General features: G+C 37.4%; 5 protein-coding genes across 8 annotated transcripts in view; 3 read left to right on the forward strand and 2 right to left on the reverse strand.

Annotated features, from left to right (window-relative positions):
• The window catches only part of LOC577163 (S-adenosyl-L-methionine-dependent tRNA 4-demethylwyosine synthase TYW1), a 16,891-nt gene extending 14,801 nt beyond the window's left edge, over positions 1-2,090 (reverse strand). The window contains exons 1-4 of the mRNA XM_030991892.1: positions 1,955-2,090; positions 1,411-1,532; positions 695-805; positions 1-63 (exon numbers count right to left, since the gene is read on the reverse strand). The exon at positions 1-63 is cut by the window's left edge and continues 36 nt beyond it. Of these exons, the coding sequence (XP_030847752.1) occupies positions 1-63; positions 695-805; positions 1,411-1,532; positions 1,955-2,021 (363 nt within the window). The 5' untranslated portion in view covers positions 2,022-2,090. The remainder of the gene's footprint in view (positions 64-694; positions 806-1,410; positions 1,533-1,954) is intronic.
• Positions 2,091-2,470: 380 nt separating this feature from the next.
• Positions 2,471-8,185, forward strand: LOC576981 (malectin-A). Its single transcript, XM_030991893.1, is given in 5 exon segments — positions 2,471-2,951; positions 4,878-5,057; positions 6,132-6,168; positions 6,171-6,188; positions 6,782-8,185. Coding segments are annotated over 5 exon segments (825 nt in total). The 5' UTR covers positions 2,471-2,597; the 3' UTR covers positions 7,018-8,185.
• Positions 8,186-12,395: 4,210 nt separating this feature from the next.
• Positions 12,396-24,606, forward strand: LOC589646 (cell cycle checkpoint protein RAD1). Of its 3 annotated transcripts, XM_030991896.1 has the most exons (8): positions 12,396-12,575; positions 14,257-14,412; positions 15,574-15,668; positions 16,200-16,311; positions 17,618-17,740; positions 19,333-19,397; positions 22,534-22,678; positions 23,652-24,606. In XM_030991896.1, the coding sequence occupies exons 1-8, from the start codon at positions 12,459-12,461 to the stop codon at positions 23,685-23,687; spliced, it is 849 nt and encodes a 282-aa protein (XP_030847756.1). In that variant the 5' UTR covers positions 12,396-12,458; the 3' UTR covers positions 23,688-24,606. The 3 variants fall into 3 exon arrangements, with proteins under 3 accessions (XP_030847756.1, XP_030847755.1, XP_030847754.1); XM_030991895.1 differs by lacking the exons at positions 22,534-22,678; positions 23,652-24,606 and adding an exon at positions 21,681-21,963; XM_030991894.1 differs by lacking the exons at positions 22,534-22,678; positions 23,652-24,606 and adding an exon at positions 21,335-21,513.
• A 1,410-nt stretch (positions 24,607-26,016) lies between these two features.
• Positions 26,017-36,375, reverse strand: LOC589619 (SAGA-associated factor 29). Of its 2 annotated transcripts, none has more exons than XM_030991897.1 (8): positions 36,306-36,375; positions 34,685-35,035; positions 33,449-33,594; positions 31,752-31,946; positions 29,732-29,917; positions 28,461-28,554; positions 27,593-27,661; positions 26,017-27,067 (listed from the first exon to the last, which is right to left on the reverse strand). In XM_030991897.1, exons 2-8 carry the CDS (start codon positions 34,979-34,981, stop codon positions 26,951-26,953), a joined length of 1,104 nt encoding a protein of 367 aa, XP_030847757.1. In that variant the 5' UTR covers positions 34,982-35,035; positions 36,306-36,375; the 3' UTR covers positions 26,017-26,950. The 2 variants fall into 2 exon arrangements, with proteins under 2 accessions (XP_030847757.1, XP_030847758.1); XM_030991898.1 differs by lacking the exon at positions 36,306-36,375 and adding an exon at positions 36,031-36,225.
• Positions 36,376-38,441: 2,066 nt separating this feature from the next.
• Positions 38,442-51,517, forward strand: LOC581254 (TLC domain-containing protein 3A). The gene is made up of 5 exons (XM_030991899.1): positions 38,442-38,735; positions 43,756-43,842; positions 46,884-47,085; positions 47,978-48,073; positions 49,497-51,517. Exons 1-5 carry the CDS (start codon positions 38,608-38,610, stop codon positions 49,818-49,820), a joined length of 837 nt encoding a protein of 278 aa, XP_030847759.1. The 5' UTR covers positions 38,442-38,607; the 3' UTR covers positions 49,821-51,517.
• The last annotated feature ends 9,431 nt before the right edge of the window (positions 51,518-60,948 follow it).

Consider the following 60,948-nt stretch of genomic DNA (forward strand, 5'->3'; position numbering starts at 1 on the left):
CAGATCAATTACATCTGTGTTCACTGTGTCAGGAATATCCTTGGCAAGTTGGGCAGCAAGATTCTATGAATAGAATTAAACAATAAAACAACTTGAGTGTCAGAGTGAGAGTAAAACAACAACAACAACAACAAACCAGCCAATCAAGATAATACTACTCTGGAGACCATTTAAACTGTTAAGAAAATAAGACAATACAGGTGCATACAGGTACATGTACATGTTAGCATCAATTCATATTTGCTTAACAAGAAAAAATAATATTATTTTTTCTTGAACTTAACTTCAAAATTGTCATTAAAACATACATCTACAGTAAGATGCCATGTTAGGTTATAATCCCAAGGTCAGCAAGCCTTTCTACTGGTTGCTACTATGCCAAATAAAATCTAATTTGTTACTTTTATTATGATTTTTTTTTTTCAATGCACATAGTGATTCCTTACGAGTTCATACAGTGTATACAGAACTTATGTTCTAAACTCTTTTACATGTTCAAATTGTCATCATCTAAATCAATATCATTTATGTTTGCAATTCCAAATCTGAAACTACTTATTTTTTTAAACAAAAAAGGATATACTGTTCAAGGGGCATCATTAAAAAAAACATGGGCAGGAGAGAAGAATCATAATCTTTTTTCTACTTAAATAATACCGTAAATATTCAATTTTTATTTTAATTTTTGTTATACCTTTGCTGTACCAGTTTGAGTGCCATAGAAGATCTTGATGCTGGTTACATCCAGGGAAGCCTGTGGATCTACTGGAGATGTAGACTTGTTCTGTCTACTCTCTTTGTCAGCCTGTTAACAAAATAAAGAAGAAGAAAAGAAAAGAAATGCAGATGAGAACGATGCAGAATACAGGAAGGTAGGCTGCTACATCTGATATAACTATATTTGTGAAAAATGCAATTGAATCATTCAATTTACTTATTTTGAAACTTCTACTTAAATGTAACTTTCCACTATTTAAAAGAACAAACATAGAAAATTACAGAAAAGGTTTGAGTTCATCTACATTGGAAATAAAGTCTGACTCTACTTTATATTCATAACTATTTAAAACAAAAATAGGAGGAGGAGGAGAATAGGAATAGGAATAGGAATAGGAATAGGAATAGGAATAGGAATAGGAAGGAGAAGGAGAAGGAGGAGAAGGAGAAGAAGAAGGAGAAGAAGAAGGAGAAGAAGAAGAAGGAGAAGAAGATGAAGAAGAAGAAAATGAAGAAGAAGAAAATGATGAAGGAGGAGTTAAAGAGGAAGGAGAAGGAGGAGAACGAGAAGAAGGGGAAGGAGAAGGAGAAGGAGGAGAAGGAGAAGGAGGAGAAGGAGAAGAAAGAGGAGGAGGAGAATGAGAAGGAGAAGTAGGACTCTAGGAGAAGATTGTGATATAGAAGATGTCATACCTGTTGGCTAGTCTTTCTCTGTCTACTGAAGATAGCAATTCCAATCACTACAGCAACAGCAAGCCACACCCATTGCCATCCAGCTTGCCACGCCCACATGTCTCGGTCATCATCAGCATTGCCTGCAATGTAAACATTACATACACATACTTTAAAACCTTTTCAAACTATAAAGTTATCTGACTTAATCATTTTTCAAACTAGACTAGATCTAGGGTCTATCTAAATTCTAGGCCTAAATTTATCTGGTTGTAATTTTGTTCAATCTAAAAAGTTGATAAAATACATGTTGTTACATCAAATATAAGATATATGGGACGTTCCAAGAAGCTACATGTAGATATTAACACAAGTTCGATCTCTATAATATACAGTCATAGACAAGAAAAGAAACGTGTGGTTGCGCCAATTCAAGTCAAAGTGCATTCCACTAACAAATTAGTTAACGAGTGGGACCGTTGAATGCATTTTGGGATTGCAGAAATATTTTTTTCTTACGATTACGAGTAAATCATGGCATTATAGCTCGGTGTATGTCACTTACTTGCATTACTCTCTTGAATCAGAATGACGACATAAGTAAGCCCAATCCATTGTAGTTTATTCCACATTTTAACTTGGCACGCATATCAATCATGTAAACAAAACAATATTGATGAGTTGCTAATTTAAGATTTATCTCATTCAAACATAGATTCAGTCCTGTAATTAACATTTAAAATCATATTGCTGGCATATTTAATATATTTTTTAATTTTATATCCTAACCAAGTATTTTTATAACTATTTGATATGATGAAAATAATTATAATACAGTACAATTTAACATGTATTCATGTTTATTCCGCAAACATTATGTTTGGCAATGCACTACGCGTGTAGTTTGTATTGGCTAGTGGTAGCTCAATTCCACGTGCAATAAGATAAGGGTCAGTGCAGTGCATAGTCAACGATCGGTTGCATAGCCCAGCCGAATCAGCCTTCGCTTTTTGGCCGTCTCTAGCCGCACGGATGATTGCAAAGTTTCGCTCGAAGCTAAAGTGCTCGGCTAAGCGCTACGATCCACATCTCAGTACGCTATTGTTCTGTGTACCGAAAAATCCGGTTGTTGGTGGTGTGAAGAGAGGGGTAGATTTGGGAAGATTTAGCTTTTTTGATTCGTCAAACATCAGAGGCACCTCATCACAATGAAGTTAATAACATACGCAGCGAATATGTTTCTGGTAATCATCCTTTTCCTCATGCACGAGGTGGCAAAATGTGCAGGAATTGAAGTTATTTATGCGGTGAACAGCGGTGGGCCAGCGCACGTAGACATGTACGGAACACACTACCAGGAAGACCCCCTGACCATCGGCATCCCTTCAGACTACGGGAAGAGTATGCCGATAGCGAGGGTTCCACCAAGTGATGCCATCCTCTATCAGACGGAGCGCTACCATCTCTCGACATTTGGCTATGATATTCCAATCAAGGAAGATGGCGAATATGTTCTGGTTCTCAAGTTTTGTGAAGTTTGGTTTACATCTTCAAGAATGAAGGTGACTTTAATTTATCTCATTGTACTATTGAACCATAACAATTAACATTGTCATGTTTGAGGGGGGTGTGTCCGTGTGATGTTTGTTGCTGATCATTTTTCTCTGGATTTAGAATGTAGATCTACTCGAAACAAACAGATAGATCTAGATCTAGAATCTAGGTCTAAACAAAAAATAAAGTTAGGTAAGACAAATTCTTGTTCTTAGTTTCATCATATAGCATTATAGGGTCTAGGGTCTACAACTACAAGTCTACCTCTCTACTTAGACCGAATTTTCCGTCTCTTTCGTTCGTTAGCCTCTTAATTGGGGTAGGGTCGGCCGGCTCTCTCTTTAGAGACGGAAACCGTCTATACACATTCCCTTGATAATGCCACGGCCATTTCAGGTCGTAGCGTTTTGCCCCCAAAATCCCCCAAAATGTCATTTTACCTCATGCATTGATTATTTAAAATTAGGAGAAGGTTACACTACATCAGTTCCACTTACCAACTTGACTGAAATAATCTGTTTAATGGTCCCTTTAAAGGAAATTATGGGTCAAAATCGACATCCATGTTGAAATCTTGCAAGCCGTGTTAAACTTGCTGCGCACGGAGTCATCTAAATCAATCTCATCCCTTCTAGTCTACGCCGAAGGCAAAACGATTATGAAGGAAAAACTGTGCGCCATCTACACGTTCGTAATGGCGTTATCACAATTTTTTCTTCATAATCGTTTTGCCTTCGGCGTAGACTAAAAGGGATGAGATTGATAAGCCTTTTGCTCGCCAGCCACTGAATTCTTCATCATTAAATAAAAGTTTAGCTTTTAAAAATCCAATTCATCTAAATCTATATATCAAAAAAAGTAAATCTAATTTTAAAGGAATAAAAATCCTGAGAGAAGAGGCGTAAATATTCACTTCTGAATGAAAAACGCCTATAAATTAAAACAACAACAACAACAACGATTTAGATGACTCCGTGCGCAGCGAGAGTTTAACACGGCTTGCAAGATTTCAACATGGATGTCGATTTTGACCCATAATTTCCTTAAAAGGGACCATTAAACGAATTATTTCAGTCAAGTTGGTAAGTGGAACCGATGTAGTATAACCTTCTCCTAATTTTAAATAATCAATGCATGAGGTAAAATGACATTTTGGGGGATTTTGGGGCAAAACGCTACGACCTGAAATGGCCGTGGCGTTATCAAGGGAATGTGTATAGACAGTTTCCGTCTCTAAAGAGAGAGCCGACCCTACCCCAATAAGAGGCTAACGAACGAAAGAGACGGAAAATTCGGTCTACCTCTCTACTGTGCTTTTCCCTGAGTAAAAAGAGAAAGAAGATTACCGGTAATCAGACTTGGAGATTTGAAAATATGCAAATTATGTGAACAACATAGACATGTAATGTATACTAGTCTATAGCTTGTTGAAGAGGAAGATCCGGATTAATCCTTAAGGAGTCTTGGCTGTCTTAAGCCTGAAGTTGATATTTTGATGCCTTCAGGACAGAAGGCCATGATCTTCTAATTAATAATGAAAAGGACCTTGTCTATTTTGTATTAATTTATTATTACCAGTGTTTTAGTATTGAAACATCAATGTTCCATTTGATATAAAAACGTTGTTTATATCTTTTTAAACTCTCTAGGATGATTTCTTTTTACATTCTTTGCTCGACAATTAAATTACCATTTAACAATTTTTTTTCTTCTCACTATGACCAATGTAAAAATGTTAGATTACAACTTTATATATCCAGGTCTCCACACTACCTTTCTTGGAAGAGTCTGTATTCATGTTCCCTTTTAGAGTCTGTATTCATGTTCCCTATTCAAAACTTTCAAAAGGTTCGGGGTCCAGACATAAATTGGGTTGGTGTTGAGCTCTAAATCCAGACTTTGTAACTGTGTTTGTTCTTGTGTGTGGGTGACAGGTATTTGACGTGGTCTTGAATGAGCAGCATAGGGTCGTTCCAGACTTGGATATCTACCAGAAGGTCGGCCGAGGAACAGCCCACGACGAGTATGTCACCTTCACAGTCAGCAAGAGCAAAATCAAGGTTCAGGGAGAGGTCTCCACCCTGAGTGGCTATCTCCGAGTGGAATTCCAAAAGGTAAATGACTTCCATTTCTTGGTTTTGTTTCATGCCTCTTTCTTCAGAGTAACAGTTTACTCTCCATAACTTGAAGTTGCGAAAGTTGAATTATACCTTACTTGAATCAATGTTTTTCTGTCACCAAACTTTGCAAAATGTATTATTTACACTTCCTAAGTCAAATTTTGCATAAGTTGAGGAAAAAAATTGTTTGCAATCCCAACAGATTACATGTAGAGTACTTTCTGTACTCTTACATTTCTTACTTTTTCATCCTCCTCCCCTCCTCCTCCCCTACTCCTCCTCCCCTCCTCCTCCTCCCCTCCTCCTCCTCCCCTCCTCCTCCTCCCCTCCTCCTCCTCCCCTCCTCCTCCTCCCCTCCTCCTCCTCCCCTCCTCCTCCTCCCCTCCTCCTCCTCCCCTCCTCCTCCTCCCCTCCTCCTCCTCCCCTCCTCCTCCTCCCCTCCTCCTCCCCTCCTCCTCCTCCCCTCCCCCTCCCCTCCTCCTCCCCTCCTCCTCCTCCCCTCCCCCTCCCCTCCTCCTCCTCCCCTCCTCCTCCCCTCCTCCTACTCCCCTCCTCCTCCTCCCCTCCTCCTCCTCCCCTCCTCCTCCCCCTCCTCCTCCCCTCTCCTCCCCCTCTTCCTCCCCTCTCCTCCCCCTCCTCCTCCCCTCCTCCTCCCCTCCTCCCCTCCTCCTCCCTCCTCCCCTCCTCCTCCCTCCTCCTCCCCTCCTCCCCCCTCCTCCCCCTCCTCCCCTCCTCCCCCTCCTCCCCTCCTCCCCTCCTCCCTCCTCCCTCCTCCTCCTCCCCTCCTCCTCCTCCCCTCCTCCTCCCCTCCTCCTCCCCTCCTCCTCCCTCCTCCCCTCCTCCTCCCCCTCCTCCCCTCCTCCCCCTCCTCCCCCTCCTCCCCTCCTCCCCCTCCTCCCCTCCTCCCCTCCTCCCTCCTCCCCTCCTCCCCTCCTCCTCCCCTCCTCCCCCCCCTCCCCTCCTCCCCCTCCTCCCCCCTCCTCCCTTCCTCCCCTCCTCCCTCCCTGCTAGGGAGAAGCCGAGTAAGGACATCATGATTTATTTTTTGAATTCATTTTATTTTTACAGGGTGATCTAGACAACCCCAAAATCAACGCACTTGTTGTATACAAGGAACGTTGGATGGTGAGTATGAAAAATGCTTTTCACAAAAGTCTACAAGGTCGATGTAGGAAGGATTGGAATGCAGCAAATATATGTGCTCATATTTTGGCTAGATCAGTGTTGCTTTTGGCTCAAGTCCAAACTACATGTTAATATTTGTTGTTGAATATTATTGTTTCTTCTTCTTTTAGGCGGAATTAAGGAACTTATATATATTTCATGCCAACTTTTTTATAATTTTGGAAATAGATGTGTGTTAATATCTAGTAATAATTGTGTTGGGATTAACAATTCATACTAAATATTACAATTATAATATAGTTTATTGAGGAATAGAAAAGTAAATTGGGTTTTTGTCCTAACCCCTTGCATTCTATTGAAAAATGCCTTGTAAACATTCATCATTATAATCAGGATTCTAAAATTTATGAAATTATAGTTATATTATTCCTGTGATGATAATTAACCAGTACAGGAGCAATTTAAATATCAGGTACTGAGTACTGAATGAGAAGCACACAGTTATACAAGAATTAATGTAGTTTATATAAAATTAAGAACAGTAATCATGAATTTTGGTAACATTTTTATGCTTTTTCTTCCATTGTTTACAGAGGTTCCTAGATTAGCACCATTTCCTGGTCTCGAGGAACCTGACGATGAAGGCGATGACGATGACGAGATTGAGAAGGACGAGGACGATGCTCCTAAGGTGATCACCAAGGCCAAATATAAGTCTGGTCCTAAAGCTGTCGATCCTTACGCAGCTGATGAAACGAGCTTCTTATTCCCAGTACTTATAGCAATAGCAATTTTCATCCCTACCCTTTTCTGTCTGTGTAGATTATAATGCATAGCTGTTGTAGTTCTCGACAATTTATCTAAGGTACCAGCAGTAGCTGTGAATACACTGCTGCTGGTTATTTCACAGGCAAATGTACTTGGAATTTTCCACGAGGATTGTTGATTGCCTGATGTCTGTGAAATTGTGATTTACATAACTGAAACCTTTTAAAAGTACTGCTAACCCTTATTTAAATGTGTGTAATTCGATTGCGCAATGATAGGAGCAGAGATGATGTTTTCTCTGCTAGTATTGGGCCATTTGTATTTCCTATTTTGTACTTTGAGAATATCAGAAACGGAACAATATGGTGAAGGTATGTATATTTAATTCTATTGGCTCATTCTCTCCAAATGATGTACTTTTATTGGGTATAATGGAATTTGGAAAATGAAAATGAATATACTTTTTTTATTAATATGCAAACTTTTATAAGTTGTGCAGCAGAAGGGTTATATATTTGCGAGGAAATATATCAAATCTACATTGCATGTCCTTTGAAATTGATGTTGTTTGTGTGTGTATGTACTATGAATGGTTTAGTGGGTGGATTTAGTGAAATATTCGTTTTTTCATGATCATTGTTGTGTATGTAATGTTGGAAAAGTCCTCCAAAATGGGAATACTGCAATGTCTTTCCCTCATTTATCCATCCCCTTGGATTATAAAAAAAGGTTGTGGTTTACCTATGATTAATAATATGTAAAACAGCTGGTCCAGATGTTTCAAACAAGGCTCTGTAAAAAGTCCCTATTTTAAGTGAAAATGTACCTTTTCTGAAAGAAATACTGGTACATTGTTTTTCACAAAACTGTGAATGGATAAAAATTAATTCAAAAAATAAAATAATCAGCCACACCTACTAAATCCCCAAATTGCTTGAATTTTTAATTGAAATGTTGAAGACCCACTTGTTTTCAATAGTCTTTTAATATACTTTGGGTTGTGTATCCATAAAGTAGCACTGTAAGGATTTTGTTTTCCACCACAGCACAATAGAGTATATACAGTAGAGCTGCACTATAATAAATACAGTCGAACCTGTCTTAGTGGCCAGTGGCCACCTCTAGGAAGAAACGTGTGTTGTAAAACCTGTTTAGAAAAGTCACCTGTCTACAGTGGCCTGTTTCCCTTGGGTGGCCCTTGCACAAGGCTTTAGTTTAGTGGGTTCTTATGAATGATCACCATTCTTATTTAAGAATCTTATTTTATGTAGGCTTGAAACAGATGTTTTATTTGTCATTGAAACCTGATTTCGCTTTGTTGGTCTCCTTCTTATCGTTGGTCATCTATGGTCATCCAACAATTGCTCTTGCAAAATTTTCTTTGGGCTTTATTTTGTCGAAATGATAAGGTAAGGGTTGGGGTTCATCGGGTTGCAGGCAGGTTTTAGATTTAATGTAGTGTCTGGTCCAAGGTTGAAAGTAGGAATCTGGTTCGTGTAGGGATTGGAGGAGGCGCGATAGCTCAGTCGGTAGAGCAGTGGTCTCGTATTCCGGTGACCCGGGTTCAAAACCGAAGGCGATGCGCTAGTGCCCTTTGGTAAGGCATTAATTTTCATTACCATGTCCCTCAGAGAGGACCTAAAGCCATCGGCCATCTGGTTGCTTACTAACAAGCATTTATGCTTTCTTAGCAGTCGGGTAAAATAACCACCACCATTCACAAATTTCACCATCAAGAAATCGTTGCTGTAGCACATGCCATACCACTCCACAAGAAGACCCTCTACAAAAAAGTTAATGAGAGAATTAAATTGAATTTTCCTTTAATTGGAAGTTGGTTTTAATAAAAGCAGAAAATGAGAGATAAGTAGAACGAGAACAATTTTCGGGAAATATGGTAATCATGCTGGGTCAGATGAAATGAAGACCTGTATTACTGTAGGAATGCAAGTCCATTTCTCAGAAATGTGCAGCATTTCAAAAAGGGGTTTTCCCTTTTGTGTGTTGTGATCAAGTAGGTCCCGCTGTAGAAGAAAAGTTCTTGTTTTGAAAGATAGATTAAAGTGCCAAAGGTTTTTTTTAATGTTGAGGGAAGATGTTTTTTTTTTTTATGTTGCCTTTTCATAACTCTTTTTTTCTTCTTCAATTTTTCAAGTTTTATAGAAAGATTTAGTTTAAAGGCGATGCTCATGTTTACAATGCGTATATAAATTGATGTACAATACTCCTTACGAAAAGGTATGAGAGATATAGAAATGGAGCTACCGGTACACGTATTTCTTGGCAGAATGTATGTAAAGTGTGTCACGTAACTAATTAAGAAAGTGGTGATGCCTATGTCATGCTGAGAAATTTTACATTACGGTATGCGAAGAATATCTTGCTTCAAACCTCTCTCATACACTGTGGTGGGAAATCTTGTAGATTGATGGGCAAGAATACAAAAAACCTCTCAGAATAACTAAAGTTATTCTAGGGGTAAGGTTTTCTTTAAGGGTTACCGAAATACCTCCTACACGTGTATACGCTGATACTTTCATCCTGCATCCAAGCTACAGACTTGTACCCCTGTCTAGAACGTTAATTAGTGTTTAAAAAAGACTGAATAAGGAATTACCAAAGACAGAACTGGCAGACAAGTTAAGAAATTCTTGAAAACGTATCAATTTTGTGTCAATTTAAATTCTAAGTTGTCTTATAAATTTTGTCAACACTGTGATATGCATTGCAATAGAGAGCGAATTACATGCATATGCTAGTTTTTTATTATCGTTATTGGAACATACACACACTGTATACATGTAACACTGTTTGCTTCGCTGCAAGTAGAGCTCGACTAACGATGGTTGGCCGTTCATCAGTACATGTTGTCTACATGTATATGTTGTAGTCTTGGCTAGTGCTGTAGTCAAACGTTTAACCGTCTGGTATCCGACCGCCCATGGCGGATTCCGTTTTCAATTGGACGGTTTCGTTTTCCCCGTTTTTTTTTTTTTTTTTTTTTATAATTTTTTTTTTTTTTTTTTTTTTTTTTTTAAAGTTTCGATTTATGCCCCTCCACCTGGCACTATACCTGGCAATGTCTCCCAGCTCAGTAGTCGGTGTGATGACTTACCACTTGGAAACTAGAACAACACTCCAATTTGTCTGTCATCTTGGTTTGAAAGTAATATTTGTAATAGATCTCAATATATATTCATCCAAGTTTAACACATGGTGTACCACAAGGTTCTATCCTAGGTCCTCTACTGTTTTTAATTTACTTTAATGATCTTACACATTATTCTAAAACGACATTGTTACTATTATTTGTGACTAGTTCACAAGCACAAATCGGCGCCTTCAGTTAAATCACCTTCCTGCTTTTTCACACGGCCACAAAAAAAAAAAAAAAAAAAAAAAAAAAAAAAATTTTTTTTAAAAGTTTTTTTTTTTTTTAAATAAATCGTTTAACCGAAAACCGTCCGGTTTTGACAGGCGGTTAAACGGAATTGGAGATATCCGTGATGTTACAGCACTAGTCTTGGCATAACTCTTGAACTGTAGTCCCAGCTGTTAGAAAACTGGTAATTGAAAGCTCCTGGCGAGCCAATGCATTTTCATCCAGTGTGTGTTTTGAGATCCATGTTGAGATTATCTTTGTATATTTTGGGACGTCAATATAGAATATAAATATGAATGTAGTGAATTAATTAGTATTTTATTTTTTGTCTCTATGCTATTATGTTTTTAATTATGTCTTGTTCTGTGTAATACATTGTATTTAATACAGTAATTATGCAAGACGTGGAGCACTATGTTCTTGTGTAGTTGTATTTAAACGAAGGGAAATAGTGGTTTCTGAGCTACCAATTTGCAATGGTTATTTTTTTTAATTTTATGAAAGCTTTTATGGAATCTTTTTTCTTTTCCCTTTTCAATGTAAAACAATCATTGTGAACATTCCTAATAAAATTTCACTTTCTTATGATTTGTTTTATTGTGTTCTTTGAATGATTATGTTGCAGGCATCGCCGAGTGTGTGTGGGGGGGGGGGGCACAAGGGGGCCATGATTGCTGAAAGAAAACAAAAACTTAGGATACACTCACTTCCCTGTTCAACAAGTGTATCTCCAGCATGGACTCATGGATTTCAAAGTACAAGAGATAATGATATTGAGAATGAAAGAGAGATTAGGAGTTAGATAGAATGCATAGAAGAGTCGGATAGATATAAAATGATAAGATGCAGGGAATATTGTGAGAAGTTTGGTTAAAGTTTAAAGTTTATTTCCACATTTTCATTTTAAAAAAGTATTTAACATTCATAAAATAACTGAAACCGGATATTACAAAATGAGGAGAACAAGCATTTAAAATCATGAAATAAAAATTAAATAGAGAGAAAAATTAACATTCAAATGAGACAGTAATGTAGTTTGATATTAAACTTGTATTGACCTTGGTCCATATGGGGAAAATGGGATGAAAGAAACGGTATATAAAAATATTCATAAGATAGTTGAAACAGGATATTAGAAAACGAGGGAACAAGCATTTAAAATCATTAAACAAAAATTTTCTAGAAAACGAACATTCTAACAAGACAGTAATGCAGTATAATATGGACTAAACTTGTATTGACTTTGGTCCATATGGTGAAAATGAGGTGAGAGAATGGTTTACACACTGAAATATAATATTACCAGTAGTATATTTAATGATTAACATGTTGATTAAAAAACTGTTCACACATATTGTACTCGAGTTGCTAGGGTGATGTACGTATCGATCCCAACTAATGCACTGGCACATCGACCCCTGTCCCCATGCCGGGGCACCCCTCTTTGTGTCAACGCGCCTCTCTCAGATGTTCCCAGGGGTTATGTAGGTAATCAGATACCCGTATGTCACCCCATGTGTACCGGTAAGCATATCAATTTAATCTCCTGTTAATTATTAATAGATTTCTATAACAGGTCAATTATTGTGAAATCAAATAATGATCAGTACATTTGAGGAAAGGACCAGTATGGTGACTCAGAAATTTGAGAGAGATAAACATAATTTTTTAGATTAATTTTTATTCATATGAAAGATTAAATATATGAATATGCCCTATTTTTTCATTTTCTATTTGATAAGATTGATAGTTATTTATAGAGAAAGAATATAAAACATGAATACAGATATAAATTTAGTAATAGAATTATATTTTAAAACAAAATGGAAGGCTATTAGGCCTACTACCCCCCCCCCCCCCTAATTGTACCCTTGTTTTTTCCTTCCTTTTTGGTTCCGCGTATGCACATTTCGCTTTAAGGTAATTTACATTTAACAAATTTAGAGTAAAGGAAATAATGAGTGCTTTAGATAAAGCTCCCCCTGCCCACCTCTCCCCCTTTCCCATAAACAGGGCATGAATAAATTATTGTTTACAGGTAAGATCGAGAGAGGACGGCAAACACGCGGTAAGCTCAAACTTCAGAATTTCGGTCTGCAACGCAACTTGGAAAGATTAAAATGTCTTTATCAACTCAACAAAGTGACGAAGACGGACAACATGTGTTATCTTTGAGAGTAGACAATGCCAGAAATGTAGCCATGGTACTGAAGGCTATTCACTTTAAAGATCGAGAGGTAAGATTATAAAAAGTAATTGAATTTATCTTGAGTGTGACTGTGAATTTAGTCTAAGTAACTAGAAATGCAGTAGGTGGGGCTGTACTAATAATTATTGATAACTAATGTTACGTGACTTGTAATTTTTTGTATGATATATTTTTTTGTAATATATTTTGAGCTCGATGAAAAGTGAAAGCAAAAGAAGGAGAAGGAGAGGGAGAGGGGGAGGAAGAGGGGGAGAAGGAGGAGGAGGAGGAGGAGGAGAAGGAGAAGGAGAAGGAGAAGGAGAAGGAGAAGGAGAAGGAGAAGGAGAAGAAGAAGAAGAAGAAGAAGAAGAAGAAGAAGAAGAAGAAGAAGAAGACTTGTGAAAAAAGAAAGAAAAGAGTGAGATGAAAATAATTGAAGGAGTCGGATAGCCTTAGTCTAGGCCTACATGTAGATCTACTATCTAGACCTGCTATCTAGACCTGCTAGGGCTAAGTAATAATTTAAATTTTGATACTGATTTCACTATCACATTTTATTCCCTAGCCCGTAAGGCAAAAGTGTGTTATGATACAATTTAAGTGACATTTTTTCTTCTTCTTCTTCTTCTTCTTCTTCTTTTTCTCCTCCTCCTCCTCCTCCTCCTCCTCCATCTTGTTCTTATTCTTTGTCTTCTTTTTCTTTTTCTTCTTCTTCTTCTTCTTCTTCTTCTACATATTTTTTATTATTCTTTGACTTTGTCTTCTTTTTCTTTTTCTTTTTCTTCTTCTACATATTTTTCTTATTCTTTGTCTTCTTTTTCATCATCTTCTCCTCCTTCATCTTCGACTTTTCTTCCTCCTCCTACACTGTTAAGTGTCAGAGATACCAAATTATTATTCATTCAAAAAGGAAGATTTAAGCATGACTGCATTTGTTGTTTTCAGATACAGAGTGCTTTCTGTGTAAAATAGTTTTATTGTGTAATTAATATTTAAAAACCTTGCACAGTATTTTCATTCAAAAGCGAAAGTTTAAACTCCGATATTTAAAAACCATATTAGAGATACATTACTCAGGACACATGTACAACATATTTTACTCAGGACAGGAACTAAGAAAGTGTGGCAACAAACAATTCAAGGGTATTGAATAGTTCATTCTTCAATTAATCTCTTACTAAGATTTTTAGTAATTAATATCTCAAATTATCTTCTTCTGAATTTCTGTTTTCTTTCATCATGTTACATTTAGATGCATTTTTCATCACTTTCCACATTTTTTAGACTGATAATTCTAAAAAGTATGCCAAAGTCCAGAGGGCACCAGAAAATATGTTTCATTGGACAAGAAAGCCATAAATCTCAACAATAATAAAACTTAAAGGAAGGTGTACATTTCTAAGGGTGTGAGGGTAACAAATGTAATTGTAATACTAATACAGTGAGTGGCTCTCTGAAATCCCAGCACTCCCTCAGACTTTAACGAATTTGTGCGATATAGAAAGCAATGTGCGTTAGAGGTCAAAGCACTAGCAAAAATATAATACATACATTTCAATTTCCAAATTATTGTCCAATATTGGAAATTTGTTTTGCTCACATTTTACAAACGTATAAAGAATAGAAATAACTTAACATACATAAGAATGAATGAATACTAATTAAAGAATTAATCCATAGCAATGAAACAAAGCTTTGTTTTTAATTGTCTATCCCAATCTGTTTTGCAGCTCGCTACGTTTTGTGCGAGTGAGAACGGACTTAAAGTGACGGTGGAGGATGCCAAGTGTGTCCAGGCCAATGCTTTCATCCAGTCTAACATATTCCAGGAGTACTACATGCAGGAGGATACTGCTACTTTCAAAATCAACCTCTCGGTGCTACTGGTATGTTTTTCAGCATTCCTAATTTGTCATCTGTAGGTAGATCATTTGCATATAGTCAAACCTGTCTATAGCGACCGCCCGAGGGAAAAAAGAAAAGTGGTCTTTATAGACAGGTTCCCTTAGTACATGTTTCAAGAGAAACCATTTTCAAGGGTAACAAAAAATGTGGTCTTCGTAGACAGGTGGTCACTAAAGCAGTTTGACTGTGTAGCTCATTGACTGCTGAATTCTCTAATTCCCATAGGCTTAGACGCTTAGTAACTTAATATGTCCAGTCATGGGCAACTCTGAGGTATTTTATCCCATGTTACTCACTATACTGAGTACAGGCTATATAAAAGATTGCATTAGGTTGATACTTGATAGTTTTACTAGAGGTTGGATGAAACCCCAAATCAAGGAAAAAGATGATGTTGAAGTAGAGTCAATTATGCACATTTCTTTTGTTTCACATGTTAGCATACATGTATACCATGCAGGATAGAAAATGACCACAAATGTGTACCTTGGAATTGCTTACCTACTTACACAAGTTATTCATATAAGCTTCAGTGAAGGAGGAGAGACTTTGAATCCTGTCAGAATAAGGCAGGCCACTGTATACATATAGCCAGTGATAGGACCTCAAAAGCAGAACAAACTGGCATGACTGAAGTGGACTTCAGGTTTCTCATTGCAAGGGCTATTCAAAGAGTGAGCAAGGCATCCTAGCTAAATACAAAATATTTTTATTAAGAAGAAGGAAAAGTTCAGATTTCAGTCATGATGTGTTTTTTTGTCTCTTCATTGTAATTGTACACTGTACATGCCTTTGAATCTTAGACAGGTTTCCAAACTAACTTCTTTTGAGTAGGGATTTCTTTAGTCTGTATGCATAAGCCCATGGGCGTCAATCCTTATGTAATACCTATTGTTCAGGGGGGGGGATGAATGAATAGATCATCCCTCCCTGAACAATAGGTATCAATTACAGATTTACGCCCATGCATGAGCACCATCAAGAAATCTTGAAATGGGGGGGGGGGGGGGGGGGGGGGGGGGGGGTTGTCCAGACATAGATTGTGGCCACCATGTGCCGTGTGGGCTGTTTGTGTCTATCTCGGAATATTTATATGTGAACAATGGAGCATTGATTTCCATTCATTTTTTTTGTCTGTCCAGGAGTGTCTGACTATTTTTGGTAGTAACCCCATGGGAGGCGCCACACCCGCTCTGAAGATGTCATACGGGGGCTATGGATCTCCTCTACTCCTCATGTGAGTCAGCTTTAATATTCAGTTTAGGGATGACCCCCACCCCCCCCCCCCCCTTCCCATTTATTTTTGACAGCAATCTGGAAGTCTTCAAGCTTTGTTGGTAATCGGCAAATCAACAAATCTGGAGAGAAAAAATTGCTCGCTTGTTATTTATTTAAAAAAACAAAATATGTTGAAAAATATGAAAAGCATGGAGAAACTTACCTGTATGCGGATGATTTTTACTTTCTGTATCCAGGTATTTATTGACTTAGGCTGGAGATTATTTTTGTATCTTTAATCTTGATAGGATTATATTTAACAACAATTTTGTTTCTATCTATAGCTCTTATTTTTAAAGTTTTGATGGTAGGAGGTTTCGTTTGTAGCAGCTTCATTATTGATTTTATCAATCACTTAAGAATTAAAAGGTACTGCTGATATTTAAAGAGAATCAGTAGGGAGAAGACGTCGGATATTTGTGATGATGATGAATGAAGTATACAAATGTACAATAACTGATAATAGCAATATCTTCTCGGTATTGAACAGGCTTGAAGAGAGTGGTGTTGTGACGGACTGCAGTATCAAGACATTGGAACCGGATGAAATGTTGGACTTCAACTTCTGCAGTGCTAACGTCGTCAATAAAATCATTATGAAGGTAAAGATTATTTGGTATAAAATATATTCATGAATTCATCTGAGTCCCACTGTTGCACTCAGTACATGCCAAAATCTTCCTGACTTGGCACATCTGAGCTTCTTATAACAAATTTATCACTGTTTCCAGTAATTTGTAATCCTCTGTACTCATGCATTTATGTTAATATGATGGAAAAGAATGCACATGCTCTTTCAGATAGTAATGACTATTGATAGTTTCACACTGCTTGTCGCATTAGTCTCCTTTGCTTTATAGACTCATCAAAGCTCCAAGGGCCAAAAAAAGTGATAAAATTAATGATGTTATCCCTGACTGTATTATGTTTTTTTGAGCTCCCCTCATAAACTTGGTGTCTAAAGATGTTCAAAACTTCAAGAAGAAAAAGGCAGAAAGTGTGTAGCTTGAAATGTGGTGCATGTATTTCAAAGTATGCAAAGACCCCCCCCCCCCCCTCCCTACCTCCAGTAAACCAAGTGTTTATTTATGAATTGTTTATGTCATCAAAAAAGTATTTTTAGAATTTCTCAATTTTTTACTTTATTTTCCGAAAGAGCATAACAAATAATGTCAAAATGTTGAAAACCAATTGAATATGTTAAGTATTGGCTGAGATATGACCATCTGAATATTAAAGGAACTCAGTTTTATTTGCTCTGGTTCATAACATAGGAAATCTCTTTATTCAGATGGTCATATCTCAGGCAATACTTAACATATTCAATTGGTTTTCAACATTTTGACATTATTTTTTATGCTCCTCCGGAAAATAAAGTAAAAATTGAGAAATTCTAAAAATACATTTTTAAAAAGTCACAGCTTCGGTACTCTACATTCGACATGCAGGCAGTGTTTAAAGATAAACTTGAGTTCTGGTTAAAAAAAGAAAATCAATTCTCACAGAATCTAACGAAACTTACACTGAATGTTCAAGATTTAATACAAATAAATGTCATGTGCTAAACAAGTTTGGAAGAAAATGTATACTGGCTGAGTGATGAGCATAGAAAGATAAGGAAATCAAGTAGTACTAGCCCGACACCATTTGTGTTGTCCCATATACATCTTTCTGTGTAGTGTGCTTGTTACTTTACCAAGACTGAGCCAAATTTGTTATGATTTTGATGACTCCAGAACCTTGCAGTACACACCAATACTTACATGCTACATGATCAACTTTTTCTGATGCATTCCACACCTTTTCTTTCACAATCAATCGCATGACCAGAACTCAACTTCATCTTTAAGTAAGATATTTTTCTCTCTGTCTCTTTACCTTTGCATACACATTCTATTTGTTTTATAGAGTGATTGCTTGAAAGATGCATTCCAAGAGCTTGACATGACGAGTGAAGTGATTGAGATTCTGCTGTCTCCGGACAAACCATACTTCAGACTCTCTACGTTCGGTCATGCGGGCAGTGCTTATGTAAGATTTGTTCTTGTTCTCTCTCTCTCTCTCTCTCTCTCTTCCTCTCTTTCCCTCTCTCTTTCTCTCTTCCTCTCTTTCCCTCTCTCTTTCTCTCTTCCTCTCTTTCCCTCTCTCTTTCTCTCTTCCTCTCTTTCCCTCTCTCTCTCTCTCTCTCTCTTCCTCTCTTTCCCTCTCTCTTTCTCTCTTCCTCTCTTTCCCTCTCTCTTTCTCTCTTTCTCTCTTTCCCTCTCTCTTTCTCTCTTCCTCTCTTTCCCTCTCTCTTTCTCTCTTCCTCTCTTTCCCTCTCTCTTTCTCTCTTCCTCTCTTTCCCTCTCTCTCTCTCTCTCTCTTCCTCTCTTTCCCTCTCTCTTTCTCTCTTCCTCTCTTTCCCTCTCTCTTTCTCTCTTCCTCTCTTTCCCTCTCTCTTTCTCTCTTCCTCTCTTTCCCTCTCTCTCTCTCTCTCTCTTCCTCTCTTTCCCTCTCTCTTTCTCTCTTCCTCTCTTTCCCTCTCTCTTTCTCTCTTTCTCTCTTTCCCTCTCTCTTTCTCTCTTCCTCTCTTTCCCTCTCTCTTTCTCTCTTCCTCTCTTTCCCTCTCTCTTTCTCTCTTCCTCTCTTTCCCTCTCTCTCTCTCTCTCTCTTCCTCTCTTTCCCTCTCTCTCTCTCTCTCTCTTCCTCTCTTTCCCTCTCTCTCTCTCTCTCTCTTTACCTTTGCATACACATCCAAGAAGTAGCAAATGTAAAGTGTAGAGGTGTTGTGGTCTAGTGGACAAGTCTCAGGACTTTGAACCACAAGGTACGGGTTCGAATCCTGCTGCGACACTAATTTCCTTCGGCACCCTTCAGGCAATTGGCAGACAAAAATCTTACTGAATAGAACCATACATTTGTACATGTATACTATGTCATTGAGACAGCTACATGTACATGTATGTAGTCAAGATAAAGCATTTGTTTAATCAAGAGTCCTTACTCCTTAGATGTAATTCATTTAGACTACTGATACTTCGATGATTGAAAACAGGCAACTGTATCATAACTTTAGAATCGTTTTGATGCCATTGTACATTCATGGTATTGTGCATTGCATGAAATATAAGCGATTTTATTTATCATGTCACCGCATTTTATCGCCATTTCAAGTGGATACTGTCATTAAGTGATGCTACCTAGAAGATTGTCTTGTGAGCAAAGCATTTAACACTGAAAGATGAAACTGAAACTGACCCTCTCCAGACTGTATGGAAGTACAAGCATATATTTTACGGTATTGTTTAAACTTCAACTTCATATGCCATCCTTAAATTCCATGTATATTATGTAAAATTTCTAAAAGCAATCAACTTGACTGAGTAGTTCATTCCTACTAAATTCACAGTACTTTCTCATGGTCTTGACAAAGTTATGTAGGAATTTGTGTAAAATAAAGCCTCACTTTCCTCAGCATTCAGCACAAAAATAGAACAGTACAGTGTAATATAAGATTTATAACCTGCTCCTGAGGAACTGTAAGATAAGCTTTAATTGTTGAGCAATAAAGTAGATAATGTCATGTGGAAGGAAGTGTATATATATCAATCTCTCTCTCTCTTTTTCTCTCTTTCGATAAACAGTCTGATTTCCCCAAGGACTCAGATATGGTGGAGTCATTTCAATGCACACAGACTCAGAGCACGAGGTGAGTAAGAATCTAGCTACCGCTCTCTCTCTCCCTCCCTCTCTCTTTATCCTTCTCTCTCTTTCTCTTTCTCTCTCTTTCTTTCTCTATTTCACTTCCCCTTCTCTCTCTATTTCTCTTCCCCTTATTTCTCTCTCTCTCTCTTCCCCTTCTTTCTCTCTCTATTTCTCTCCCCCTTGTCTCTCTCTCTCTTTCTCTCTTTCTATTTCTCTCTCTCTCTTTCTATTTCTCATTCCCTTCTCTTTCTATTTCTCTTCCCCTTCTCTCTCTCTCTCTCTCTCTCTCTAGTTCTCTTCCCCTTATCTCTCTTCCCTCTCTCTCTCTCTCTATTTCTCTTTCCCTCTCTCTATTTCTTTTTCCCTCTCTCTCTCTATTTCTCTTCCACTTCCCTCTCTATTTCTCTTCCGGCCTCTCTCCCATTCTCTCTCACTTGCTCTTTTGCTCTCCAATTCCTGCTCTCACTCCATCGCTTTCCCACCCCCTCACTCGCTTGCTCTCCCTCCTCCTTCTGCCACTCTTGCTTTGCTCTCACTCTCCCCTTCACTTTCCTCTCTATGTTTCTCTCCATATCTTCCCCTGTCCTTCAATTCTCCTTACCACTCCTTTCTTCGTCTGTCTGTTTGTCATCCACTTATGCCACCCGCCGCCTCGTTTTACCTATCCTATCCCAATATTCTTTCCACGACCAGTATACTGATATACATGTAACTTGATTCCTACCAGTATATTAGTTTCAAATTACAGTTCAGTAGGGACTAGAGGTCATGATTTATTACTCTGCTATCAAGAAATGTATCTGGTTACATTGGCATGGTATGTGTTGTTGAGGTTGATCTGAAATGGTCTATTTGGAGAATAATACATGTATGATAGGTCTTGACTTTGTATCAAGCTATGTGTGCTAGCTAGATAAGGTAATATCAAGTACTACCCAATAAGTCTATTCCATATGGTCCACACCCAGCCCGTCCACTACCGGTATCCATTGGGTTTAATAATCATTCTGCCCAAACAGTCGTTAGACCAAATGAAAAACAGACATTAGACCAAATGAAAAACAGACAAAATCATTATTAGACCATGTACATAGTAGAAAGGCTGGGTGTAGACCATATGGGAATAGATTAGTTGGGTAGCAGACAAACTGGCTGTAGACCAAATGGCAATAAACCTAGCAACTGTAGCAAGGTGTCCATACAAAAAGAAAAGGGATGTTTCCAATGTTTTCAGTCCCTGGTCCCTTTCAGATTTATGATTTAAACCAGAGTTATTAACCAGGTTGTATTCTATTACTCCCATCTCAGATACAAACTACATCTATGAAGACCCTCTTACAAAAGACAAGAGACTGTTCCTTTCTCTTGAATCTGTTCAGTATATTGGCCACTGCCACACTGTTGTTATTAACTAGTAGACAATTACAATCTGCTTACCCCATCTTAGGTCTAAGCTGTGACAAAACCCATTATCAAGTCTCTGTTGCAGTTTAGCAAGGTGTCCATACGAACATACATTAGGGATTTCTTGGGGGTGTTTCACAAAGATCCTAAGTAGAACTTAACTCTAAGTTGGACTTAAAAAATATGGAAAGCCATTAGCATCTTTGAAAATATTTTGTAAAAGTTATTTTGAAAGGCATTAAATGTTGATTCAAATCATTCATATTTTCTATCATCAAGGAGAGTTCATGTTCTGGATGTGGAATTTATAAAAAGTCTAAAATACTTGAATTTCTGCTTTTGAATATATTTCATTTTAAGACTCCAATGGCTGTCCATAATTTTTAAGTCCAACTTAGAGATAAGTTCAACTTAGGATCTTTGTGAAACACCCCCTTGTCTCTTTAGTAGATAGATACATGTAGCCTCTTTCAGACTTACGATTTCAAACAGTCTTAGCTCGATAAGTTTTGTTCTGTTCATTCCACTTTACTTCAGGTATAAGCTGTGTCTGTTGAAACCCTCCATCAAGGCCTTAATGGGGTCTAGCGAGGTGTCCAAACGAACACACGATAGAGGTTTCTTGTCTCTTGATTCTGTTCAGTTCATTGGCCACGGCCACACTGTTGATATTAACTACCGGTAATTTCATTCTCTTAACCCCACCCTAGGTATAAGCTGTGTCTGTTGAAACCCTCCATCAAGACCTTAATGCAGTCTAGCAAGGTGTCCATACAAACAGACAATAGAGGTTTCCTGTCTCTTGATTCTGTTCAGTTCATTGGCCATGATCACATTGTTGATATTAACTACCGGTAATTTCATTCTCTTAACCCCACCCTAGGTACAAGCTGTGTCTGTTGAAACCCTCCATCAAGGCCTTAATGCAGTCTAGCAAGGTGTCCATACGAACAGACAATAGAGGTTTCCTGTCTCTTGATTCTGTTCAGTTCATTGGCCATGGACACATTGTTGATATTAACTAGTTTCATTCTCTTAACCCCACCCTAGGTACAAGCTGTGTCTGTTGAAACCCTCCATCAAGGCCTTAATGCAGTCTAGCAAGGTGTCCATACGAACAGACAATAGAGGTTTCCTGTCTCTTGATTCTGTTCAGTTCATTGGCCATGATCACATTGTTGATATTAACTACCGGTAATTTCATTCTCTTAACCCCACCCTAGGTACAAGCTGTGTCTGTTGAAACCCTCCATCAAGGCCTTAATGCAGTCTAGCAAAGTGTCCATAGGAACAGACAATAGAAGTTTCCTGTCTCTTGATTCTGTTCAGTTCATTGGCCACGGCCACACTGTTGATATTAACTACCGGTAATTTCATTCTCTTAACCCCAACCTAGGTATAAGCTGTGTCTGTTGAAACCCTCCATCAAGGCCTTAATGCAGTCTAGCAAGGTGTCCATACGAACAGACCATAGAGGTTTCCTGTCTCTTGATTCCGTTCAGTTCATTGGCCATGGACACATTGTTGATATTAACTAGTTTTATTGTCTTAACCCCACCCTAGGTAAAAGCTGTGTCTGTTGAAACCCTCCATCAAGGCCTTAATGCAGTCTAGCAAGGTGTCCATACGAACAGACAATAGAGGTTTCCTGTCTCTTGATTCTGTTCAGTTCATTGGCCATGGACACATTGTTGATATTTACTACCGGTAATTTCATTCTCTTAACCACACCCTAGGTATAAGCTGTGTCTGTTGAAACCCTCCATCAAGGCCTTGATGCAGTCTAGCAAAGTGTCCATACGAACAGACAACAGAGGTTTCCTGTCTCTACAGTACATGATCAGGAATGAGGATGGACAGATCTCCTTTGTGGAATATTATGTAAGTATAGTCAAACCTGTCTGTAGCGACCACCCAAGGGGAACACAAAAAGGGGTCTTTGTAGACAGGTTCCTTTAGTACATGTTTCAATGAGAAACCATTTTCAAGGGAAATAACAAATGTGGTCTTTGTAGACAGGTGGTCACTAAAGCAGGTTTGACTGTAGCACGAGCCAAAGACATTTGCTTACTGTAGAAAATATGGAATGTTGTCAGTGTGATTTATGTATGCAGAGAGAAAGGGAGAGAGAGAGAGAAAGAGAGCTCTTTTTTAACAGTCGGTACATGTATCAGTTTGGCTCTCAATAGAAGCAGTAAATGAGATTAAGCATAAATGTTTGAAGAAAACATGTTAAAGAATATGATGCACGTGGTTTGAAAGTTATGGAATTGTGATTGATCAGTTAAGAAGTCTCCATATTTCTCTAGAAATCATTTGTTATAAATGTGCCCTCGATATCTTATTGGACATCCGTTTTTCCTTCATATCCCGTAGATGGAATATAGAAAATAGTTCTTTACCGGGTAATTATAATTCCCTTAACAAAACAACTAGAGCGCTGCTTACAAGTCAAACTGTTAAAGATAAACTTGAGTTCTGGTAAAAAAAAAGAAAATTAATTTTTACAGAAACTTACACTGAATCAGAATGTTCAAGATTACAAATAAATGTCATGTGCCAAACAATTTTGGAAGAAAATGTATTTTGGCCGAGTACCGGTAATGAGCATAGAAAGATAAGGAAATCAAGGTAGTACTAGCCCCGACACCATTTGTGTTGTCCCATATACATCTTTCTGTGTACAGTGATTGTTACTTTACCAAGACTCCAGAACCTTGCATTACACACCAATACTTACATGCTATATGATCAACTTTTCTGATTAAAATATGTTAATTTTGAAGACATTGCATGGAACAAGACAATCAATGATTGTATTGATAATACCCCTTCTTTCATTTCAATTACACAGTGTGCCCCTGATGAGGAATATGACGAAGACGGATGACGACAAAGAACAAAGAAGAAGCCATTAATTTATTTTGAGTTGTATAATATCTAAGAGGCTTTATTATATTAATAAGAATTTGTGCCATATGATCGCTTTTAATGTACAGAATAAATATACATTTGCTAACAACCTCTCTTTTGTACAAGTTTTACATAAAGACAACTCCAGATATACTTTATGTTGTTCTAGCCACAAACAGTACTATATTAAAACATCCAGAATACTTTCCAATCAACTTCTATAATAATATTTTTTCTACAAGTTTCATTACATGTGACTGAATTTCACAAATGAATAAGATATGCAACTTTTTTCACTCATCCAGGCATTGATTTATAATATAACTAAAGAAAGTAAAGGTTCATTCTAACACAGTCATGTATTTCACTATAAAAATTGAATCAAAAATTATTTAAAAAGTGCATTGAACTGCTGTTAGGAATGTATGCTTTCAGACTGAAATGGGAGTTGACAGATAGCTTTTCAAGTAAAGTACTACTGTAACCCAGAAAATTGCATGCATATAAGAATTTTGGAAAATTTCACATAAATGAATCATAACAAAAAAAAATGAGAGTCGAGAACATGAGATATTAATGTATTATGTGTGCAGAAATGTAATCTATGCCTTTGATGCCACTTATGTGCCTTGTATTTTCTCCTACATAGTCCATTGAGTACGGAATAGTTTCATATTGAATATCTTTTGTTTTTGCCTATAAGGCAAATAATTTTTTCTCTTTCGATTATTGTTCAACCAATAACATGTATCTCAATTCCCTCCATTACCTTTTACATTTTCTTGTACAATGTATGTATGACTAAATGTACCAAAGTAAAAAGTCAAACTTTTGTTCAAATGTATAGTATAGTATGGTTCATTTGTAAATAAAGAATGACATGAAATATACAAAAATGATTGTCAGTAAGCGTCTATTTTCTTATCAATTATATCCAAGCTGTCCTGTAAAATATCTTTCTTAGTCAAACTAGTAAATACAACTTCTTCAAAGTACTACACAGCACTAATAATTGTCACAGATAAGGTCTGAATAGACCAAATCAAGACCAACTTTCCTCAAATAAGCCTCGAGACTAATAGGATCATAGCACCAAAAACATAGAATATCTGTCTGGTCGAAAAACTTATTTTCACCTTTAAATTGTGCTGCTTTTTGTGATTTCTTGAACCATCTTTTAATTTCAGCTGTGAATTTGAAGTTAATACAGAATTATATCCTTGAAACCTTCCTTCTTGAGCAACAAAAACATATCCCGCAATTAAAAGTTTAGAAATCTTCACATATTGTTCCACCCCCTCCACTTGCTACAGCCAACACGGTCCACTAGCTTTGAAGGCATCGTTTAACAATATTAAATCTGAGATGCATGGCCCTACGTGTTATCGGGTCTGTGATATGGTGTAATATTGAAGCCCTAACAAAAATTGAGCTTCAAAATGATCAAGGAGTGCCTCAAAAAAGTAAAAATCTGACGAGAGCCTTTCTTAGCAACTTGAGCTGTTGGAGCCATGATGAATTGAGGTTTTCTGGTCTGTAAAGATGCAGCGAAACGTGTATTCAAGTCATCGAACATTGTTACGTTCTGAACTTCGCTTCCGATTTATTCTAAACTCATCAACAACATCATTTTTACCATACTCGGTTTTACCATACTCGTTTTCCCCAATAGACTAGTTTTATGAAAACTGTTAAAAAAACACAAAATTTGATTTCGATTTCCAAACATAAATATCTTGATAATCAGACAGGTGATTGGCTTGTAAAAGTCATGGGGTTCCTGACTGACCTAAAGGTTTATAATTATCATTGCAGCATGAGCTAACCCAGGATTTTGTTTCAGAATCTGTCTGAGACAAAGTTACCCAATCCCTTTAAAATATTAATGGCTATGACTGATGTTGCTTCAAATAAACCTGTACTAACTACCAAACAAACAGTATTAGATAAAAAAAAATCATAAAAATTCAACTGTGTTTGAAGTCGTGTCTAAATTGCATTTTTAGATATTGATAAAGAAGTATCGGGGAGCTTTAAAGAATTACCAAAAAAAATGCCTGCAGCATATATATCTAAAACAGCTTGCAGAAACAGTATCACATATATTACAAAATGGCACAATAAATCAATGTAACCTGATTACAAAACAAAGGGGGAAAGTATACATGAGAGGGTAGGGTAGGGTAGGGTATACAAAAGCATATATTCAAGGTGAGCTTTACACTATTGGAAGTCTGAATTCACCGAGTGACAAGATGGACGATGACTAAAGCCACTTTATTATTCCTTGCAGGAACACTCTTTTCTTCTTTTTTAAAGTCTATCTGCACTAGTTTGGCCAGGAGAGATCAGACCTCCCTGCATAGTCACTGATAGGTTGTTATCACATCAAATCAGCTCTTGATTAACATAAGCAAAAGGGGTCATGACCTCATGGGTGACCAACGGGTATCGCTTTGGCATTGTTTGCTATATAGAGGGCGCAAGTAGCTACAAGTATTGCAGTCCCGCTTTAAAAAAATAGCCTTAAGATGAAGCTCACAAGTGCTACAGATGAATCACGAAATAGCCTGAAGCCATGTGCAGTACAAGGGCCAGAATTGAGACTACTGCAGATGATGACGTGATGACATTTGCTTGTTTGATGTTGCTTGAGGACTTGTATGTCCACACACGTTCACGCAACCCAAGAGAGGGCCCCTGCAAAGTGGCACCATGAAAGCCATTGCGACTCTGCAAGCATGACAAAGTATTTCTAGAAATATGCATATCCTGCAATTGCAAAAAATAGCCACTTCAGGTATCGCCAGATAACCGCCGACGGCTAGTTACACAGGCATTCCTTGTAAGGAGAGTCTCAAATACATGTAGGGCTACTGGTTCGCTGCTGCTCAGATGTTGCATCCTCGATCACTTTCTCAACTGGTCTTCCTTGTTGGCATAGCAACCTACTCAACACCACCTTCATGACGATGAAAATGAGAAGATGCCACATAAACCTCACATAGAGGATCGTGCTCCTTTGGATTGTTCGTAGAAGTCAAGGAGAGATCATTCATCCTCCAACAATTTGCATCCTCAATTACTTTCTCAACTGGTCTTCCTTGTTGGCATGGCAACCTACTCAACATCATCTTCATGATGAAAATGAGAAGATGCCACAGAAACCTCACATAGAGGATCTTGCTCTTTGGATTGTTCTGGAGAGATTATTCATCCTCCAATAGTTTGGTGACATCCTCATCTTTTCCGCGGTTCTTTGACTTGGACAACATATCTCTGGGCAACTTTCAGTGCTGGTGAGTAGCCGTCTGCGTAGGAGTTATCCTCAAACAAAACCGAGTAGTCATCAATAGGCTGTGAAGAAGAGACAACAAAATTATAACAATCACCAATACACATACATAGTACTTTACTTGTACAAATTAAGTTATTAAAGCTGCATCAAATATATGTATTCATTAGAATAAGATTTGACGCTTCATAATAAAGATATAAACATTCAATGCCTAACAATAAGGACTTTCTTTTGTAAAATATGTAATATAAATATACAAAACATAATTTTGAAATGAAAATGGGGAAATACAGTCCACAGACCCACTTATCAAGGAGCTGAAGATATACAGTGGATTTTTGTTAAATAAAGTTCTTGTGGCTGAGAAAACTACCTGGGGGCCCGTTGCAAAAAACTTATCATTGCGGATGGTAACTTTGCCATGAATGGTAACTTCCATGGAAACCTTGATTTGATTGGCTATTGAATGAAGTTGTCATGGTAGTTAACATTGATAAAATTTACCACCAATGTTAAGTTGTATGCAGGTAATATTTAATGGCCACCCACACACAAAAAAATCCTTATACAACTTCTTTTCTTACCCCTTCTGGCGGTCGCTCCACTAATGCTCGATAAAAACATGTGGTTTGGGGGTACAGCGCCATCACAAGCTGTAAGACAGAACAGAGAGGGAGAGAAGAAAAAAAAATTGTGGGTCCAAAATAACATGAATGGGATAAGTATTTCCATCTTTTTCTGATTTGAATTCTTTGAGAGCGCATAAAATCTGGGAGAGGGGGGGGGGGGGGGGGGGGCTCTGCTTGAAGTAGCCCAGTCCAAGAGTTTTATAACTATTTGTTCCAGTATTGAATTGATGAGCCAGATGAAAGGTTAGTTATCAAAATTGTAAAGACATCTACATTTTTGAAGTAGACAAAGGAAACTGAACACACACAAATTAATATTACATGTATTGTATCGCCTGTGAGAGCCCAGAAGGAAATTGACTCTGTTTTTACTTAAATTTTACAAAGGGGATGTTCCTAGCAATCTAGGGTGGATTCCCCCATTGAAGACATCACAAGGACAGATGGACGAGATGTGCTATCCTCGGCCATGACATGGGGAGGGGAAAAGATAACGGGTCTAAAAAATATATATGTCGATGCAGAGAACAAAGTGAGTGCTCTTTTTCACAGAAGATTTTTTTACTGAGAGCGATGTACTACCTTGCAAAAAAAGAATGCTAAGTGTCTTTAATTGCCCTTCACTCATAAACTAACAAAAGGAAAACAAAAACAAAGAGCAGAAAAAACAATTATTAGGATCAACTGAATCAAGACTCTAAAGTGGATCTTTTTTTATCATCATCCACCCTTCTACAGCCCAATCATCACAGATAGTGTACATATATATAAAATGTCAATTCGAACCCAAATACAAAGAATAAAAGGAATGTAACAATCCTACGTTTCCCTTCTTGAATAATGCTTCTGGATTGGTCTCTGGGTTAGCTTTCATCAAAGGCAGCGGTACTATCCTCCGTCTTGATAATAGATGCCTCCTGTGTAATGAGAAGAAGAAAAACAGATTGAAGAGGGGTGTATATATTCACCTTGTACGGTATATCAATGAATCACCCAACTTGTAAAGTAAGCTTTTAACTCACATCCTGCCATGAGACTGCTAGCGCGCTATTGTTATAGTGCTCTGTGCACGCCAGCGTGCTATCGATTGGTTGCTACGTTCAAGCTAGCGAGCCACCGCTACTCTGCTTTGTGCACGCTAGCAAGCATATGTATTAACAGTTATTGTTCATGCCCATTGCACTGTGCTGAGTGCTTTTGCAGCACTATTGAAAGTACCATCGTGTGCATCAGATTATCGGCTTTGGATTACGCGTCTTTGTATACAACAGTCAGATTGGATTTTCTTGAGTAATTCAGCGATTTTATTTTTTGTAAAGATTTAAATAACACGCACTTGAACCAACCCTAAAATTAACTTGGCACACAGGAGATTTTTGGCTGGCACAATAGGGATTAGCACTGTGGCATTGGGTGCATTGTATGGGTGGCAGCTTAAGAGTTAAAAAGTCTGTGGATATTTGGGGGTCATTTGTACAGATGCTATCTCCGAAGTGGCCTATTACCTCCTAATAAAAGTCGTTAACTGGGGGTTGTGCTAAAAAAGGAAATTGTTCAAGGGGTTGAATATTTGTGGGGAGGTGGGGGTAGGGATGGATAGATGTATGGGTATCAAGTTCCTGGGGCTAGTCGTCCTGATACACTCTGAATCAATCTACAACGTAGAGCTGCCAACCTTGCACGACCAAAAAAGGAACCATGATGGCAAAAAAAGTAATTTCAAGCAAAAAAAAAAAAAAAATTCATTTAAACAAAACTTACAACTACGCGTGACTCACTTCAAATGCAGAAGTGTCCATTCCTTGTGCTGTTTTTTTCCATATTAGGCCTATATTTTATATACAAGTAGGTATTCTTTTTGGTTGGTATTTTTCTCTTCAAGTATGTTTTAACCTTTGTATTCTAATGAATTTGTGATCAAATCTACATTTTAGGGCAGTTGTTTGATGTGCGGTATGTTCAAAATAAAAACAAAAAAAGTAATAATTATTATTCTAAAAAAACGTACTACCGTAATTTAGAGGAAAAAAAAGAATAATTCCGGGAAAAACGTTATGGTTGGCAGCTCTGACAATGGCTCTGAATATCACTCACTCTTTGCCTTCCTCGTCGATGTCATCCACCTCATACTTGTTTGTGCCGGAGTTGAAGGAGATCACTTCGGCTAGGATCCAATTCTCGTCACCATCGCTCCCTCTCACCCTGGCTGCTATGTAGTCTCCTGGTTTGGAGATGTAGCTCGACTCTGCTGCTACAGCACCACACAGGGGTGGGGGTTTTCTATCGGAAGAAAAAAACAGAGATACAAAGTTTAGATTTTTTTGGGGGGAATATCTACATTCACTACTATGCGTCTATATCACTTCCTAATTTTGAATCATTTTGATCCATATACACAGGGATGGGGGGTTTCTCTATCACAAGGAAAACAAAAATACAAAGTTTAGATTTTCATTATTGGAATATCTCAATCAATTTGCTACTGTGCCTCTATATTACTTCCTAAATTTTAATCATTTTGATCAATATACACCCAAAAAAAGTGAGTATCGCCCGGTTCAATCGAGTAAACTTTAAACTTTTAATCATTGTTTTGACCAGTCTTCATTACTGTGCAATAAACTTGTCTTCCCTTTTTTTCGACCAGAAAGGCAACTTTGGGAAATGTTAACATCGAAATCACCAGTGCTATAACTCATTTTTATACCTTTAACAATTTTGATGATTTCTAATTCATTGGTTCATCTAAGTGTCTAAGTGACTTGAGTATCTAAATATGACAAGGCTCAAAAAGAACTCAGCGTGGAATGATCCTCTAAAATTCAGGAAGACTCTTGTAAGATTGTTTAATTCAGAGATATATCCAGACCCTTTGAGAATATGATCATACATGAATAAGAATGGTGTGCAACAATATAGATTAGACCTGCGAGGTCACTGACAAGTGGTTATCTCATCAAATCAGCTCTCAATTAACATAAGAAAAAGAGGATCATGGGGGACCAATGGTCACTGATTAGGCATTGTTTGCTATATAGAGGGCACAAGTAGCTATAAGTATTGCAGAGGGGCTTCAACTTTCAAAATGTTAGCCAACTACCAGCATGTTCCAAGCTAGCAAGCATCAGAGAAGTGATCTACTCTCCTCTTTGGTTTAGTTGCTATTATATTCCACATACTAAGAATCTTGCTCTACGATTGGTCAAAAGTAAATCACCCGATGAAAGATAGTTCGCCCATTATTTATGGGAGAAGCAAAAAGTTCGTTCTACACAGTGCAACGCACTTTCGCTGAAGATAGAGGTACTATCTACACAGGGCAACACACTTTCCCTGAAGATTATCCAAAAGCGCACTAAAACAGGCGTAATTAAGCACGCATTACCAATGAGCGCAATTAAAGCAAACACATGCGCGCACCGTACCCTCAAGGGGTTGGGTTAAACTTTTAACTTTTTTGGTGTGAATCTGGGCCTGGTGTCTTTCATGTAGATGCATACACGTCCTTTTCTTTTTGTAGTTAAATTGTTTTAGATGTGGAATATAAAGCAAATAATCACCTTTTGGTTTCAGGCGATGGAAAACTATCACTTCCTCGTCGATCAGAATGTATACGCTATCTTTCCTCAGCTTCACTTCGTAAAGATAGCTACATCCAGATCGCCTCGAAAGTGATAGTTTGTCCCATCATCTTCACCAACGGTAGTTATTTGCTTATTAATCTGCTGTAGTCGGGGCTTCAGAAGAGCTAAATAAAACCTATAATGTGTACTGCAAAATCAATGAGCCTGGATGCCCCCACTTAGGAGGAATTTAAGACTACAGGGGGTGTTTAACAAAGATTAAGATCGATATTAAGTTAGACTTAACTATATCAGCCCATTAATGCCACTGGTTGCTCGCACCATTATGATCTTTAGATAATATCTTTTCCTCCAATAATGAACTATCAACAAATTTGAATTTTGTAGATTTTTTTACCATGATTTGTACGTCCCTTGAGAGACCAATGCCAGTAAATGGTGAGAGAAAACAGTGGCATGAATGGCCTGCCACAGTTAAGTCCAACTTAAAGTCAATCTTAGTCTTTGTGAAACACCCCCCCAGCACTTACTCTTCTCCTGTTCGCCCGATCCAGAGCGGTAACGTAAGGGCGGTCTGTTGCAGCATGTTCATGAGCACCCCTCTGCGCATGATCTTCCTAGGTCCATCCGAGTCGGAGTGAAGTCCTGCGCTCCTCGCCTGCAGGCGCTGCTCGTTGCGTATGTTCTTGATCTCTGTGATCTTCTCCAGTGATTTCCTGTACAATCTACGCAGGAAGAAATACATACAGGTAGGAATATGGTTAAATACCATGCATATCTGTACTAGTGTGGCCAAGAGGATTAGACGTCCCTGTGTGGTCACTGGCAGTTGGTTATCTCGTCAAATCAGCTCTCTATTAACATAAGGAAAAGGGGACCATGGGGGATCAACAAGTACCGCTTAAGCATTGTTGTCTATATAGAAGGCGCAATTCGCTACAAGTAGTGCAGTCCCGCTTTAATAAAGCATTTTTTATCAAATAAAGCATTTTTTGACAAAGCATTTGATAGACATAGTGTACTCCAGGATAAAACAAAAGACAAGAATTGAAGGGTTTGCTTGTTGAAAGGGGCAGTTGTCATCATTATCATTGTTTAACATCCATTTTCCCCACACTGTGGTGTTGGACATCTCCTTGATTGACTTTCTCCAAGCCTACTGCCTTTCACAAAACCTTAATAAGTACAACTTCACAGTCATCACATTGAAGTGTGTGTTAAATATAATACACACATGTTTAATAATGGGTTGTCGGCAAACTTGTACTTATGGCAGTTTCATGACACGCTGCCCTGGGGCCTGTTTCACAAGGCCTTTTTTCAATGACAAACGACAAAAACAGTGACACATCTGTTGATAACCAATCAGAAGCAAGGATTTCAGTAGCTTGTAACAAAAACTGTGATTTGTCACTGATGTCAAGTTTTGTAAAATGGGCCCCTTGTCTTCAGCATCAACCTGGGTGAAGCATGTTTTGCCTCTGCTCTTAGACCAATATTATTAATTTCAAAGTCATGAAAAGGCACTAAATATCAACAAACATGGTCTACAACAACTCCACATGACAAAATAATTCCAGCTATGATTTTTTTTAAAGCATTTGATAGCCGAAAACTTAAAAATTTTCGGCATTAAAAAAAAAAAAAAAAAAAAAAAAAAAAAAAAATTCTGCCGATTTGTTTCCGATCATTTTAATTGATCGGCGTTCGATCCGATGATCATTTACAGGGTTACTTTGAGCCAGTCACTTGGGAATTCATTGCTTTCTGTAGCTAATAGCTTTCCTCTCTTTCTCTCTCTCTCCCAACCCCACAGGATTACAGAATATTAGAATTAGAATATCCATTGGGGCCTTGCAAGTAAGTTGCAATCAATTGAAAATCCCCCAAATCAAGCGTAAGTCTTGCAATTAATTGCTAATTTGCCATTGATCGCAACTCAATTTTCTTGCAACGCCCCATCAGTAAGAGAGAGAGAGAGAGAGAGAGAGGGAGAGAGAGGGGTGAGAATAAAAGCTAGATCTAGTTAACTCGATTTAATTGTTAAAACTTTAATCCTAACAAAATCCTAGAAAATTTAGGAGACTAGTGGGGCATTGCAAGAAAGTTGAGTTCCAATCGATTGCAAATATCAGTTTCAAATTTTGCAACTTGCAATCATTCGCAACTTTCTTGCAACGCCCCACAAGTCTTGAATAAACTCCACTTTGACTCTAACAAGACTTACTCTGCCTCATTCTCTGCATCTGACAGTGCTGACTGGTAGAGGCTACGTAGCTTGGAGCGGTAGTAAGGAGATATCTTCTGATTCTGATTAATGCTTTCTTGTGTCTTTGTGATATGACCTAGGTTGACCTCGCTCCTTTCTTTGCCCTGTAAAAAATGGAATGCATGTTAACATTTATATTTTGAATATCATGTCGTTAGTCAGATGTGCTCTTTAATCATCTTTTCAAATTAACATTCTCTCCTCCTCCTCCTCCTCCTCCTCCTCCTCCTCCTCCTCCTCCTCCTCCTCCTCCTCCTCCTCCTCCTCCTCCTCCTCCTCCTCCTCCTCCTCCTCCTCCTCCTCCTCCTCCTCCTCCTCCTCCTCCTCCTCCTCCTCCTCCTCCTCCTCCTCCTCCTCCTCCTCCTCCTCCTCCTCCTCCTCCTCCTCCTCCTCCTCCTCCTCCTCCTCCTCCTCCTCCTCCTCCTCCTCCTTCTTCTCCTACAGCTGGGGAGATTATTATTCATCTGCAGTCAGCCATTAATCTACATCAAGAGTACACATAATCAGCCAATTCTAATATACAGTTTGCTAGAACTGCTAGTTTAAAATATTTCTTTTAAAGAGTAACATACAAACCCACACTACTATAGCAAAATCTGTCTTTAAATAGCAATCATTCATGGAAGTTAATCTATCCATAAATACCTACATTTTTGTATCCCTTGAGTAATGCTCTTTGTTGAAACTAAATAGACAAATGTACATGCCGGTAAAGACCACCTCTCGCAAGACGCCCTGTCTTACAACCACCTGTATTGCTTTTACTCGTTATCTCTCGAGCAATTTTTGATACATAGAAAAGCATCCACTCCATTTCTGCTTGGTCAACTTCCAAAAACATGCAACAGACCACTTTAGTTGTCTTGTCAAATGTACTGTACAATGTCTCTGGAACATCATAAACCAAACATGTCCAAAATAGTCCAGAGATTAAGTGTCTGGCAAACAAATATCCGACCCATTGGATACAATTTTACTTATCTTATAACACATATTTCCCAAATGTTCCGGCCTCAGTTATACTGAACTTCATGTACAACTGGGCATCCTTTCATGATACCATCATAATTACAAATTAACCGTCCGACATCCCATTGAAACATATGCAATTTAATTGGTTGTTTGCGAACTTGCAATTACGACGGTTTTGTGAAATGCTGCCCAGTTCTGATATTTTGAAAGCATTCAACCAACCTTGTGTGTCTCTCTAACAAGACGATAAAGTTCAGCTCTCATCTCTTGGAGGGATGCTGAACTACCACCACCTGCCGCGGGTCCACTACTAGGTTTGCTGCCCTCTTCAGTCTTCTCTTCCTCAGGCTTGGGCTCCGTCTCCGTCCCACTCCCTCCTGCCCACTCCGGCTGGGGCATCTTGCCCGGGGAGTCCACGCTCGGCTCCGGGGAGATGGAGGCGGGAGGCATCGCTTTCTCATCCTTGCTGCCGGAAGCTGAGGGGGTGCCCACCGAGGATTTCCCTCTTCTCATCTTCATGAGTGCAGATTGGTTGAGAACAACTACCAGGGTGCAATCAATCTATGAGATATGCTAATAAAAAAAATGAAAGTTTATTGCATTTCACATACCCGATGTCATGATGTCATAATATTTTATTTTATTTTGTTGCTTTTAAGCTATTGAACATTTCAAATAATTATACTTACATGTAGTTGGGGACAGTACCACCTGTGTGCTTAGAAATGCCTATATAAAGCGGCACACCGCCCTATAAATGTAATTATTATTATTATTATTATTATTATTAATTCTGTATTGTAACCATTATATTTTACTGTGAATGAAATCATCAAGACAGAAGAAACAGAAAATACATTTTGTAATTCATCAATTCAGCAACATCCTATTTTGCTGCTACATCAAAACTTTTTATAAGCAGAAAAAAAGAGAAAAAGATGATAATCTGGCAGTAAAACTAATACTCTAGATTACTTATTTGTTGTTGTTGAATTGGCCCCAATTCTTTTTTACTAGATTCGACTGTCGGTCCACTGACTGGTCCGATTGGGATTAAATTTAAAAACTCTGTGCGTAACTCGCGATGCTATTAACATGAAACTGAAAGCCATAAAAAGACTAAAAGTGGTGAACGCAACATTTATTAACAAAAAGAAGAGAAAACATACCTCCACCCCTCCCCCCTCCCCCCCCCAAAAAAAAGAAAGAATACAAAATAATAATAAATAAATAGGGTCTAGGGTCTAAATGAATAAAAGAAAGAATCAAAGAAAAGAAATGACATCTTCAATAGGCAAAATGCCAAATTAAAAAGATTTCTACACTGAGTCTGTAGACCTAGTGCAGACATGCCCTTCATGACTTCTGTTTAAAGTTTTAACTAAACTAAACATTTCAGAATAAACCACAAATAAAATGGCACAAATGATTTTGACAAATCAGGCATAAATTAGTCTACAACGGTACAACCTACTCGAGCTTCAAAGCGAGACATACTTCAAGGTTTAAGAAAATTTAAATAGAGATGCAAGATACACAGAATGTGTGAAGCGCCCCTTAGGCCTTACCATGTCCGTGGCAATGGCCTCACTTTATCTCGGTCTCACTCTCACACTCTTAACCCTAGCTCAGCTCACAGACACAGATCTTGACACTACATGAACATCAGCTAATGGGACTGAGCGTATTATTGTAACACATTTATAGAGGATATTGACATTTAAGTACATTGATCGGCGTTAACTTTATATCATACAATAGAAACAAATCTGGTTTTACAAAGCTACATAATCAGTAAGTCAAATTTGTAAACCAAATCCGTGGAAATAAAGTTAATAATTACCAGATTGTGAGGCGCGGCGCCACAGATGACTGAATTCACCGGTAGACTTTTGTAGGTCGAATTGGTATAGAACTGTCAATTTACGAGCTATACTTGAGATTATGCTATAACATGTCATAGATTTACATTCCTGTACTTTACTTTAACCCAGCGATGCTATATGAATTATGCCTGTTGAATGATCATAGATGTCTTCTTCAGAGTTCAGTGGTTATACATCATCTTTGTAATTTCAAATTAAATAACGGGGAAAGGACAAAAGTGTGCAATTATCTTGCAATATATCAGCTTATACAGGCTCATATAGATCATGGTTTATATATATAGACCAGTATTTTTTCTAGTCTATTCTTAAAATAGTTAACAGAAGTTGATGAGATAACATATTCAGGAAGTTAATCGTTCTCAGCATGGACCTCATTAAGAGCTAATGGAGTGATTCTCGCCCATGATGATTAACGTTTCGTTTTAAATAATTTAGTGCCATTTAATTTATCTTTTAAAATTCTATTCTCATACTCAAACAAAAGGTTGGAAGAAAGTTTAAAAGATACTACTGGGCCAGAAGGGATTAGACCACCAGGTCACTGACAGGTGGCTATCTCATCAACTCAGTTCTCAACTAACGTAAGAAAAGAGGATAATGATAATAATAATAATAATAATACATTTATAGAGAGCAGAAACTATCCAACATTAAGTATATATTCTACTGCGCTACAAGAGCTCCTGATATGCTTACTAAGCATATCAAAAAATCTAATAGATTTACAGTTAATTAAAAAGATGTGTTTTCAGGTTCGATTTAAAGACATTTACAGATGGTGATTTCCTGACTTCAAATGACAAGTTATTCCAGAATTCCAGGATCATGGGGGACCAACAGGCACCGATTGGGAAGGGGAGCAAGTAGCTACAAGTAGAAAAGTGGGGCTTTAAGGTTTCCTATGATGATGATGACGATTTTTTTTGGGGGGGGGGGATTTTTTTGCCAGTGTGCATCTCTTTAAAGCAAAGTATAAACCAGACTGCCTGCCACATTTGTTCATTTTTAAGAAAATGGTCAGTTTAGAAAGGCTATCGACAATTTGCTTACCATTCAGGCATAGGCAAATTGCTTTCAAACCAAGTCAATGCGCTTGTTCCCTTTGCAAGTCCCTCTGAGAGGACTTAAAGCCGTCGGTCTCTATATCTTTCTTAGCAGTCAGGTAAAACAATCCAATCCTCATGCATATCGTCATTAATTTTTGTTTTATAGTGTATAAGAATTGTATAGCCACAAAAATCACAGGCTTCTCATTAACAGTTTTTTTTAAAATAATTCTAGTATGCAAAAACTGTAGATAATAGATCTATAATCATTAATACCTGACATAACTTTTTCTTAATTTTCCCTTATGTGATTGATATGATTGGTTTGTTTTAGGACTTTTATTTTATATTGAGCTTTTCAGATTTGGTGCCTCATAATATTCACAGCTCCAGGCGTGGGTCCCGGAGTGTCATGGGACCGGGGGAGGGGGGGGGGGGGGGGTGGTCAGATGATTGCTCAGTGTTGGATCTATGGGCAGGCACGTAGCCAGAGTTTGATGTTGGGGGGGGGGGGGGGCACATACATGTAATTGATCAAGGTCTAAAAAAGTTCAACCGATCTTGGAATTTTGGGGGGGGGCATGCCCCCCCCCCCCCCCCCCCCCCCCCCCCCCCGTGCCCAGTGGCGGATCCAGGAGGGCCCGGGCCCCCTTTGAGAAATAAAATGTGGATTTTTACATTTTTTAACGTCAATTTCACCTTTTTTTGGAGAAGGCCCCCCCCCCCCCCTGGCGCTCAAGGGAGGGGGGGGTGCACATTTTTAAATTTCCTAGGGCCAAAAACAAAAAAAATGTGCCCACTAGCCAACATAAAAAATCCTCTGGACGGCCATGCATTATGGCTCAAGGCATGGGCACACAGAAGATTTTCTGTGTTTAAAAAAAAAAAAATTAATCCTTTTTTAATTTTTGTAATAACGTTGCTCAAATTGGCAGCGCATGATCATAAGCGTTCAAGATAATGTGGCAGAACCTTCAGTCAACTTGGATCCCAAATAACAAAAGCATACACAGCTAGTGTACAGTGCAGTGTACACTGCGATATACTATATCGACCACAAGTAAATTTAGTGACTGCATGCACTGCCGTATTTACTTCTTCACTATCTCCCCTGGATGTGGCGAGGGTTAGCCCTAGGAAGGAGCTCAATTTCAATTTCTTACAAATTCAAGTTTAGACAAGAGCAGAGCTGTGTACGTCTGTTGCCACCATGGAACAGTATAGCTTAACGACAAACTTTATTGTTGGCTGTATTTTCTGGCCAACTACATTTCATTTAATATGGTTTCTGCTGTCTTTCAAGATATCCGACGCCAGAGCCTGCGGCACGGCTATGCGGTAAGAGATAGAGAAAGGGGGAGAAAAAGCTGAGGGAGAAAGATCGAAACAGAGAGAGTTTTATTAAAGGGGAAGTCCACCCTGAAATTAAGTTAGTTTTAATAGGAGTAGAAAAATGAGAGAAACAAGTCAGTGAAAGTTTGAGCAAATTTCGATTAAAAATAAGGAAGTTAGGATTTTTGAAGTTGTGATCAATCAAACACAAATTGGCAACTCTATGACTAGACCGAATTTTCCGTCTCTTTCGTTCGTTAGCCTCTTATTGTGCGCCATCTACACGTTCGTAATGGCGTTATCACAGTTTTTCCTTCATAATCATTTTTGCCTTCGGCGTAGACTAGATCCTAGAAGGGATGAGATTGATTTAGATAGATGACTCCGGCAGCGAGAGTTTAACACGGCTTGCAAGATTTTCAACATGGATGTCGATTTTGACCCATAATTTCCTTAAAAGGGACCATTAAACGGATTATTTCAATCAAGTTAGTAAGTGGAACCGATGTATTATAGCCTAGGCCTAATTTACATTTGGATATACACGAGGTAAAATGACATTTTGGGGGATTTTGGGGGCAAAACGCTACGACCTGAAATGGCCGTGGCGTTATCAAGGGAATGTGTATAGACGGTTTCCGTCTCTAAAGAGAGAGCCGGCCGACCCTACCCCAATAAGAGGCTAACGAACGAAAGAGACGGAAAATTCGGTCTACTCTATGACGTATCATGCGAGCTCAACTTCCATTTGCTCAGTACTAAAAAAATCTAAAATTTTCATTTTCCCTCAAGAAAAATTTCAACCATACATGCACCCTAAATATAATAATTGCAAATATGTTTCTATACTCCCCCTGCAAGGAACGTATATATTCCGTCATCAATAACGAAGAAAACATGATTTTATGGAATATTATGCACATAGCAAATGAAGGAGAGCTCGTATAATAAGTCACAGAGTTGCCAATTTGTATTTGATTGATCACAACTTCAATAATTCATAACTTTCTTATTTTCATTCAGAATTTGCTCAAACTTTTACTCACCTGATTTTCTTATTATTCTGCCTCTATCGAAACAAACTTATTTTGGGGGTGGACTTTCCCTTTAATTATTAAAAAGTGCATGGCAGAAAAATCAGACAATTGAACAATTGGCTTAAACTGTTTAATTTGTAACTATAACAGCAATGCTTATCATTCTTTTGAGGCTTAGATTGTCACAAACAGTAATTTAGGCCTAAACACTAAAACAGGGAGGTGAGATTTGTCTTTTTTTTACCAGATTTTTTTCCTTCCCTATTTTATTTCTTGATTTTCCCGATTCCCCCTTATTTTCTCTTTTCTTCCCTATTTTGTTCCCAATTTTCTTACTCGAAAGGGGGGAATGTTGTTAGATGCCATTTTTTCCCCGCGAATCCTCTTCTTTTTTTTTACTCAAGGGGGGCGTGGTTGAGGGAAAAACAAAAAACCTACTTTTTTTAGTGCTCACTATCACCCCTGCCTAGCCTAAACGGCACTTGTTCAGAAACCAATCCAAAATTTGACCCGTAACTCCGGCGTGGAGATACCCTACTAAGACATACCCAAAATGAAGTAAATATTCATTAAATGTCCAAATAAAGATCATGAGTTAAAAGTTGTTGTGTTTATTACCTGTCTCGTGTCAATATTCTTGTTATTTTTGGATAATTTTTCGGAAAAATATTGATATTAGTATAGTCTAGATCCTACACTTTTTCACAGGTTTCACGGCTAACCACTGCACAATACAATATACCGATGGTGGGTTGCGGGCGGGCGCGCGCCTGTGTGAAGTTATCTACCATAACGTCTCAGATCCTTCACACAGGTGCACGCCTGCCCGCAACCCACCATCGGTCTGCTCTTGTATTGTGCAGCGGTTTGCCGTGTAACCTGTGAAAAAGTGTATTCTAATATCAACCTTTTCCATCTCAGATTTACCATTGTTAAACAATGCCTTTAACACCCAAAATAGTAATCTCGGTGTTCTCAGACAGATTTGTCTGTCTACAGGGTTCTTGTTAATTTTTCTGATAGCAGGCTATTTATGATTTACAGGAGGCTACTAAAATTGCAAAAGAAAAATCTCTGTGCGCGTAGCGCACATCACGAGCGCGAAGTCCCTTGCGGCCGGGGTCCAGGGCCCGCCCAAGGGCCCTGGAAGCTTTAGGGTTTTAGATGCTCTCTGGTGCTATCTTAGCCTTATTTTTGAAGATATGACCACACTGTATGAGCCATAGTTTAATGATAAAGATCATGAATATTTTGGCTGAATAACTTACTTTTCATATGATATACAATATGAAATGAAAATGCTCCATTATTGTTTCTGATAAATCAATCATATTTGTGATGAATCTACAATTTTGAATTACATGATAATGATACAAGGTAGTCCTGGGCAAAAACGGTTAACTGACGTTTACAGGACCTTGTCAGTGAAGAAAATCGTTTGCGATAAAAAATAAAAAAAAAAATAATTAATAATTATTTCTATAGACTCTAGGCCTACGAAAAAAAAATAGTTTTCGGTACTTTTCTTCCAATCGCCATGCGCTTAACGTTTATATGCAATATGCCACCTCTGTTTTTCGAATCGGTAAAATAGATCGCTAAAAGTAAAAGTAAAAATGTTACAACACGAAAAGAAAAGATCCAGAAAAAAACCTTTTTGTTGTTGTATTGAAACAATTATCAAATAGATATAAGGATTATATCGGTGTTGGACAAAGTTCTGAGTACATATGAGTACAAATTTTCATTTTTTATTCACAATACGGTAGATCTAACTTAGGATTACGAAGTATAAATAGCAATGCCAATGCGGGTGATCATTTGGACGCAGAGCGAGCTCTGGAGCTGGCCTCTTAAATTATTGCGAGCGGAGTTCGCTGGCTTGAGCTTGTTTACGAACGTACGTCTACGGTCTAGTCTCTGTGACAGTGTATGTGTATAGCGTGCCGCACCGGTTGTGCAGCACTCGTATTCTGAATCGAATCGTGCATCGCCAAATCAATCACAGTTTCACACTAGGCCTGAGTCAAACCGTTTAACCGACGGTTATACGACCGCATTCATCAAAACCGTTTTCATTTCTCGCTCCGGTTAACCGTTATCTGCATACATTTTGGAATGTGCTAATAGCCGATGATAAAGATAATCAAAGAAACCGCAGTGTAATGTTACACCCTGGCCGCTGCGCGCCAGCTTTCTGGCAGCAGTAATTCCCATGAATGAATTTGTAAACAATAAAACAACCAGCCCCCTTCTCTCTTTTCTCACCCTCTTTATTCCCTTCTCTCTGCAATGTGTTCATCGCTCATGTACCTTTTCTTATTACTGCACTCTCAGCTCACAACTTTCTAAATGTTTACACATTCGATGGTCAGTTCCTCTCACATCCCTTCTCCCCCGAGTCTCTCTCTCTCTCTCTCTCTCAATATTAATATCCATCCCTTGCCGACTCGCCCCCTAAAATAATGTTCATATATAAATAAAATACAAAAATATTGATAACAATAATAATTGAATTTTTAGAAATATCAATCAACAAAGTCTTGGATATTGTGAGTAATTTAAGTTTTTGATCATTCTTCAATTCAGCCGATTAACACAGCCATCCTTTCTATCGAGTCTCACTTGTCTTACTTGTCTTACTCATGTCCCTGCCTCGTCCATGCACGACATGCAGGGACATGCTAGCCCATGCGTGCTCTCTCAGTCACACACACATGTACACACAAACCTCCGGCGCCCAAATACACTGTACATACACACAGATGGAGAGCTCATGCTTGTCACATGCACACTTGTGGGCGTGGCTTCTTGACCTCCCACTGAACTGGGTACGGTGAAAGCACGCGCGGTCACCAACCTGTAATTTATGCTGGTATCAAACTCCACCCACATAGCTAGAGAACCTTCCTCATTGGTCACTAACTTGGATCAGCTCATTGCAGGGTGTGTCTTGGGTGTGTGTGATACACACTTCCACATAATTTCATATGGCAATGATACATGCAGGGAGCTCTCTCCCTGACCATGTGCAAACATTGCATTGCAAAGGCATATATAAACACGTCACAGATCAGCTATCTTCACAGAGTAACTTTGCAAGGTTAATCATGATATCAAGTTCAGATGAGGAATAATAAGACATGTTTTATGTTGTTTATTAGTGGTCTCTGTTTATCAGGATGACCCAATTTGTGCCATAGTCCGGGGCTGGGAATGCTCAGCCCGACAGTCTGAAGACCAGCAGGGTTTGAGATAGCGACTTGACCGAATATGATGTGATTTTTGTATTATTATTATTTTTTTTGGAGAGGCTTACAGCCGGCTACGATTGCCGTTACAGCCGGAAAAAATAGCCGGTTGCCGGCTATTAACAAGAACCCTGGTCTAGCATAGATATAAATAGACTAGTCTTTCGTCTTCTTTGTGCATGGCTGATCGTCAACGAAACGGAGTCAAGTCTTTTTTCAACTCTGTTTGTTGCTACGGCAGGCAGCCAGTGAAAACATTTTCATTTAATGAAATTATGGAAATGCAAGCATCACTTTAAACAAACAGAAATTTGTTATTCCTGGCTCATTTTTCCTGATTAAGGTGTCATATGAAAGGGCAGAAAGGGAACTTTCTAGAAATATTATTTTCTCTTAGAAATTCAGATACCGCCTGCCAAATGACTTTTTGGTACCCTCTCTTCAAATAATTTGTAATCACTCATGTGTGAAATATGCATCAAATGAAAGAGTAGGATCAAAGCTTTACAAATATGTGTCATTTATTAATTATAATAGTGATTAAGTTATGATAAAACAGAGATAATTTTCGGTTTTGTTTTTTCTGGGACGCAGTCGCCACTGTATAAAACCACTTTGGTACTCAAAGAGGAAATAGACAATGATAAAGTATAGAAAATAATAGAATTATCCAAACATGCAACATTGAATGGAGGTTTTCTTGTATTCTTAATTTCATATTTCAATATTGTTGAACAGACTGGTGTCGATTATCCATGCCATCTTAGCAGCGACCGTGGGAACTATCTCAGTCATGGCTACATACAAAGACATCATCCAAGATGAGTGAGTATGAACACGATCATTATAATAGACATAATAATAATAATAACAATATGGTATATAAATGTAATCATGGCCCTCGCGTACACAGATAACGCGTGGCGCGCGCGCCACGCGTTCTTGATGGGCCCGACCTAGCGCCACGCGTTCTTAAAAAAAAAAAAAAAAAAAAAAAAAAAATCATTTTTTTTTTTTTTTTTTTTTGAAAAATCAGAAAATTCCGGATTTTCTGGTCCTAGAAATCCCCCAAAACAGAATATTCTGAATTATTCGTAAGGGTTGGCAGGTATGGTATTAAAAATTCATCAAATTACTTGTATACTTGTAAAAAATAAATTTAAATTTAAAAAAAAAAAAAAAAAAAATCAAATTTTTACTTTTTTTTTTTTTTTTTTTTTTTTGGGGGGGGGGGGGTCAAATTTTCCCTCGGGTCGCGCCACGCGTTTTTGATTTCTTGGCGAGAGGCCTGAATGTAATGCTTCCTGGGAGAAATTTCAATTATTTTAACATAATATTTGTTGCTTACACCCAGTAAATAAGATTGATTTATCGATCTGTATTGAGAAAAAAATTAATAAGTCAGAATGAATCAGGAGAGCTTGGGTATTTGTTTCTAGTTCATCGTGACTGTGCCATGGACCAGTGATGGCCTGGTGGTAGAGTCGCTGCCCGGCAAGCAGTAGATGCAGGTTCAAGTCCCGCTGGTTCCAAGATCGATCAATCAATTTTATTTACTGGGTGTAAGCCACAAATATGTTTAAATAATTACAATATGGTAGCTTAGCGAAATATACTGGCCTAAAAAGATGCGACCGGAATGCAAAAAGCATAATAGTTGAAAATCAGAGTTCTATCACACACAGATCAACCACATCGTTGGGATATGGAGCTGGTGAATTATGCATCTCGATTGAAGCTTACTGTTAGCTAAAGTTTCATTCAAATATATGTCAACAAAGAGTTTAATTAACAAATATCACTATTATTGCATTCTGGATCCTTTCTTTCGTGGCAATCCGTTTTCAATACCCAATTTAATATCCCATAGAAATCATCTTTAAACATAGTGTTCAAGCATTTCAAAAGCTAATGGAAAATGCTATTAAAATTACCTTAAAGCCCCTCTAGAGTGTTGGGAGCCCCAACAATTTGATGGCCAAATTTACTGAAATGTGTTTATAATGTGTAAGAGGGCGTCATTTAAGACACAATTTTGCAAGGATTTCCAAAACATACACTGTATGTGTTTGAAGTCGATTATTGATGAAAGAATACAAAATGTAGGTTTTCTGTATACAACAGAAAACCCAAAATATGTATTAAGCAACATTTGTCTTTAAGCATATTTTCTTGGGGAAATCATTGGAGAAGTGTGTCTTAAATGGCATCCTCTATTATGGATAATGATACAATGTACATGTAAGTGAAATTTTGCCATCAATTTTTTGAGAATTTGGGGCTCCCAACACTCTAGAGGGGCTTTAAGTTCATTTCTTGGAAGTCTTTGCGATTGTGTTTGAAATGGAAATGAGCAATTGATGTCGTGTTATAATTATTATTACTTTGTGCATTTAGCTTTAAAATGATGGTAATGAATTAACAGGATGTGAAACTTAATGCTCCACCAATCAGCGTAATTAATACTACTTTAACTCTACCGTACATCAATGTAAGCCACAATTAGTAAAGCTTTTATGGATACCAGCTTCTTGATATTATCCCTGGGTTTCCCCTTTCAAGTGCAGATATTAAGTGCGTACTTGACCTTCAGATATACCGTAGTTAATGACATTTCACAACACAAGATTTCAGATATTATGTGGGGTCTTTTTCTTCCCCTTTATAAAGATATTGAATATTGTTCCATAATAATATCTTACATGTACAAGTACAGTTAATTTTCCATTAGACCATGACCCCGTACAATTTTGAAAGAAAAAATGTAAACGAAAAAATTCTTCCAATTAAATTATGGGAAATTGCCTTCTGCAATAAAATTTTCACATATTATAGCATATGAAAGGTATGATGCAAAGTACAAATATTAAGTGAAAAGGAAATCATTTCATAAAAGGCGAAAAGGTGTATTATTAAGAAGAAGTTTTGCTGTGACTTCAGTACTGGGAGTTCCAAGTTCTTTCACAATTTTGTAACAACCTTTAGCTTTCCAATTAATCATTATGCAAGTTACATGTGATATATAATATTTATAGTAATGGAAGAAAGAGAAATTGATACAAGTATTAGCATAATATTTACCAGCTCTTCTAATTATCTCCCAAATACAAAGCCGTGGAGTTATGTTTCTAGTTTCATAGTGTAATTTTTCATATTTATAGGAAGTGGTGGAATATTAGTTTCTGCAGAGTTTTGTTTCCTAGAAACCCCAGATGAATAAACCTACCAGGTTGAGTTTCTGTTCCTATCCCATCTTATTATTATGATTTTTTTAAGAGTTATCTTGCATGAGGAGGGGAGGGGGGCGGGCAGAGGGGGGGGGGGGGGACGAGACTAGAGCATTGGCTCTGGAGAGTTCTTTGTAAAATAATTTATAGACAATCCAAAAAGAGCTTCAATATACATAACTTTTGCATTAAAATATATAGACTTGAAAAAATGAATTTTTTATCTGGTTTAAACACTTATTACATCTACATGTACAGTACATACCAATTTACCAAAATTCTCTGCCTAGTGCCTACAGTACAGTCTATGTATACTATATACATTGTAGTCTTGTTGTCATATTGATTGTATTTTTTTTCTTTTTCATTATAGCCACTGGTTGTTGATTTATTTTACTGCATTGTAATGTCGAAATAGATTTTAATGAAACAATACAAGTTTATGACGATTAATAAACTTATGCTGTTTTCCTAACCTCCTTTCTGTCCACTTTTAGTTTGTTTATTTATTTAGTGCGCAGAACAATTTAGATAATTCACTTGCAAACCTGTTGTACATGTAATTAATGATCATGAAGTAAATGAATGATGTAAATGAATGATTTTTTTTCTTTTTTCTCCCCTTTCTTTTGATTGTAGCCACTGGTTATTGAACTACTTTGCTGCGTTTGCCTACCCTTACATGCCGTATGACACATACAGTATGTACCATGTCTTCATACGAGAGAAGAACAAGCAAGATCTGCCGTTTTTCACGAGAGTGACGTCATTCCTGAAATCACTAGATCTGGAAATATTCCATCACGCTATCTCCACATTCCTGGGCTACCCCATTATACTGGTAATTATAATCGTATCTGGAGGGGTGTTTCACAAAGATCTTAAGTTGGACTTAAAAAATTATGGAGAATTGTTATAAAGTCCACATCAAGAACATGACAATTCCTTGATAATAGAAAATATGAATGATTTGATTCAACATTTTATGCCTTCTAAAATAACTTTTACAATTTGTTTTCAAAGATACTAACGGCTTTCCATAATTGTTAAGTCCAACTTAAAGATAAGTTCAACTTAGGATATTTGTGAAACACCCCCCTGGACTCTGATGAACCAAGACTTAATGAAGTTACGTTAGCTTGATTTTTTTAATTCAATTTTTTTGTTTTTTGTTAATGTTGTGGACACCTTCAATTCAGTTTGTAAGTCATTGCAGAGTATTCATAGACATTTTGAAGTCTTGCTGCTAGGCTCGACAATAATAAGGGCCCTTTGAACATATTAAAAGTGCAGGGTCCAAATGCACACAAACGAAACCCTAGACTGTAAAACTTAATTGTAGAGCCCTTAGATATTAAAGGTCAATATGCAACTGGAACCCTACTTTAATACTTTAGTAATTACAATGTATATGTCACTTCCTAACTGCTGTGTATTAAAAATAGCTACAATGTAGATAGTTCTGGAATTAAATAGAAATTATATTTAACATGTTGATACATGTATATGGGGTGCTGGAAATATCCAGTGGTAAAAAAGAGAAAATGTTTTATTCACAGAAAATAATTTAGGAATTTGCTGTTGTAAATGTGAGATTTCCGTACGGCTTAATTATATTAAAAAATCAGAACTCTTTTTGAGAATTCCAGAGCTACATCGCACACAAATCACACATATTTTCTCCTCTGAAATAATCCTATTAAAACATTCTTCTCTCTTTTTCTCCCAAACAGCACTACCGTCACAACAAAGGAACCTTTATTGTAGGATGCGTGTATATAACAGAATTCAGCACTCCGTTCGTAAACCTGAGAAAAATACTTATTAAGGTGGGTATACAGGTGTATTTATAAGTTCCTGAAAAGAACAATTAAATCTGATACTCCCTCCCCCCCCCCCCCTCCACAAATGCATACCTGCCAACTCTTCTAAATAATCTGGAATATTTCAATTTTTAGGATTTCAAGGATCTAAAAATTAAGACATTTAAAAAAAAAAAAAATTAATTTTTTTATTTTTTTTTTTATTTTAAATAATTGCTTAAGCCAAATTAAGATTGTTTTATCATGTGCCCCGATTAGAGAGTTCATGCATTGCGTGCCTTGAATGGCTGTATGATTGAGCAGTGAATTTGTATTCACTTTTTTGCACAGAAACCGCTTATTGCCAGTTACACTGCCGCGCTTGTGCAAACTCCTGTTAAGGGTACAGAATTATTTTTTTTCGAATGCATACCGTGCTAGAAATTCCTAATTCTTGTTTTCAAATGTTGGCAGGTATGCAAATGTGAACTTGCCTCACAGAATTTTCATTGCAATAGCATTTTGAGCACCCAGTACATTGGATCAGCTACACTATTGGATGTCAGAGTATTTTTATTTGCAACAGATTTGTGCAATGCTGCCTAGAGGCCCTAGTCCTAGTACATGTAGCTTCATGTCATATTAGTTGACTTGTGCAAGTTTATAGGATATTGCTTCCTTTCCTCCATTTTTTACCCAACATTGTTTAATAAGAAATAGCTTCTTCGATCATTGTTCTTCAAATTTAAAAGGGCCTGATCATGAAATATGATACAGAATGCTGTAGCAAGATTAACAATTAATACAGGAACCATAATTGTTGATTCATGTTTGTATTATAAGTATTTGGCGTCACCTATGCCTGGGAGGCTGAACGCGAAATCAATCACTGTATTAAACCGTCTGGTATCTCCTGGGGGTGTGCAGGCCCTACTCTTATGCAAATAGTGCAATGGATTCTTAACCTGCGAAGGTGGTGACTCTCCTCTACACGGGGCCTCCATTTAGAGTCCTATCTGAGGGATAGCGGTACAGAGCATTTAAATTGACACCAAAAAACTAATGTCTTTATTGTTAGTTTTGTATCGTTTTGTTTTGTCAATTGTGCATTTTCAACAACACTATAGTGAGAGGCAGTACCGGTACAGCGAGATACTTGCTCTTCCACTGATAGAAGCAACTTAAAGGAGGCGCGATAGCTCAGTCGGTAGAGCAGTAGTCTCGTAATCCGAAGACCCAGGCTCGAAACCAAGGCGATGCTCTCGTGCTCTTTTGTAAGGCATTAATCCTCATTACCAGGTCTTTCAGAGAGGACCTAAAGCCATCGGTCCTCTGGTTGCTTACTAACAAGCATTTATGCTTTCTTAGCAGTCAGATAAAATAAACACCACTACTACTCCTACTTCTTGTAATTGGAATTTCACTTTTCTGGCTCTTTTCTTCACTTTAGAATGGTTACGGCTCCTCCTGGATGTTCACTATCAACAACCTTGTTGTCCTGATCCTGTTCTTCCTGGTCCGAGTGGCCCTCTGGCCCGCCATGTACATCGTCTACGCGGTCAACAAGCAGATGGGCCCCTCCCTGGTCCTGACCAGCGTCCCCTACGGCTGTCACATCGCCATGACGATCGTCTTTGCCCTCCAGACGTCTTGGTACGTCCTCTTCTGCCGCGGCTTCTTCAAGCCCGTGAAACCCTCGCAGCATGTCAAGCACAACGAGGGCAGTGCCAGCAACGGAGTCGCGTCCGTGGGCAGTGGTACGAAGCAGGACTAAACCTGGTGGGTGTTTCACAAAACTTGTCATCAGTGACAAACGACAGTCTTTGTTATAAGCTACTGAAATCCTTGCTTCTGATTGGTTATCAGCAGATTTGTCACTGATTTTTGTCATTTGTCATCAAAAAAAGACTTTGTGAAACGGGGCCCTGGCCTGGAAGTAGGCCTACTGATGGTAAGGAAGGTATTTATGGTTATTTATACAGGGTTAGAAAATGAATGAGTAGAGCTAGCTAGTTGTAACATCAAGCATTGGCCTGCCTTTTAGAATTTGGCTGATTATTTCATATTTCACTATGATGATCTCCAGGCTATGACCCTCGGCTGTATTGCAAGGCTTTGGTCTGTACCTTCTTTTTTTTTAAAGAAGAACAAAATGAATTTTTCAAATATCTGAAGAAGCGTCAGTAGAATACCCTACCTTTGTGTATTACATTAATATATATGTCTCTGTATTTTAATTGTGGCCATTGAGATCTAGGAAGAATTAATACGTACCAATTGATGTGTAAATGTATTATGTAATGAATAAATGTATAAATTAATAAATACATGTGAAATGTTGAAGTAAAGGAGTAGTGGTAAATAAAAAAAGAATAAAATGCAACAAACTTACAAAGGACCAATTTTTTTGTATTACTTTGTAGTATTTTTTTTCAAAGTTCCCAATCATCTAGACTATTATTTTTTCATAGCCAGGAGGACGTTATATAACTTGGTCTGAAAAATATCTTAGTTTTTGATGTTTTGTTGGATACCTCATCCCATTCGATTTCGTCAGTTTTGTTTTAATGTAAGTCAAGAAAAATCAGGTTCTGAAACCAAATAAGGAAACAGAAACAGTAAAGAATCTAAAATGATATTGGTTTTTGATGAATGAGCTTAGAAATTTGCATTAGGGTCTAAAGAACATTAAAAATTCTGTAGCTTTTTAGCAAAACTGTCCAAGCAAATATCATGTTACTTAATCTAGTTCTTGGATTAGAAGAATCACAGAGTTTTATCGGATTCCTGGTTTAATTTGGTGATTCAGGGCCACACAACCTTCCGTGTAACAAAAGTGTAAGGTAACGCAACGTTTTGTAGATTTGCCGTAAAGTTGTCACAAAGTGTCAGGTATATTGGACCATTTATAGATGAGAGGGTTTTATTTCACAAACATTCCCCCACCCCCCCCCCCTCCCCCCCGATATTTCGTGAATAAATGGGCGTGTTTCAAAAAAGGGTTTGGTAATGCTACCACCCGACGCAATGACCTGATGATTCAAAGTGAGCCAATTTGGTGCATGCAAGATTAAGAAGACTTGCACACATGTCAGTTGGTAATTCCAAAAGTCCTATGTACATGCAATCTGTGGCAATTGGCAATGAAACTGCAAGAGTATCTCTTTGAAATTATAGTAATTAATATATTGTATTTTGATTTTGCGGTGAATGTGCTATAAATTATGTCAAGAATAGAATCATGTGAAAGCTTGTATCTCTGATCGGTCACTTCACTCAGGAAATGTGATGATATGATGTTAGTTGGTCAAAGATTCACTGCTTTTGATTGACAGGACCGATTGATGTGTGCTCTTTTAATCATGAAATATTTACACGTATCTCTAAAGGCTTGGTCAGATGTGACGGAGATCTTTTTTAACGATGACATAAGGTATTAAATGCGTCACATGTATGTTGTCTGACAACACAGAGCTCAGTGAATAAGCGTAATTCCTTTGTTGCCCGCAGTTCCCATTCTTTCACATCTATTAAGAAATCGTGGTGGCAGTTTTGTGGCGGTCTAGCGTGCCATATCAGAGCAAGCCTTAAATATGGGCTGGTCGTGTGTATCACTGGTCACAATCAATCTGTAGGAAAGGAAATGGATATCGGAGGTGCTCATGGAGCCTCCAGCACCCATCTTCTCATATCCAAAGTCCTTTAATAGACGTCTAGACAGATTTTATTGTCGCAACTTACACATGTATTTATTGTTTTCATTATTGGTGGTATTTGACTTCCCCTTCTAACCATGAAATTTAGGGGTAATGGGATTAATGATTTGTAATGTATACACTGTATAGATTTTTAATATATATAGATTTGAGGATCTGTGCTGCATTCAAACTTATAATTTTGTTGAAATATTTTAACCGCAATTTATAGTCGTACCATTGAATAATTTATATCCTGTAGCATTATTGTTCAGGATTGGATGCATATACATTATATACTATGCATGCTAGATTGATGTTATCGGCACAGTCAGCACTCCTTTATTTTAGTTTTGATTTTAACTACGTTTAAAATTGGTTGATCTCATGTCAACCAGAAATGGAGAATTGATAAGGAATTTAAACTCATAACAAATGGAAAATCATAGTTTCCTTATTTTTGTCTGCAAATTATTTTTCATGTACCAGTTCATGGTCAATTTTCATCTGTTTTATCAGAATGTTGATCTTCATGAAAGCCCTAAATCGTAAAACTCATAATCCAAAGAATTGAGTGAAAACTAAATATAATGAAATGAGAAACCTGAATAACAGTAGTACCTGTACCATTCACCAGAACACATTTGGCTCTATATGATATGGGTTTCATTTTGTCTATACTAAAATAAAAGATATGAGCCTCAAATATTTCTCTTATGTATAGAGATATTGCTTGTTAAGATACACTCTCAATTAAAAGCATGAGAGCCAATCATGTTCAGGCTAGTTGAGACACCGACACCCATACATGTACATGCTGGCAGTCAAATACATGTAGGGTGCCCGCAGAATTTGGGTTCTGTGCGTGCCCTACTTGTGTAATCCTTTATTTCTTCATACTTCTTAACTATTTAATAGCCCATAGAAAACCAGGTGAATTTGTTAATGAAGATTTTATAAATTCTAACTGTACATTAATTATTTTCTATAGGTGATAGGTAAACTTTAAGTTGAAATTGAATGATTTGTTTGAGGCTTATTATTAGTTAGGTTTCAAGCCTTGTACAGTCAAACCTGCTTTAGTGACCACCTGTCTACAAAGACCACCTGTCCACAAAGGCCACATTTGTTGTGTCCCTTGAAAATGGTTGCTCATTGAAACATGCACTGAAGGAACTTGTCTACAAAGACCACCTGTCTACAAAGGCCACTTTTTGTGTTTCCCTTGGGCGGTCGCTATAGACAGGTTTGACTGTATCTGCCTTTTTGGATAGGAATGTGTTTGTCGAGATATCACTCCATACTCCATACTGGACAAAAGAATATGTGTGTGCGAAGATTTCACTATTTATTACAATATAAACCTAGTTGACGTCTAGGCAACTCTATTAGTCTATTTTCTTTGTTCAGTTAATGGTTGTTTTGCTAGGAATGAGACATAAATGCAGAACACATTTGGTTCGTGGCATACATGTAGATCCTAATTCTGATCATTCCTTTGCCCCATCGTACAGCACTATGCATAGCTCTTAGCTATGAAACATACTTAAGATAGGAGTTTTAAGAATTTGATGCATCATTTTTTATTTCATAAATCCAAGAAGGAAATGTTGATGAATATAGAGAGGAATTACCTAGAGCACAATTATCCAATATGTCCATTCTATTTTCCTCTGTGTCAGAGATGATTACTAATGCTTAAAAAGATGTAATTATGCTATACTGCCCTCTACTGCCTCTAACTTTTTAGGAGAATGACAAGCTTTGATTTTCCTGGTTGCTTTATGTTCAGTAAGCTAAGAAACCTGTATAGACATTATAAAACTATTAACAAAATCACACAAGTCCAAAAATATGCGAGTGCTTTATTTAAGGGATTGTGTAATTTTTTCTCAGATTCTGAAATAAAATCTTGGATTTAGCTCATGCTGCAATGATAATCATAAACCTTTAGGTCAGTCAGGGACCCTATGACTTTTACAAGCCGATCACCTGTCTGATTATCAAGATATTTATGATTGGAAATCAAAATTTCCTATCACTACAGTCTATTGGGGTATATGAGTACCGGGTATGGTAAAACCGGTCACTCAAAGATTCTTACTTTTCTAAGGCACTCCATAATCATTTTGAAGCGATTTTTTTTTTTTTTTTTTTTTTTTTTTGGTGTAGGGCTTGATTATTACACCATATCACAGACACTGATAACACTTGGGGCTATGCATCTCAGATTTAACAGTGTTAAACGATGCCTTTAAGCTACATTTATTCAAACGAGTCTAGGAAGTTTTAACAAAGTTTTGTGTGCTTCTAACATACATGTACAGTTGTAGTGCTGGGTTTTGGGGGTTTTTTAAAGTTTTTTTTTAATAGTATTGCTGTGTTTTATCTGTCTGTTCTGAGTACATTATTGCAAAGCCTTACAAGAAATCAACTCCAGGTCAATTTCAGTAACCCGTTATGTTGCTTATAAATAGAGAATGTTTCTATTTCATAGGATATTTATTTTCATTGTAAACTGTGCGCGTTTCAAAAGGATACATGTAGATGATGAACAAGGCAGTTCAAATGAATGTTGATATGTTATAAGTCTTTGCAATCATGTGTAATATGATCCCCCCTTTTTTTTTAAATTGATTAAATCATTTGCATTTGTACTTATCGTGTCATCGTCAAGACATGAAATCGTTACCTTCTTTGCAAGATCAGCCCTGAAATAATCTTCTGTGAATAACGTGGAGGAGACGACATTTTCAGAATTTATGAATCTACCAGTACGTGCAATTGTTTGATTGAATAGTTTGATGGATATTTGTGAGTCACGTTTTCATAGCGGTCATCCCAACAATATTTAAGGGCTGGTCCGTTATATTCCAATAATAACAATGATAAAATGATAACGTGTAATATGTCGCTCACTGATTTATGCCATCAAGAGAGATAGTTTTGGCATGCCTATATACCGGTATGCGTAAATGTACGTGTGCGCTGAAATGGCTCAAAATCATGAAGCTCTCAATAGTTCCCTCACAAATACATGTATGATCTCTACTCAAACTATTGAAAGCTCTGTGAAAATACTGATCAATCAGAAAATATATAGGGTGACACAACTATCTCTTTCAACTATCTATGCTTGTGCTAGTGAGCCTTCAACAATGTTTTTTTTAGACTTACTACATTTCCTAAAAAACAACTTTATCGTCAATGTTATCTTTGATACATGGCCAGCCCACTTACCAGCGTTCAAAGAAAACAGATATATGTATTAATTTCAAAGATGGATGTGAATTGGACCAATGTAAATTGAGCTTTACTGATCGAACAAGACTACATGTAGTATACCGTCACTGCCATTACTGTGGTAGAGCGTTGTAGAAATTTAATCAAAGATAAAGTTGAGATTCAAGATGTAGTCATGCGATTGTTATATGAAAGAAACTGTGTTGAAGCGATTGGATCATGTAGCGGATAAGTATTGGTGTACACCGAGTTTTGGAATCATCAAAAATGATAAGGAATGGGGCAGACTTTGGCTAATGCCTCAGTCACACCTTTGCGTATTTGGCTTGCGTATTGCTGCGTATTTATGGCAAGCCGTTTTAACATTTATTCCTTTTATTTGATATCGAGAAATGATTTTCTGTTGTTAAGCAATGGTAATTCTTGATATCAAGAATTCAATTTTCTTTGATATCAAGAAAAAGGAATAAATGTTAAAACGTCTTGCCATAAATACGCAAGCCGAGTACGCAGAGGTGTGACTGAGGCATAAAGGTTGCACGCACTTTACACAAAAATTGTGTATATGATATATGGGACTACACAAACTGAAACTGAAACTTGCGTCCCACAACCTTCAGCTGTCTCTGTCAAATTTTGAATATGAAGCCACTTGAAGAGCCGTCCGGCTTTCAGGGAAAAATTGTTTACGATGCTCTTCCACAGTAGCGTAAATGAATGAGCATGTTCACAAATTGTGTTATTCACCTTATTGATATATACAGGTGTATATAGTTATATATATTTACTGATCTCTTTATTTCATTCTTGTTCACATGAAGGCATACATGTACAGTACATGAATGATGTGGTAAATACTATCATGGCTGTAAAATAATAGTTTATGTTTTGTGCCAAATTGCGAATGCGTACTAGGTCTTTCGCTATTTGTTTCCTTAGCATTCCATAAATTTGGATAGTAAATATATGTTTGTAAACGTATATGTGCCCAGATAGGTCGACTCTTCAGACAGATCTTTTTTTTCTTCAAACGGTAAACTAAATCAAACAAGAATACGTTTTTCATGAATATTCCAAAAGGTATGTTGATGATATTATATAAAGGGCAAATGCTCATTGTATTCGGTGTTTAATACTTGATGCTTATTTTTCATATCTAATGGCAAATGTGGCAGGTCGATTGTTCTTGGATCTTGGATTCATTTCCTCCTAAATACTCTGAAGAAGAGTTTTGACTGGAGGTGGTGGAGGGTGAAAGATTAAATTTTGGAAAAAAGTTCTTTAGAAAAAAGTTCTCAGACCAAAATGTTGTTAAATGTTTGGACATGGAACCCTCATTTCAGATGTATCACATCTGATTATATCAATTAGCTTAGCCCTACAGCCTACTCAAGCCCAGATCAGACCAAATTAGGAAGTGAAATGACACATTTGATGTCAATTTACGTTCAGACTACTTGAAACGTGATCGCGAAAAAACCTTCAAGATTTCAAGTTCTTTGTAACATTCACACTTTCACTAGGTAATGGACATACCTATTGAAATTTCCTTCGTTTGGTTTGTCGAGTCTACTCTTTTCGACTTCTCCTATTTTTGTTGTTGTTAAGATTGGTAATGATCAGGACACCTGAATGACCAAATAACTTGTAAATACCCAGTTTAATCTCATCGAGGCTCGATTTCTATCGCTATCTTGGTTGAAATCCCAAACAGTTTTGACGTATCTGCTTCTGTCTTTTCTAATTCCACTATACATGCACATGTACAGCAACCTAAATATAGAGAATGGGTTTCATGTTGGTAAATACTACCGGTATCTATTTATACTATGTTATAGTAGATCAGTGCAACAGTAATGTAGAACGGTAATCTCTACTATTTAACGACGGTCATTTGATTCTTTTGTTTCCTTCATCAGAGCTTTACGGGATCGTATTATGTTACTTTGTGATACTTGATGAAATACAATTAACCAAAACTTTATGCAATAAAATTTGACAGGATTATTGTGTGTTTCCTTGTAATGATGTACATGTTTGTTGATCATACAATATAATGGATTACAATTAAATGATGTGTTTATAATGTAAATTTGCGTGTGTGACCTCGTTTTGATTGCAATTTCGAATTTAAATGAAAATGTGTCAAGGTTCTGACTTTAACTGGTGCTGTAATATTTACTTATTGGATGTTGGAAGGCTGATACATGGCTGATTGCTTTCAGAATGCCTAGAGCTTCATTCTTCACGCCTATGTACTGTCTTCATAATTTGTTGATACTTAGCACCCCCCCCCCCCCTTTCCCTTCTATCAGTAAACATGGGTGAAATTGTATGGATGTGGTGATGCTTGTCGACCCTCTCCCTCCCAGTGGCGTATCTATTTCATTCGCCACTTTAACTTTTCAATAGCAAAGGTCATGCAAATAAATGAAAACACAAAACGATCACTGCTAAATTCTGTTTCATCTATTCAGTGTGGTCACACAAAAAAATCACAACGGTTGATAAAAATATAAAACATAAAAAAAAAACAATCGTGAGTAAAATGAAAATGTAAATACAAACATTTCAGTTCACAATATACATTATGTTATGGACTAAGTAATTACGAGACTACAGAAGGCACGTTTTGTAAATACATGATCCTCTTGTATGAACGAACACAAAACTTGGCTTTACAAGAAAGTCAATTATGTATCAGAAACACCTCGCTATCCGTAATTAAAGATTTTTTTTTCTCAAAAGAATCCAAATGTAATGTCAAAACGAAATTGACGAGGGCTGGTTTCTTAAAGGAAACCTCACCCTAAGAAATAACGAGTTATTCTGAGAGATGTTTTTTCTTCTTTCCAATTAATCTACAAGATTCCCAACCAAAGTGTACGGGAGGGGTATAAAGCATGAATGATGTACAGTTTCTCAGCAAGACATGGGTATTGCCATTTTCTTGATAATGTGACACACTATGTAAAGTCGTTTATCAACTAAATGTATTCAAATTTAGGGATGCTTTTTCTCGAGATGTGTGTGGTCATGAAGCATTTTATTTACCTGCTATTATCCTTTCTACTACAATTCGTCGGGTGTTATTTTGAGCCGACGAATCCATACAATAATATATATGACAAAACCGTACAGAATTATATGACGGATTCGTTGGTTCATAATAACCCTGACGAATTGTTAGAACGCAAAATGCATATTAGATAAGTTGGTTCTCTTCTGAGCAGATAGTTTTGAATAAATCAAATAAAATAGATTTGTCAGCTGTTATATATTTTACTTTTCCATAAATGATTTACAATTTATTGTTCCCCTATTACATATTTTTCACCTAATATGATTTTTACCTTCTCGGCTATGATTATCCCTCATTAAAAAGTAAAGGATTTGTTATTGAACTAAAAGTTTTTCCAACTAAAGCTTGGTGCATGATACATATACAAGTTCGCCTGGTATGTCACATGTTCAAGAAAATGGCTGCGCCCGTGTCCAGCTAAAAGGCATTGCATCATGCCAAGAATATCTTCATTTACATATCTCTTGAACACTTTTGTGTAAAGGAAACTTGTAATTCAAAGGACAGTTATACATCTCATTTTTCAGAATACCTTAACTTATTCCTTGGAGTTGGGTTTCCTTTAACTTTATTTAAACTATTTATTTATATTAAAAAAAGAAAAGATATTTGTCGATTTCCAAAAGATCAATGCAGTGATGGTATTCAACTACATCATAAAGACTTTGAAGAAACCAACCCAAGGGCGATACCAATCAATACCCTATCGTATATTACATAGAAATCATTGGATTGCGTAATACACCAATTTTATATATTCACGCATTTCAATAAGTGATGGACAGTGCCATTGCAATAGTTTGTGGTTGATTTATTGAAAGTCGTTACGACCGTGATACTGGGATAGTACAAGGAGTGTATATTAAAAACTTTTATCAGAGCAGTAATTATTCAAATTGCTCATACCAACAAACAAACAAATTAAACGATTGAAATATAACAACATTTTGTAACAACCACTCATCATATCAATTTTGTAAAAGGGAAGCGAGATGTTATCAGATTACCTGCCAAAACCTGAAGTCCACAAACTCCTACATGCTTCCGATAAATAATGCAATTGTTCCAAAAACACTTACACTTTATAGTTATGTACCTTCTCCAGTACTATTCAACTATCTGCAGCACTAGTCTATAATTCTCGTTCGTAGGCTTTATAATCGCCATCTTAAAAAAAGAAACTTGATTGTTTTATATTTTTGCCGTAACAACAACTGCTAAATATCAGAAATGTAACGTATACGGCAAAACTCTACTATTTGGGCTGTTTCACTCTTGACATACCGTAGTAGTAATAAGAAGTATGAAATTAATACTAACATTTTCAATGATCAGCTATAATTTGTGACGACGGTTGAAGTATCACAGCAATGACTGAGCCAATACAAGTAATAAGACGTGGATAATAACATTAATAATAGCTTTACATTTATATGTAATTTTTTTTTTTTTTACATGTATATTGCACACAATAATTATCAACCCAAGAGGATATTCAGAGCGCCTAAGAAGTTGCTATTAATACCCCCGTCTTCAACCCAACTGTCCTGATGAGCTGAAAGCGTTCAAGGAACTTACTACACATAGGTGGAGAGTGGCCAAAATAAATGCGATGTCTTGCCATTGAAGGAAAATAATGCAGCGGTAAGACAAGTACTAATAATAGTGGAGTCTTGTATAACGCTCATGTTTGGCACATTGCCACTCAAGTGGCGCTCTGTTACTATTACCCTGGCTTTAGCATGGCTGTCATTACAGCGCTCTAGCATTTCAAGGAATTCATTCCTGCCAGCTACCCATTTACATCACCTGGGTGGAGAGTGGCAAGTGTAAATTAATGTCTTGCCAAAGGACATTAGTGCTGAGACAGGGATTTGAACCCCGTACCTGGTGGTTCACAGTACGGAGACTTATCCACTGGACCACAACACCTCAGGCTCGAACCATGTGATCCGCAGTCCTCTGGGAAACAACTCCTGATAACATACATTGATGTACACTTATAATTGTTTTAAATGTTCAAAAATATTAAGCATTTTTTCCCCAACATATTCAGTTTGGGATACGGTAGGTGAAACATGTCATATATTCCTTATGATCAGTTCGAGGGTTCAGCGACACAATGACAAAGACGTAACTCCATACTTTGCCAAAATGAGTATTTGATATCAAAATGTTTAGAAAAATGTGGGTCTTCCAGGAAACACAAAGACTTAACTCCACCCAACACCCCATTGATATCAATGATTACCATAGTGAAACATGGACTCAAGGCCCAAGTGCTCAGTGACACATAAACCACTTTTTCTCAAAATCGAGTAACGTCTTTGTGCTACTGACCCCTCAAATTGTTCCTATCCTTCGAGAGGATTATACAACCATTAAGCACTGACAAACTCCCTTTTTATCTAAGAATAACGCCAAATTGTAGTCCTTTAAACTACATTTACCTTATTCATCTCACTTTCAAAATGATCACTAACGCACTTTCAATGCGCCCTGAGTTTGTCTCAAACACACACAACAAAATATACAAAAAGTACACGTTTTCCAAATACATTTTTACTTCTATTGCAAATGCATAACACAAAATCTATGGTAGTCATTATTTAATGTTTATAACATTACAGATTCAATATAAATCCATTAAAATATTCACATTGTTCTTATACTCATAATTGCATATTGTTATAAAACTCTACCTTTAGTCAATACGAGTATTCACACAGCTATAATTAATACTTACAACTATTCAATGGGATATAATATTTGACCCTAAATTGCAAACTAATAATGATGAATGAATTACGCTTGTCAAAATAGACTTATACAATAATAATTGCATAATATAGTTCTTGTCGATCCGACATATTCGACAATGG

This window comes from Strongylocentrotus purpuratus, unplaced genomic scaffold (assembly GCF_000002235.5).
Source record: "Strongylocentrotus purpuratus isolate Spur 01 unplaced genomic scaffold, Spur_5.0 spur5_scaffold_2, whole genome shotgun sequence".
NCBI lineage: Eukaryota > Metazoa > Echinodermata > Echinoidea > Camarodonta > Strongylocentrotidae > Strongylocentrotus > Strongylocentrotus purpuratus.

What these genes read in the sequence shown, in the direction of transcription:
- LOC589646 (XM_030991896.1), top strand. Translation starts at nt 12,459, where the DNA reads ATGTCTTTATCAACTCAACAAAGTGACGAAGACGGACAACATGTGTTA. An exon ending in TTCACTTTAAAGATCGAGAG is followed by an intron (nt 12,576 to 14,256) that starts GTAAGATTATAA and finishes TCTGTTTTGCAG; the next exon opens with CTCGCTACGTTTTGTGCGAG. An exon ending in ACACAGACTCAGAGCACGAG is followed by an intron (nt 19,398 to 22,533) that starts GTGAGTAAGAAT and finishes ACCACACCCTAG; the next exon opens with GTATAAGCTGTGTCTGTTGA.
- LOC589619 (XM_030991897.1), bottom strand. Translation starts at nt 34,981, where the DNA reads ATGAAGATGAGAAGAGGGAAATCCTCGGTGGGCACCCCCTCAGCTTCC. An exon ending in ATCGACGAGGAAGGCAAAGA is followed by an intron (nt 28,555 to 29,731) that starts GTGAGTGATATT and finishes CTCATTACACAG; the next exon opens with GAGGCATCTATTATCAAGAC. An exon ending in TGGAGCGACCGCCAGAAGGG is followed by an intron (nt 27,068 to 27,592) that starts GTAAGAAAAGAA and finishes TCTTCTTCACAG; the next exon opens with CCTATTGATGACTACTCGGT.
- LOC581254 (XM_030991899.1), top strand. Translation starts at nt 38,608, where the DNA reads ATGGAACAGTATAGCTTAACGACAAACTTTATTGTTGGCTGTATTTTC. An exon ending in GCCTGCGGCACGGCTATGCG is followed by an intron (nt 38,736 to 43,755) that starts GTAAGAGATAGA and finishes ATTGTTGAACAG; the next exon opens with ACTGGTGTCGATTATCCATG. An exon ending in AAAGACATCATCCAAGATGA is followed by an intron (nt 43,843 to 46,883) that starts GTGAGTATGAAC and finishes TTTTGATTGTAG; the next exon opens with CCACTGGTTATTGAACTACT.